The 72089-nt window shown below is 34.8% G+C and overlaps 1 pseudogene; it reads right to left on the bottom strand.

Moving 5' to 3' along the window:
* Positions 1 to 43554: 43554 nt before the first annotated feature.
* LOC110993386 lies at positions 43555 to 70901 on the bottom strand (annotated as a pseudogene).
* Between the last annotated feature and the right edge of the window lie 1188 nt (positions 70902 to 72089).

Raw genomic sequence — 72089 nt, 5'->3', positions numbered from 1 at the left:
ATGAAATTGTAGAACATTGCTCTATTGTCAATAGTTTCCCCAGCATATGGGAATCTTTCATGGTATTCTTCACACGTTGGGTTCCACCGATGTTCCACCTATTAAAATGGAACAGGCACGTGAGTCGAAAAAACAGGTTTAATTAGTTACCAGCGAAATGCTAGAGGAACTCAAAAGCCCCAAGCCCCAAGTCCAACATAACGCTTGAGCCGCGTGAGCTTAAACATGTCCGTTTAAATTTTTAAATTAAACAACTAAATCCCACAAAGGCACGTAATCCGATTAACTGTGCCTAGTTCCTAACTAAAATATCCTTTAATGATAAAATTAAGCTCTTGTTTGATTTGGCTATTAAGGGGGGTGTAAGACATCAGCTATATAGTTTGTGAGGTTGTAGGGGGTGTTTGGATCCACTGAATAGATTTTGATAGATTTTGGTACATACCATTAGAAAGCTGGATTATTTGTGAGTGCCGTAGGCTGTGTAATAATAATTGAAAATGACATTTTTGAAGTTGACGCATTAAAGTCGAAGAAGAAACTTTGCTCACGAACGCTTCCTTGCAAAGTATGATTGATGTCTATAGAAAAGTTGTACGGTTTTATAACGCCAACAAAATACAGCATATGTCTGACATATTATGCCCTAATTTAACCGATTCTGAAAAGTACCATTAGAATGCCAGGTTAATTGTGAGTCTCACAAGCAAATAGCGAATTAAAATACCTTTTCCTGGTAGTCGGAGATAAAGCGGTCAACCAAAACCATAATATGCGGTTAGAAGGGTTGGTACAAATGAAACGATAAGTTGAACGAAATGGAAACCTTACTTGGAAGTGCCTTCTGTTTTCGTCTCTTATTAAAGTCAAAATCAATAACTCATCCGCAATGCTTTAATTCCCAAGTTATTTAGTTTATTTCACGGCAAATGAACTAAAACTCATGCCACTACAAAATAGGATTTATAAGTGATAGCTAGAAGTAAGGAATATTATCGACCAGCCATTGGAGCATTCAGACCAGTTACGGGTGTTGAGGGCACTCCCTTTAGAAGAGCGCTCCTTACTCCAAATGTCGTTACAATCAGAATGATGACGTAATTCATTAAACCGCGCTATCGAAGTATTTTCCGAAGAGCATATTTACCTAACGTCAGTCACTGGAGATCAGGATAGCCAGTAGTTAGACTTATCGAGTGCCCTTTTAGGTTGGATGAACAGTCTTCATTTACAGCAGAGAAGAAAAGAATACATTCTTTGTAATTATTCTCTTTGGATGTCAGTGTTGAGATCCATTTCTAGCAAATTTTAACAGTTTTAGAAAAATATTATTTTTCGTGTCATTAACTGAACAATCCATGCTGAAAGCGTATCTCTACTTACTTTACTTTACAATCACACACACATGCGTGTAAACACACATCATATTGTTCAATGGTATTATTTTGTTTTGTTTGTCACAATTTAAATAATATAACTCGTTCTCGTTACATGCCAACCCTATAGCACTGGTTTAGGGCAGTTATCGCCGGTTGAAAACCGGATGTAACCGGATGTAATATGTATTAAGGCTTTAGCGGTCATTTGGTTTAGATAAAGCCTTTATTGGGAGGTTTATGTGGGTTTTAAAGGTTTTACTGCTTGTACAGATTTGCAGGAATGGTTGTTTACATGTTTATACAAGATAGTGGTGCTAATTACACTATTTATTCAAGAACGTCTGAACCGATGTGGCTGAAAATTGGTGGAGGGTAGCTTAGTAACCAGTAGGCGGGCATAGACAATGCAACTGACACAGAATAACATTACGAACATGCCTACGGGACGCCCAAAAAGTTCAGTCATCGCAGCTCATGCACATACATTATAAGTGGGTACGTAGCTGGCATTTGAGATAGATGGTACCTATTGGAGTAGACTCTTACTTTAGACAGTTGAAGGTGGTATCAGTCTTCACTGATACCACTGGGTCTTCACTCTTCACCCACCAAACTCAAAAGTTTTTATTCATATAACTAGTCCGGCAATGAATGTTACATAAAAACTTTTCTTTTTTTCCATCATTTTATTATTTTGAATTTGGAACACGTATAATTCAAAAAACTTCTTTCGAAAAATATTATTGCAGTGATCGCCTTGGACATAGTGGGTATGGAGCCGTCGGTCATATGCCAGACACTGCAAAAGCTTGGTAATCGCATGTATCAGATTCAACATAACTTTGTCTGTCGAAGACCAAAAAATACGGCTGAGGATTAACGGTTTTTATCGCCTGTAGTTTTTATTGGGGATTGGGGGTATCCACAGGCCACTGGGTTGCAACCCAAAAAGCCTTTACTTCCGTCCCTATGCAGACCCCACCGGAGTTTACTATCTATTGTTATAGGGATATACGCAGATATATAATTACAAGTTCCGGAACTGCACAAATTAACACCGAAATTATTAAATCTTCTGAAAATAAATTTATGCTCAAGAACGTCAAAAGATTATGTTAATTCATCTGTGAATGCTGTATTCATTTCATTGTACTTGCAAATGAAACTGTGTAAAAATAGATCGTTCTTTGTTTTGCATAATACCCCGGCGTGGACTCTGCTTTCGGTAGGTATGCAGTGTCTATGTATTTCGTGACTAACATATACTTGTATATAACAAAAAACAATTTGGCTAAACATGTAGCCAAATAATGAATATCTAGAAAGGATTCATTTAAGAAATTTTACGATGTATGCAAAGAACTGTTACGCCATGGCTATTAAAGTATTTAATCACCTTCCTAGAATTTATATATCACTGACGTGCAATACTTTCAAGAGGAAGTGATTAAATGTTTAAAGGCAAAGTGTTTCTATAGCGTGCACAAATATCTAGATAGAATGCCATCTCTTCACTCATTACACTCATATTTTATAATCAAGTTAAACCAAATAAAGTAAATAAAACCGTACAAATAATATTAAAATTGACAAGTCTGTGTTTAAGACATACCAAATAGCTTTTTAATTATTTTAAAAACTGGTGTAAGTTAAAATGTTAAGACAATATATTGGGCACCGTTAAACTGTCATTTTCATACAATGGTCTATCCACATACACCGATCCGACCTACCATGGATAGCTTGTATCGAGAGGTGGCTATTTCAATCCGTCGAATGGTTATTGCCGCACTTTTATCAATATTTTGAGTAAAACATTTATCTCAGATAATCAAAAATGGATTGAGATAGGTTATTGGGTCTGAAATCAACAAGTGCCATTGTACTAATTATCATTATTTCTTGAACAGCAAAGATTAACTCCTTGCCCGTTTCCATCCCTAGACAGTTCAATAAGGCGCATCTCAATTAACATCAGATGGGATTGTGGCCAAACATCTGTCCAGTTCTGTCAGTCTGTATACCTCAGAATTCTGTTCAGTCTCAAAGGATATGTCAGGCGTATGTCAGATTATCGCACATATTTCAGGAGCGTGGAGGCTCGAACGTTCTAATTGTGTTCCAAGTAATTTAGTATACGAAATAAAATGCACAATTAGCCATATAAAATAGGCATGCACATATGGAAATAATTAGTCATGTATATTAGTTATTATTTCCCGTGTTACATATCATTTAGCATTAGTGATCTGTAAATTCTAAGAAGGTTTAAGAGCGTTACAATTTAAATACATTGCAGTGAACCTACAGCCGTGTTGGATCACTTAGTTGATACAGGCCATTATGAATGTATTAAAATAAATGGGAGGTCTATAATAGGTCTTCTGTGCCTGACACACGTCGACCATTTGGGTCTAAGCCGCAATTCCTCACGATGTTTGCCTTCGTATTTACGAATGTTTAAGTCCATTGGTGCACAGCTGGAGTTCTACGACCTCAGGGATGATTGTCGCACGCTGAAGCTGGTATTGGTCTTTGAAATATTGTGACATAGATGCCCCATACCCATTGGGACTTGTAAAAGTATTGGTTAATTAGTGATTTCCAAAACTACTTGACGATCAGCAAGTGCCTCGGTACCGGAATGCTAATTGGCTGTGCATTGTCAACGTTCTAAGTTTGAAATTTTAAAATTGCTTTTTTGAATTTCGAATACGACGGGTTCTGGCCGGCTAAGTTCGAATTCGATGATCGCTATTTGAATTTCGAACAAACAAGTGGTTTTTTAAGTTTGGAATACGCAAGCTGAAGTAGAAGGTGATCGTGGATTTGAATTTCGAACTAAGACAAATTATTTTTAAATTCGAAACGCGCAAGCTGATACTCCAGGGTGATAGATTTGAATATCGAACTAAAAGAACATTTTTTTTTAAATTTGGAACGCGGTAACTGAAATACTAGGTGATTTGAATTAATTGTCATTAGAAATATGAATAATATGAAATTAGCATCATAATTTCAAACTTATATAAAACCTCTAACCCTATTTATTTCTGAAACATTTTACTATTTGTATTCTTGGAGAGTCCTCATATGTCGATAAAATAAACATTGAAATAGCATTAAATTTCTAGTGTTACCCTACCTACCTCCATCTCATGGATTATCACCTCACTTGAATAGTCAAATTTACAATTCAATGCGTTCAGAAACAGAAATAGCTTGCATTGTCAAGCGGATTTTATGAATAATATCTAAAGAATGTTTTTATTATATACAAGTCTAGATATTCATGTCTTCTATAAAACTGTAGAACATGGCTCTATTCTCAATGGTTTCCACTGCTTATAGGAATCTTTTCGTATTTTGTATTGTGCTTTGACGGAGTGTAATTGTATGTATGTGTAATAAAATTATACATAAACGAAATTTTAATTTTAAATTCTGATTATCGATTAACTATCTACCGTGTGTCATACGTATATAATTACGCTATATAAAGGGCGAAATCCCGGCTATATTATATATAAACGACGTTATATATATATATATATTTCTCTTCCCTTAACGCCCCTTACCCTTAAAAGCCCCGTGGCACTAAAAGGGGAAAATTTGACATACAACGAAAATGTCATTTTGACATTTAAATGGCGGGCTAAAGGTTTTTGAACATCGCGATCCATTGTCTGGAAACTAAGGAATTATAAACGTGAAATAATTATGATTGGAAGGTATTTTATATTAAATGAAATGTCGCTACAAAAAATATTCGATTTATTAATTTTTATTATTACTTTGTAGGTTAAGATATTGTATATTAATATATTAACATACACTTAGAAAACATATAATCGTTGAATAGCTTTATTCAAAGCTATGAACTTTAATCACAATTAACCATAACTTTCAAACAAGATTCTATTCAGAAAGTTTCAAATGTTGGAATAGTATGATCTGAAATTCATAGAAACAAAGATACAAAAGGAAATGCTGGTTGCCAAGAACGGTTAAATGAGGAACTGCTTACGAGTATAAGGCAACCTGGGCTGGTGAGAGCTTGGATCAAATACAGGAATACAAAAAGGTGAAAAGTACCTACCGACGAGCTTGGTGAATGTGGATGGTCTACGTCAGGATAGCAAGAAGAGATCCATGGTCTCTGCCTATCCCTTTCCGAAGACGGCGAATGTAAAAATAAATGTCTAGATTTTTATGATAAAGCCTATAGAAGTTCTAAAAAGAAAACCGTGTATTATACAATGGCGGCTGACAAGGAAAATCTGAAAATTCTTGAAAGTATTTAGACCGTAAGTTTTGACAAAAATTATTAATCTAACAATTTTCCTATTTCGTAATGTATCTATCGTTTCAAATAAACGATTTATTTTATTATAAAAAACATAAGTGTAAAATAGTACCATCCTTATTATTGAGAAATGAACTACAGTTCTCGTAAAGCTTTCATAAAAAAATGCCACTTGCATTGTTGTAGACATTGATGTCTTCTACAAAACTATAACACTGCTCGATGGCCAACAGTTTCCACAGCATATAGGAATCTTAATTAGTCTTTATCACACTATTGTAATTTAATGAAATATATAGCCAATGTTCATCATAGTATGGTTCTAATGGTGGAAAAAATTTTCAATTCCAGTTTTGGAGCAAGTATTCAATCGAAACAATTAAATATTACCTCTTATTGAGATGTTTTTGAGAATTCACTCCAAAACGCTTAAATTACCAAATGCCCGAGATATGATTGATTTCATCATTTGAATATCTTAAGAATCTTTTTAAACATTTTATAAAGGAAATGCTAAATCATTTTCTAATGTCATTATTCAATCTACCTTCAAATGTATATTAGTATATAATATAGACAAAAGAACGGCTCTTTCAACTTTGATTTTGTTTCGTTGTAGACTTGGGGTTCAAGTAATCCTATAAATAAATCACTACAAACTCTTTAGGTCTTGGCCTCAGATTTCTGAATCTGTTTCATGATCATTTTTAAATCTAATAGGATCAGCCTACAGTGCCTGAAACTCGTCGTCGACTTTTTGGGTCTAAGGCATGTTGGTTTCCTCACGATGTTTTCCTTCACCGTTCGAGCAAATGCTAAATGCGCACATAGAAAGATAGTCTATTGGTGCACAGCCGGGGATCGAACCTACAACCTCAGGTATGAGAGTCGCACGCTGAAGCCACTAGGCCAACACTGCTCTTCAGGTAATGTAGAAAAAAACATCGTAATACCCCTATTAGATCCACGATTTTATAAAACCAGGATCCGTCATCTTGCCAATCCGAGGTTTAAATAATAATTAACTCGGATAATAATCACCTGTTATTATAGTTTAATGTTAGATTTATATATATAAAGTATAAAAACACTACAGATTTTTAATTAAAGTGTTCATTACGCATCCCCCATCTTTTGTTTTCAACCCTCGCGATTGCATAGTTAACAATAGCTAAAAATATAGTTCGCTGATTTTGTAATTTATATTTTAAAGTCTCAACCCTGCTGTGGGCGAATCGATGTACATATTATGGGGATGATGAGGGGGAAGCCAGGAGTTATCCCACCGACACCTGCCTACTGATGTAATGGTCTTCAGGTTCGCTTCCGCTACCGGAGACGGTCCGATCTGGACGCCAAACTCCAAGAAAGTACATTGTCCATTTTTCGTCATAATTTCTTGAAGTAGGGAATGGAAAAAATATATGGTGGAGTTGAGTAGTTTATTTATCCATTTTGATAGATCGATATACGATTTTAATAACTTGATATGATAGAAAAATATTCCAAAGATTTGACACTTTGAATTCATTTTATGACATGATATGATTCATTTTATGAAAATTTGGCCGCACTGTAATATTCTATATGAGAGGTTCTTTGTTCACATTACCATCCCGATTATGCGAACATCAACTCAATAACACCTCCAATAATTAATAATATTTAAGGACATATTTTTACGTGTCTTTTAGATAATAATAAAAAAGCCTTTCATTTCCTACAGAGAAAGGTTGTTGCTACAGAGACTGATTTTTGCCTTGGTTGCTAAGCGGAAATCTTGAAGGTTTTAACAAATAGAGTAATTTTATTTATTCCTTGAGGAAAAAAGGTTTTTATTGAGAGATAAATTTCACGGAATTACCTAAAACCAGTCTCTATCGGGTATAGCAAATTGTTACCAACATATTCAATATATATTTATATGTTATAAAACATTTTTACTCGGCAATTAAGTAAAGTATATGAAAACATGTTTCCAAAAAACATACTTTTATGTAATAATAAAATAAGAAGTGCTGACAAAATGTATGTCCAGAAGGGCAGAAATGTGTTTCTTTAGAAATTACTGTAATAATAAATAAACAGCGTTGGCCGAGGCTACAACGTGCCATCGTGAAGCCTAAATGGCGTTCATATCACCTCATCGGCTTTTCCACAAATGAGCGATTTTCAGGCAGTTTTTAAAATTTTTTAAAGGCCCGCATTTGAGAGCGCTCAGGCTATGAGTGTGTCCATGGGCAACGGTATTACTTAACATCAGGTGATATTCTCTATTCCCTATTTTTCTCTCTAATAGATTTAACAATTTCACCATGCATTTATAATAGAAAAATTACATTTCATGGATAATAACTCAAATAAAAAACTTCCCCGTAAAGAATATATTGAAAATTAATTATGAAATCGTTCAACAGATTCGTAATTGAATGTGCAATTAATTGTAAATTATTAATCGAGAATGTTATTTGGAAATCAGTACAAGGCTTCAGCGACTCTCATATCATCACAGGAATCGCGCGGAAGCCAGCCATAGACATGGACTGGAGTCAAACAGGCAGGATGCTCATTTGATGTTATGTAATACTGGCCTTTTATCATCGGTACACTCTAAGGACCCTAATTGGCTCGAATTGGCTCGGAAATACATGTCCGATTATAAGGGAGCACGTGGCCGATCACCAGCCAGATGGACCGATGAAGAAAGACTCATCGTTCTCAAAAATAGACACATGAGACAGAACCGTTGGAAAGAGAAACTCCAGATGTGTCCTTGTTGACCAGCACAGACATGAATCGACTGAAGAGAGGGATTATTATTAATTTAGAATATAAGGGTCTTCTCCGATTTTTGCCCGTTGGAGTAGACTCTAGGGCCGTGGGTTCAAGTGGGGGTAGGTGACACCAGAACTGGTGCTTTCATTTCAAAAGTATCTCAAGCCTACCCTTTTTAAAATCTGTTTTGATTGATTGACAAATTTGGATTCATTGTAAGTTGAGAGTATTGTAAATACTGTAGTTTTATTGGAAATAAATAATTTTAACATTCTTAGAAAATATTAATGGATCGCAAACGGTTTTCTGTAAATAAACATCATTTACTTTAAAGCCTTTAAAATCCTTAATCTAAAGTTAACTCATTAAAAGCCGAGGTAACCAATCAATTAGGAAAATATCCAGTGAAGAGTTAAGGAAGGTCCATCATCTGAGTTAATGGGTTGAAAATTGAATCCTTAAATACCATCTTGATTACACCATTGCTAGGTAGATATAGGAATTTGTCTGGTTCGGATTCTAAAACTAATGGACCTCAAGATAATGCTCGCTAGACCGAAACTGAAGTCGAGGAAGTCAAAACTTTAGAAAACGTAAAACCTTTTTAAGTCGGTTAAAAAGAGGAATATTATTATTAAAAAAATACATTTATTTGACTCAAAAAGCATTATATTCTAAATATAATATTCACTGTGGCTAACCTTATACATTTATACATACTTCTAGGAGCACTAGCGTTTAAACTAGGCCTTGCCTGTATCTTAAACGCTACTTTCTTTCAGATAGTTATTTAACATTAGTGTTTATTGAACTAAATGAGGGTAGAATCTATTTATGTTATTGCAATAGGTTAGACAGAACACAACTTCAACTAGGATTTTTAATTCTTGTGGATAAGAGAATTGGATGCGAGATATGAATTTAGTGTATTTAGGTAAGTATGTAAACTAATATTTATTGTTGATTTTTATTTAAATTAAATTTTTAACAATATTACAGACTGAAGTTTTCGAAAGAAATTTTCATGATTTGTCTCATATTTTTTATAACACAGAGTTCAGCATAGCCATGAGCTTATAGGTCGTCGACAATAGGTAGTCGTCGCGCCCCATGGACAAACATTTATGTTTGCCCGCCAACAACTGTGCCAATATCTTATGTTAAAATTTAACTTACGCCAGATTATAAAACAATTAAAAAGCAATTTGATATGTTTTAAAATTAGACATGTATATTTTCATATTATTTGTACGGTTTTATTTACTTTATTTGGTTTATATTGATTGTCAAATATTAAAAAAAAGTAATTGCATTCTATCCGTCGCCTATATTATTTGGTTTGGGCGTTATTGTTAGAAGTATTTTTTTATCAATGTGAGGTAGTTTTTTTATCATCCAGGGAAGACCAGGAGTCGAATCCACATTTCCCAAAAGAATCTTGTGAAGCGGACTGTGGAAGACTTCCAGTCATTGTGTATTAATGTCGTGAAATATGCTAATATTAACCTATAATTCGTAGAGGCTCTACGGCGTAGACCTCTAAACGTACTAACTAGAATGAGAAACATCGCTATTATTTCAATTTAATTTTTTTTAACTTTTATGTTTATACGTTTAAGGAATTTAATATTATATTTATAACTTTTTACAACTGTAGATATAACATTATATGTTAAACTTTAATAAAAATAAAATTACAGAACTTAAGTACCTAACTTGCAGGGGTTAAGCGAAGCATATCTTTGTAAGTACACTCACTTGAATATGAAAATCTACTTCACAAGTATCGTTTCGTAATACATATATTATTCTTTAAGTATTTCCATATCTTTGATATATTGTCTATGAAATATGGATGATTCTTTCGTTGTCTTGAAATTTTTCAATATATCAGTTTATCTGTTGTGTTTACCTGACGATTTAGTTTTAATAGTTTTCCATGTATAAAAAAATTGAACTTTGACAAGTATTTGTTAGAAAATGTTTTTTAAATTACGGATTACGTAGATTACAGCAATCGTTTTTGGGAACTTGTATGAAATAACGAAGTTTTATATTTCAGGTTGATAAAATATTCGTTAATTTGTCTTCACATATGTTTTTGTAGTTTTACGATTTTTTATTTAAAAACTTCTTTTTGAAATGATTTCAAAGCAACACAGGAGTTTCATGCATATATATGTTTGACATTGGAATGAAATATTATTTTTGTGCCATGTTTGTGTATTATTATATATTTTTTTGCGTTGCTTTACGTCAAACACATCGTCAGCATGATTTCGCTTCAAAGATGCTTTATTTCTCCAAGAATTACATTTTAAGTGAGAAAACTTGAATTTCGGAATACGTTGTGTAAAAAAATTACTGGCTCAAATATAAACTTTCACAAAAGTAAATATGGTTTAGTGATAGCTGTGTTTCACAAATGTTAGATAGTTTTCCCATTAACGGTATAGGCGCTTGCCTATAATATAAAAATCTTTATTAACTCAGTAAAAAAATTATATTGTTTCGAAAATTGCTAACTTTTAAAGTATGAAAAAAGGAAAATGTCTTAACCCAATAAATAGAAAGTCCAGTAGCTGACCAGCTGGTTGGTTGGTTAACCCTGTTGGGTATGGGAACCCACTACCTCAGTAATGAGAGTCGCAGTTTTACACATTATATATTTATAAAAACTGGACCGAAATAAAACAAAGGCTGTCTCAAGAAACAGATGCAGACATCAGATAACCATTCGAAGATCATATTGAAAAAGATTTTCTGATCGACGACCGAATCCACGATGGAGGCCCTTCAAAAGATTAGCATATCCGTCTGTTCACAAATCTGCTGACTCCAAGGTACTGAAGTGCTCTTGAATGTGCATTTTCTTGCATATTTATGACGTGAATAATTAAGTTTTATATATTAAGCTTTAAGGCTATACTCATTATATACTTATATATAGCTTGTAGGAGTTTACCCATTTACTCAGTCATGTACCCAACTTTGTCTTGGGTAGGATTACATGTTATAAGTAAGCAGAGACTTTACAATCACATTATATTTAAAAGTCTTTTAAAGTCTTTAGAGGTAAAAAATAAAATGCGGAAAGCTTCGAGAGACTATGGGCCGGCGTGGTAAGCGGTCACAATTGTTTTCAGTGCCTGGAGCGCGTACAAGTTTAAAAAAATATAGTTGCGTTTGAGACGGATATATTTAGTAGTCGAAGTGAATTTACTAGAATTACTTATAAATTTTTTCAGGTTTTCATTTTAGTTTAATTTGTAGATTAATAAGTTTTCTATGGAAACAAATAAATTATTCTTTAATATAAAAAAAAGTTACGAGTTTTTTAATCTAAGTTACATATATATTTTAGTTCATAATTAGAAGAGACAGACAGACTTGTCAATAAATTGTGAAACGTCTGTTTAGTAATAAATGTACCCTTCACTTGTTCATTTAAATATTGTAATACAACAATTCTGGTTTCCACAAAGATCAACTATATAAGCGCTACTTATGGTCTTTAAAAGTAACAGAAGTGTCCCTTAGTATAAAAATCCCCTGAATAAGTTACAGGTTTTTTTGTTAGCGTCGCGATCCAACTACCTCTAATTTTTAGTTCTAAGCTATTTTAAACGAATAAAGATAATTGAGATTTCATTTTTTTGAACATAGCAACCTCTAAACTTTACTGGCTTAGTATTAATAATAATAAGTAATAAATAAAATAAATAGTAAGTTGCAAGTATGTGGTACAAAAATGTTATGGTGTAACAACCTAAAGTTCTCATATTCTGCTCTCATAAATGCGTGAAAATTTGCCTTATATTTTACGTAGACGTTACAAACACTATGAGTGGTGTAGTAAATTCTTACATTATTTGTAATGAAAAAATATTTCATTATTAAAATGTATTATTACGTTACCAAATTATTATATAAATAATTTTTACCGCAAATAGGTATTTATAATAATAATTATTTTCCAAAGTAGTGAATTAAGTAGCTTTTAAAAACTGCTAGGAATATCTTATAATGTTTTTGATAAATTATTATAAACCTTGATTGCCATTGTAACTTAACTAATGGTACAGGCTTTTTAAGTCTGGGACTCAGATGGGTATTTGTTTCATGATCATTTGACTTAAAGGAAATAAGGAAATAGCTGATGCTAAGACTGGGTTTCCTCACGATATCTTTCTTCGTACGAGCGAATGTTAATTGCGCACATAGAAAGTTCATTAGTGCCGGGAACCGAACCTACGACGTCAGGGATGAGAGTCGCAAGTTAATGCCACTAGGGCTCCTCTCATGTATTTGTAATAGTAAATGTTATATCGGATTTATTATTTTTATTTTGCATTAACATTTCAATGTAATTTAAGAACCGCCACACCCAAAACTAGGAAACTAAGTTACTTAGTTAACTAACTTAGGTATATAAATGACATTCTTTATTCAAAGAAACGCCACAGAATCAAAAGGACTACGCCAATTACACGTAGATCTACAGGAAATTACAATATGTCTAAGTTGACAGCTAAAATCTATGTAGATACATAACAGAGATAATCCGGACAGAAACGCCAATGAATTTCAAATTTCAAATTTAAAAAAAATTTGCACGATCAAGAATCAATTTAAATCTGAGTTTTCTGACCGATGATGAAACTCCGAACAACTCGAACAACACAGAACTATAAATGTCTACGCAACGCCAAGCGGTGAAGCCACTCGCAAAGTCATTGGTTTTCGACTCGTCAATTTTTAGATAAATTATTTGTCTCTTACAAAATTCATAAGTAGAGAAAAAACCCCCAAACCAATTATATTAAAACAAACAAAACCATTTTGAAGATAGAAAGATGTTTGTAGAATTGAAAGGACGCAAGTCTTAATAGAAGATACGCAATGAAGACAGACAAAGGTTCGAAAAGGTCAAATATACTCGGAAAATGTGGAAATTATAGTTGCGAAGGCATTGAAATGAAGGCTATACAATTTGCTGGGAAAAATAATAAAAATCTTTTGATGCCTCAAGCGGAGATTCACCTCTTAAACCGCGATTTAGAACGAAATAGCGATATCTACCCTATTCGTGCGTTAATTATTTTCTACCTGGCGACGCTAGCGAACAAAAATAATCTTTATCTCGAGCGCTCTGAGCTTAAATTTACCTACCCCGTTGTCAAATCGATAATATCGCGAAATAAACACCTTAACCTAAACTTACCTTTGTTGACGCCGGCACCACACAGAAATAAATAAAAAGAAACAAAAAAAAATAAAGTTTATTACAAAAATGAAAATAAAATCGCAAGATCTCAAATGTAAAATTAATATACATATTAACATGCGCGCAGTGCAAATGGCACTGGCGCTCTGAAGATTTGAGCGCGGCCGGCCGCTTATATACAGCCATACGGGGCGGGGGAGAGCGCGGCCATTTTCGACCGTTGTCATGGAAACGTGGAGATGGCCTATTACGAAAGGGTGGCGGAGATTAGTCGTACCGATAGCAGCGTCAATTCTTACAAATGTGTAGGTTTTATATTCCAACCGGATGCACAAACTTCGCCTACACAAATGTATTGTGTCTATTTAAAGTAGTGAAGGACGAAGAGTAACAAATAAAAATCGAAAATATATCGCGTTTAATTGTGTAATGAGTCGAAATATCGTTTAATCGGTTAATCAGGAAAACCCCACAGGAATTGTTTGGACACAGACTGTTCTCACTTCTAGGAACTCCCTAGCACCAGCTACACTTGACCGAAGTATTCAACGAAGAGCGGTTTGAATCGTCGACGACTAGTCACATTCCAAGCGGCTTGATCCCTTGGCGTTACGCACAGATGTGGTATCTGCACCTTCTACTGCTTTTACCATGAAGTGTTCAGATTTGTTCGGCTTAATATCTACAGGTGAGTTTCATCATTGTCGACGCAGAATTCATGAATCCACCCGTATCACCTCGACAACTGATCGTTTTAAAGTCAGTTAAATTTCAACAGAAAACATTATAAAACTATTAAATATTTAACCCACCTCTATAGAAACTTGCATCGTGATAGCAAAACATTACCCGTTGAGTTGTATATATAACTTCTCGATAATCAATCGAGCAAGGCTCCGGCGTAGCAACGTTATGGAAGTTCTACGCTGCACCAATGCTACGTTGCGGCATGGCTACATTAAGGCAAAGCTACGTTCCATCGTGGCTACGTTAAGGCAGAGTTTACGTTCTGGTTAACCTACGTCCTGACAGAATTATTCTCGTGTTCGTACATTTAATGTAAAAGTATCTGAAATTAAGGCTGAAAAAATAGTTATAAATAGAATATAAGAAATATTGTTTTGCAGTCAGTACTTACACAGTTTCCACCCTCTTCTCACACGAATAGCACACCAGCACAAATTACGCCCACACAAATAGTCCGCTACTGTTCAAGGGTTGGTTTTATCGAAATTAAAAAAATAGTTTCATATGACTGTATGATATGTAAAATCTTACGTAAAATTGTATATGTGAAGTCTGCCATGCCATACAACATATACAACTGTGCTTATCTTAAAGGAAATAGAGTTTCGTTATTTACATAAATTATGCCAATAGAGTTTAGATTTCTTTGTATCAATTTTCTGAAGCAAATAAAGTTGCCACTGCCCACCGCTAGATGGCGGACAGTCATAGCGAAATCAATTCAAATTCAAAATCATTTATTTATATACGCAACACAATGAACACTTACGTCAAACACAGAAATGTATATGAAATGCTTCTACTTTTACATTTACTGCCAGTTCTCAAATCAAGGGCGTAGAACGGAAGAGAAGAACTGGCCATAAACTCTCCGCCACTTAAAGCGATTCTATTGCGTGGATTCCCGACGCGGTGCAACTAAATCTATGCGGGTTTCTTTCAATATATAAGTAACATTAAAATTCTTTTAGAACTGGAAAAATCAGTGGTAAAGGAAGCGGGTATACTTTCCTATATATAATATGACACTGGGCCAACACTCATCACCATCATTAATAAAACAGAACCTACCCCAAAACGCACTAACAGTATTTATTAATTCCATTAATTTTCTTTTGTTACAGAATGTAGGATTTTATTTCACATTTGACAATCTCATTTTTTCAAATTGTTCCACGGGACTATAATCGAAAATTAAAACATATACAAAGTCAAAAAGTTAAAAATAATTTATTATTAACACATTATACACTTATGATCGTAAAAAAAATTTACATTATATGCTTATTATTTTACATTATTTTACTGCCAGTTTTCAAATCAAAGTAGAACGGAAGAGAAGAACTGGCAATAAACTCCCGCCACTCTTTTGAATCGCCTAGTTTTTTCTTCTACACAACGTTTGTAAGGAGCTGCAACCATTACAGCATTTTCCACATGACATCTTAAGTAATTGATAATAATAAAATAAATTAAAAACAAAGATTTGTCCTCTATCAGCAGGAAGCCTGGTGAAATAGGAGCACCCGCTTACATACTCGTGAGAACAACACGCAAATACATGGTCGATAGTCTTCTGTATGTTAGAAATTATACACATCGATATTTAATTTATAATATAACATAGAATTGTTTGGACATAGATATTGAATATGACACATGTCATAATTTTATACTTATAAAGACATAATATTTTTTGTATCCGCTTCAATATGCTGGCCCGCAACTTCTACCGTTGCTAAGTTAAGCTAATATAATAATGCTCAGGTTGTTGATGGGGTTCCCACGGTTTTGTAGCGCATCAGGTATGTTTGTGGATGACTTTTCATCAATCATCTGCAAACGGAGAGCCTCACTGATGTGGAGGGTTCGTGCGAGTATTAACAACATCCTGTTGGTTATAGGTACTGTGCTGTTTTGAGATATTGGGTTCATAATACATGCCTATGGACCTGGTGCCTCAAAGAAACACAGATTCATGAATTAAATGTTTAAATAATTTGGCTAATTTTAAATTTACTATCATAATTATAAGTATTACTCTGCTAACAATATGTATGTACTTATAATAGTATGGATTAAATGATTTTTATTTTATTTTAGTTTAACACGAGTTCCGTCTCCCATATACTTTTCCGCACTTTTCATTTCCATCCTCGAAACTCCCCTGTCTTCGGCAAGCATCTGCGCCGGGGTGTTGGTAAAACCTTTAATGGCCTTTATTTAATCGGTCCAGCGAGACAGGGATTAGCCTCAAGATCAGATGCCGTCCACTCTGCCAGTGGCGATGAGTTTCTAGGGTTTCTGGACCTCCGCCTGATAAATTTCCAAAAATAGTCAGGATGCGTTGATAGCAAACTTTCTAAGATCTCCATATTAAGATGGTTACTATTAAAAATACGAATTTTTAATAGTATTTTGCTGTCCCCCTGGACAAAGAAATCAAATCACATGGACAAGCATATCCTTAGCATCCGTATCATCAGAAATTAAATGTAGATAGAAATTCAATGATTTGTTAAGTCCTTTATTAGTTTTGCTTACGCCTCTGTGTTAATTGTGTTATAAAATTAAACTAAAGTAACTAAATTCGTGGTCCTAGTTTTTGAATTATTCAGAAACACAGGTTTATGAGAATACTCCTACGCGATTTCCTATATATAGAACAGCCCGGGTCTACCGAGAATTACGTATTAAGACATAATATTAAATATCAATAAATCTTTTGTTGTCGCAGTGATACATTGTGCGAACCTCAACACTAAAGTACAGACGGCTGACCACATGAATAAATATCAAGATAGAGACAAAAATATGTATGTAGTAACACCTTCTTATTTGCGTGTTTAATTTTCTTCCTTAATTATTTAGTTCCAATAACTCTGCTACTCGACAATAGATGGCGCATAGTATTACTAAAATTTTAAATGTAAGGAAATTTAAAATGATATCATAGGAGATCTCTAGCGAGTGATTCCATACTAATTAAATTGTCAAGTACAGAACACTAACTTTTTACAAGTATCATTTTCGTCCCCTATTTATAATATCAAAATCAGCACAAAAGTTTATTTTCACCATAATTGTCGTGTATTTTAGAATAGCTTTTAACATAAATTGTATATGTATTGAACAATAATAAATAAATATATGTATGTCTATCTGTTACTAAGGGATAAATTGAATGATTTTCTAAATGAATTCAATAATTTTCTAACAAATATTGCCTAATGTTAATGTAGATGCTTGAATTTTATTACACAAATAAACACATACAAAAACAAGTGTAATACAGATCTTTTCATTTATTCTAAAGCACATTATACAAATTGTGAATATTTAATAACGTATAAAGGTTTTAAATGGTAGTAATGACTAATAAATCCATTCTTAACCAACTTAAAATCACCACAAGATATGTATATATATATCTTTTATATATATATATATATATATATATATATATATATATATATATATCTTTTTGCTACTTACTTAAGTTATCGAAGAAATATGATTAGACGAAATCACGAGCAAAGTCTTCCCTTACAAAATTTAATAAAAATAAAATTGCCGCGAAATTGTCAATATCCAGTTAATCTAACAAATTGGTAAATTATTGCTCATTAATTACTGTATTTAGGCGTTGATACAATCCCCTAATTAAATTATGATCTTCATTAAACCGTACAATAGACGTGCAACGTAGAAATGAAGTCAAAATAATTTAGGATTTTTTTTCATACGATATTTTTTTTCATACGATATTTTAGTTCATATAACGAAAAGAATGTATCTGATTATAAAACTCTTTTGATGGGACATGTATGCTGCTAATCCGAATCTTTCGACACCTTAATCACCCAGATCTGTCCACGAATGGAGGAGGTGTTAAAAAATATACAAGAAGAACTTTTTAGATATGATTTCAAAAGTTTTTCTTGTATATATATATATATATATATCTTGTATATATAGTCTTATATGCAAGTAGGTGATCAGCCTCCTGTGACTGACACACGCCGTCGCTTCTAAGGCCAGTCGGTTTCCTGATGACGTTCTCCTTCAGCATTAACAAATGTTAAATGCGCATAAAAAAATAAGAACTAATTTTTAAATAAATTACCTGGAGATTACGCAGATATCTCTGATTCGAATATTACGCAGTATCATCTGACGTTAAATGATACACCAAAATTTCCAATTCTTTTTAAAAATGGGTACGCAATGTCATATTTCAAAATACATTACACACCTTACAAATTATTTGTATAAAAGTAATTATTGAAACAGGAAAACATCGTGAGGAAATTTTGCCTTTCGAAATAGCCACCTTTGTCTTTTATACGGGGCTTCTGTTTGGCCATGAATCTATTGATTTACCCTCTGTTTCTAAGGAAAATTTCGCCACTGCTTGCTTCAAAACATTTATAACAGGTACAAAGCTTTTGCAGTTTCTGGAATCCTATTTTATTCGGTAATTTGATAAAACTAACCAGATATGTGAAATGGCGGAAAACGAAAGAAGTTTTTGGGGTAATATACGTGTTCGAAATTCAAAATAATTAAAAGGTTAGAAGAAAAGTTTGTATCGTTAAAGGCCAGACTTGATACGAAGGTCCGAACGTAGTTCTTTCGGTGGGTGCATTTCCGCGTTATTTTTTCCCCTGGAAATAAATCTGGTGAATTCTTGACGTGAAATACTTTGTTATTAAAAAACTCCATATGAGTTTTAAAGCAATTACGAATATTCGGTACAGTCATGTGGAAAACTCGCATTGTTTATATAACAGTGGGCAAACGGGCAGCTGTCTGCTGATTTTGTGACCATAGGCGACAGGTATCTCCAAACCAATTCGACTTAGAGTCCTTCAAGAAAAGAGCTCACCAATTCTTCAAAGGCTGACAACGCACTCGCGTTCCTATTGACATTGTGTGTCCATAGGCGACAGGTATCCCCGTACTAATTGACTTAGGGTCAATCAAAGAGAGTACCAGTTCTTAAAATCCCGCCACGCACTTGCGAGATTTCTGAGTGAGTGTCCATAGGCAGTGGTATTACTTAACTTCCTTGTTGCCTCACCTCCCCGTTAGCTCCCTGTTCTATAAAAAATGCCCTTTTATAAAATCATATCTTTTTCTTTAGACTACAAAATATTAATTAATTAAACGAAACAATAATATTTTGTTAGCGATGATACCAAACGTTTGTTTACACTTTTTTTACAAGTTAATGAGTATGTTCCCGACTGTACTGCAGTTATCGTTTTGTTCGCAACTGCTTGATGAGCATTTTTCGCATACATCGCGTACAGTTAACGTGAAAATTGAAATTGTCATTTATTTAAAAATATTAAACCATACTTAGCTAAACTAGTGAAACAAAATGTATAAAAATAAAATTAATCGTCAAGGGATTAATTAAATAATAGATACATTAAATCCTCCTCAGATAGCTTGCTCATTTCTAAAGGACCGTTCAAGTATTTCGTAAGCACTATAGGGAGGAGGGGGTTAGCTTTGCTTACTTTTGCTGAGAAGAGGATGAGGGGGATAAATAGCAGTAAATCTGCTTACGTAATACTTGACGTGGCAGATGAACTGCTGCAAAAATAAAAAATCATTTATTCATATAGGTAACAGAATGTACACGTATGAACGTCAAAAAAGAAATACATATTAAATGCTTATAATTTTACACTTACTTCTCAAATCAAAAGCTCAGAACGGAAGAGAAGAAGTAGCAATAAACTCTGCCACTCTTTTTCCTGCTCTAACCACCAAGAAGCCATGGTGATGAGATTCTTCTACCAGGAAACTCTCCAACACTCTTGAACCAAGTTTTTGGGTTCACAAGGAACTATATTATGTTTGTTTACAAAAATAGTGATAAATATACTAGATTAGAACGTACGCACAATGTCAATACTCGGAACAAACGCAGGCTGCAATTTCCCCGTACTAGACTATGTAAAGTTAGTAATTCTTTTTTGGGAAAAGGGATACTCTTCTTTAATAAAATCCCAGAGGCTCTTTTATCTCTACCTTTTAATAAATTTAAGAAATGTATTAAAGAAAAGCTGTGTAAAAAGGCTTACTATAAAGTTACTAGCGGATCCGACAGACGTCCTGTCTACACGTCTTTAATTTCAAAATTTCAATTTTTAATAAGCCATTTTGATGAAAATTATTATTCAAATGTTATGACAATATCTAACGATCCAGCACATGGTCACACACGATATAACACAATGATAACAAAACTTTTTTTTTAATTTCGGGACAGACTAAAATTAAAATTCGAATATTATTTAAAATTTGACACTGCGATGGTAGCGCCGTCTGTCGGATCTAATGTAAAACATTCCAAAATCAACAACAACTAATAAATTGAAAATTAATTAAAAAAACATTGTCCAGCGGACAAAATTGTGAATCTAAACCATTCCCAGATCCCCTTGAACACACACAAAAAATTTCGTCTAAATCGGTCCAGTCGTTTAGGAGGAGTTCAGTCACATACACACGCACACAAGAAATATATATATTAAGATTGATTATCTAGTTGATAAAAGGGCCTGGGACTAGTGCTGGGCAGGCTACCTCTAATTAATTTGATATATTTGTTTTAAATATTGTTTGATGATTTGCTTTTTTAAAAGAGTACCGAGAGTTTTTTACGCCGGCTTTTTCTCTCGGCCTACACCCTCTGTCTTCTTTGCCGATGAGTAGGGATGCCTTCAAGTTCGAATTGATTGACGTGGAATAATTAGTGATACCTAGATGATCTTATGTTCCAAAATAAACGTATTTTATTTTATTTTATTTTACAACTCTCTTACTAGACATAACTACTTGTCATCCAAAAAATGGATGCAATCGATGTCCAAGGATTGTGGTATCACTGGATTATAAATGGTAGTAACAAACACAGAAACTGCACGCGAAATATGACCAGACCAATTTAATGTATAGGTTTAAGCTAAATTTATTTATTTCCATAACTTTAAAAATGTTTTAAATATATATCGTAACTTTTGTACGCGACCGTACCTGTCGCAGTGAAACGCTAGCTCATTTGTCTGTACGTCTGCGAGAATCTGTTAAACGGCCCAAACAATTTCATTATTGTTAATGGACTTTTATGATTGTTTTAACGCAATTTTTTGTTTAAAAGACAATGTGGTGTTATAACCCTTGATAAAATTCCACTTTTTTCGAGGTAAGCCCCTCCATCTCCAAATGATTCGTATTTTCAGGAAGGGTTTTGTGATCAGATGAATAGTTTTCAACACGTGTCTTGAAAAATCTATTTAATTTATTGCATTTTGAAGTCAAACATTTTTTTTCTAGTAGTAACTTAACCAATTCGGACAAATTCTATAACTCCCATCAAAATATTATCAAACAATGTTTCCTGCCACTTTATTTTATTTAATTAATGCTCATCTATTCCTGAAAAATGTTTTACATCTAAATACAAAGGACCTCTTATAGTATAGGCATCCTCCAATTGGCTCCATCTCTCCCTATTTTGAGTGTTTTTCTCTTAATCTCCTTCCCAAGTTCTGTAAGCTGGTCAGCCCACGGTGCCAGGGTGAGCTCTCTTTCTTTGTTACCTTCTTACCCTACTACTTAAGAAAAACACCAAAATAATGTCAATTTATAATTACATACAACGAACAAAACAGCAATCCATAAAAAACTTAAAAAAATATCAACAATAAACACGGATATACAAACAGCAATATCATTGTCATTCCTATCCTTCGAATGATCAAGGCAAATCTTATCGAAAATTGCGCAGTATATCAGCAAACTCGACGACAATATAAACGACAAACACACATGCAATATAGTCAGATATATGTATATGTTTATTAGTAGTATCTTTTTCAAAAAAACCGCGGAGAAAAGCAAAATATTTGTCAAAAAAATCACCCACATTATACCTATAACACACCATTCATATAGGAAAATGGCCGTCTCCGAGCCTCTATTTAAATGCGGTTCGTGGCCTGAAAAAAAAAATCCGTTTAGGTATAAGAACATCTCAAAGATAAAAAATACTGGTCTAATTCTAAAAAAAATTAGTACAGATGGAGTTCTGAGTTGAGAGTTAGAGAGATTCTGAGTTGTTATATACTTCGCTACCTCGTTTCAGGGTATGACGTCATCGTACTGACTAGATGGTAACATGAAAGTCTCTTTTTTAGTATAGTTCTTGAGGCTGGAGATAGAAGATATCTAGAAGTATCACGAGTAGTATCACGACCTAAATGTGCCTGGATGAAGAGAAACTCCTACTTGTGAAGGTGCAACATACTATTCTACTATATATGTTACCTAAGATATACATAATTGTCTGCATCGGCCCAAAAGCAAAACCAAACATAACACAAATCAAAGAGATAACATAGGAAGCGATGCGCCATGTCCAGAATTGACAAATTTTACACATTTTTTCAAAATATCATTTTTGTCTAGACTGTGTCAAATTGACATGATTGCGACACAGATTATGACCACAGAACGAGACAGACATATGTCAAAATTATTTTTAATTAAACATCTATACAATTTTCCTAACCTACATAGTTATAATAATAATTTAGAAAATTAAAGTTATTGGTATTATCTACCAGGCGCCAAGTTTAATAAAAGAGTAAATACTGTTTATCTTATTAATAATATATAATTAAAAATAGTGTAAAAAAGTGCCCCTTTTAAACTATTTTTAATTATTTATTTATAAATGCGGATTAGTTCCACGCAAATTCCAAAGCTGGGATTCAAACATGGTTTAGAGTTGCACGCTTATGTGCACTGTAAAAATATAATCTTTTTTTACTTTTTGATTTAAGTTGGCGCCTGGCAGATGATACCGCTGACTACAGAGTTGGTGCTTTTCTCATTCGAGAGAGTGCAATACAGTGAGGAAATGCCAGCGTTAAAGGTTTTAATGTTATATTATTATTTATTATAGAGCAAATCAATCCCAAATAATTATAATCGTCAAATTTATAAACATATTTATTGATTATATTATACTTGTTTAAAATATATTATTCATTATGGAAATAAAAAAGCTATAATAATAATGTAACCTGATGGTAAAAGAAAATAGTTTTGTGTTCTGTCAAAGATTTTCATTCAGGTAAGATGAAGATCAAATGCGATATTAATACTGTGAGGGACAGTTAATTTTCTGCCTGTTACCTGCACGTTTGCCGATTTAAGTGCGTTTTCCAATGTATCAGTTGTAATGTTTTAACTATAAAACACATTTTTGATGAAAATGTTGACATGTTTTCCACTTCATCAAAGGTGTCGGGTGATTTTAAATGATAAAACACAATATAAGCCGAAACCCAAACGGCCAGTCGAACCAAAAGTGACTTTAAACGCATTTGTCCGTACTAAATAAATGTTTGTAGAACCTTTCTTCGCCTATATAAAGTTGTCACCAAATATTTGAAGCAAGGGTTTTATTACTTCACACAAGTATAGCATCTATGAACGAAAACAACAGAGGATATTAATTTGCTGTTTGACCAAAACAGTGCTGGCCTAGTGGCATCAGCGACTCCCATCCCTAAGGTTCGAATCCCAGCTGTGCACAAATTAACTGTTTATGTGTGTATTCGCTTCTGCCAAGGAAAATATCGCGAGGTAACCGATTTGCTTTTGACCCAACACGACGGCATGTCATAGAAGACTGATCGTCTACTTGCCTTTTGGATTAACACATGATGATGAAACAAGAACGAAATTATGATTTTTTGGCTAAATTATTTATTGGTTATGAATATTAAAACATAATTAGGTGTTTTATATAACAAATATATTATATATATATATATATATATGTATATATAATAGTTTTAATAGTATATAATTATAACGTTAAAATTCAACAGCATTTTCTCGCAGTATCACTATACTTATTCGTTGAGGAAAGCACCAGTTCTGGTGTCACCAGGGTCCGAGAGTCTCTACTCCAAAGGGAACATCATCAAAGTTGGAATGTTGAAATCTGTTACTTGTTATTTTAAAGTGAATTACTGAGCCAAAGTTTTGCAATAATCAGATACCAGTTTTTATGTGATAGGAGGCAAACGGGCGGCTCATCTGATGTTAAGTAATACCGCCCATGGACACTCAATGCCAGAAGTGTGAGTGCGGGGCCGGCCTTTTAATTTATTTAATTACATTCAGATTGATTATAAACAAAAAAACTTATGGTCAAAATACTAATACAAAGACACCTTGCAATTAAAAATATAATCACCTTTCCTTGAAAGAATTACACGGCAGTGATCCATAACTTCTGTGATGGTGATGAAATAGCGTGTTCGATACCACGGTAGATACAATCTAGTTTCTTTAATCTGCTTCTATATATAAACTTTATACTATCGAAATACTTATCAACATTCATAATAAACTAATGAACACAAATTCAAAATAACTTTGTTCATATAGGTAAGAACTTATGAACGACAACAGAAAATATGGTAAATCGATTCTAAATTTACATTTACTATCAGTTCGCAAGTCAAGGGTGAGAGCGGGTTACAAAAGCTGGCAAGAAACTCGCCGCCACTCCTTTAATCGCCAAGTTTTGAGTTATACAAATTGTTTGACTGGTGCAATTCAACCCCAAGGATTAAATCTATATAAATCTTTATTGATTAATTTACGCTTAATTACGTTTTGCATTTATTTAGTGATCATCCTTTAATTTTGCTTAGGAGTTTTTTGTAAAAACAAATACTTTCTGAGTAATAAAAACTTTGGTTTTTCCAATAAAAGGATACCATAGCGCAGTGCCGAGGTAAAATAGTCGTGATAAACAATTATGGCTGTGTTTTTACGGACATTTTGCGAGTTGAACTCAAAAAGTTTAGTATTTAAACCGACTTCAAGTAAGCAAAAGCTTATTTAGCAAAACGTATGTCGAGTCGGCTGATATTTAATTAAAATAATTGATTTTGTGAAGAGGTAATGATATCAAAACTGCGCGTCAAATTGAAACAATAGCACGTGAGTTTTTGTTTGCAAACGATTGCTGTGAACTTGACTTCATTTTCATTTACTTTTTTTGCTTTTTCCATTTATCCATTGATCTTCTTTTTCTTCCCGCTGTTTTAAGAAAAGGGAAGGAATTAAAAAAAAAATAAAACAAAATTGGAAAAAGCGATGAAAGCGGGAAGAAAACATGCAAACAAGGGAAAGACAGAGATTTCTTTCCCTCATTTTTTTCATTTTCCTTCTCTTTTCTTTAAATTTGTAATACCATGAGGCCATATACGAACTCGCCTGTCAACCATATCCCGACTTCAAAATTATATCTTATTTCGGCCATACATTGCGCAGAAGCGACGAGAACTTGGAGAAGCTGATCGTGGACAGAAGGCAAAGATCACATGGCTGTTCACCAACCATAGAGAACAATCAAGTGAAAGATTCATTGTTCATTCATTCTTAAAACTACACTTTTGGGCGAATTGGTCTCTTGAAAACTCGAATTGGTTTAGAAATACCTATTACGCCCATGGACAGTATACCAAAGCGCTCGCCAGTTGCCGGCATTATAAGAATTGGTACGCTCTTGAAGGACTCTTGTAATTGGTAAGGAAATACCTGTCGCCCATGGACACGCATTTGACACAAGTTCAAAGTTAGTACGGCGCAATGTGGAAATTTAATTTCCTATGTATTGTCTGAGTTACATTTGTTCTAGACTATTGTTTGATGGAAACGCTTCAACCCATACGTGTAATGGAATAACAAAAATTAGTTTCATTTTGTTATAAATATAAAAATAAAGAAAAAAATTCTATTTCTGTTGGTCTAGTGGATTCAGCATGCAGGCAAAGGTCGTAGGTTCAATCCCTGGCTGCACCAATGGACTATGTGTGTATTTAACATTCACTCGTATGAAAGAAAACGTGAGGAATCGTGCCTCAGACCCAACACGACGGTGTGTGTGTGTCACTAGAGGCTGATCACCACAATTGCCAATTAAATTAAATCTGAGGACCAGACCTAAATAAGTTTAATCAATTATTTATTTTTGAAATAAGACGAATTAATAATTGCAGTTTAATGTTTTTAGAACATTTTCGAGTTGGTTTTATAAATGCAAGTGTTAGTACGAACAACTCTGAACACTATCCGTGAATTAGCAGCAATGGAAACAATGGAAATTTCGAATATGTGTATGGTGTAATGTGTAAGGTGTGATTTTACTTTTCATGTTTTTATTTGTGTTTCTCTTGTAGGTGAAAACTTTTAATTAATCTAAACTTCTTTGAACCTAACCTAATTTCGCGTTCAAATCCAAAATTTGTAATACTAACATTCCATTCAATAATCCAACAAAAGCGTCTCCATACAAAAAGATAACAGAAACTAAAGTGAAATGGAACGCAACAGGAAGCTTCCTTCACATACATCCGGTTCAATTTGAATTTCGAACGTTTATCGCAGTAACGTCTGGACTTTTGTTTTGAGCTGACGTGTGGTCCGGGGAAATTGTAATACGTTTTCGAACATGTCTCGCTTATTTCCAACACTTAAATATACAGTATTTACTCTTAACCAACATGTAATAATTATAATTAAAATGTATAAATAGAAAATGAATACATATTTATAAATGTTCCCTGTGTACTTTTAATGCTGGCATTATCTCGCTCTATTACGATACATATTCCTTGGGGACCAGCTCTGACGACAGCTGTATTATCTTCCCATATTAGATTTATGAATGGAGAATTTGAGCGTATTTGATACTAATAACATTTACAGGGATCAGGTAAAATAAATTAGAAGCAAGACAGACCAATTGGCCTGCTATCTACCGAAGTAACTACTAAAGTTTTGGGGTGGTGAACAACCCAAGTGGTCTCCAAGTACTGGCCTCCATTGTGGGGGATATGTGTGATGGCCAAGGTTGTGATACCAAAGGCCAGAATCTGTTGCACAGATTTATCAAAGAGGTTGCAATGCTGTCACTGTCTTTATAATTTCGCAAAGTACACTGTAGTAATATTGGGTATCTATTGTATTTAATATTATATATATAACATAGAACGGTAAGAAATAAATATTCCGATTTAATCATAAACATTTATTTCCCTCTGCTTTGTGATTCCATTTCATTTCTGTGTATTTAAATAAAGAACATCATCCGCTCCTCTTCTATTAATGGATATACTTCCGTTATTTGACTGAAATTTTACCAAATTAATCGGCAGAGTAAAAGTCAAGATACATTATTATAATGCGTTGAACGCAAACAAATTTGCATATAACATATTAAACATTTACCGATAATGCCGCCATGTTTGTAGTTGGCGCTTGTTTGACAGATGACAGCAGTTTGCGCGGGAAGCGCCATTCAAAATGGCTGACGCGTGCCCTATCTGATTATCGAAGTATGTTTCCGTTTGGAAACGGTTTTGACGTTTAAAACGTGGTAATGTTATCAACAGGGCTATAAAGAAACATTTACTATAATAAATAGGACATTGTTTGTTTTCTCCAAAACTATTGGACCTATTTGAAAAATTCTTTCACCATTAGAATCCCATCTTTTTCTTGATGACGATGGCTAAAAATTCTTAAAAATTTTCAGGGATAGGTAAATATGAAAACTTCGATAATCTGATCCAAGGTGTTAAGAAAAATTACTGAATCCTGAAGATGTAATATAATCTAATATAATACTGATTACATGTTTTTGTTTATCTTAAATCTGTGTCATATTCGTCCAAATCTTATAAAAAACTTGGGTTTGTACTGACTTTGCGAATATCACTAATGGGAGAGTCACGTGCGCTGGTATGTCATATGGAGCATAATTAGGGATTTTGGCTCCCTATGAAATTAAGTATAAGGTGATAGATCGGGTATGAAACAAATTTTAAAGCACATCTATCTTATCATGTACCTTATCATCATAATATGGGTGTATCCTTTCTAGCCACTCATGTATCCGACCTTATATTATATTCTCATAAAATTATTATGACATGTATTTTGATGAGCCTGCTAGGAACGTCAGAAGGCCACATCGGCCACGGTGCTTAAAAGGCTGACAACGCACTCGCGAGACCTCTAGCAATGAGTGCCCATGGTTGGTTGTAACACTTTAACATCAGGTGAGTCCTCAAGCACTCTGTTCCATAAAATTAAAAGGCCACCAACACACTCGCGAGCCTTCTGGCATTGTGGGTGTTCATAGACGGCGGTATAATTTGACATCAGCGGAGACTAATGCCCGTTTGCCCCGAGTTACAAAAAATATACGAATAGTGTATACAGAGCACCAAACAAAAAAGTTACACCAACGTCACGGAATCGTTAAAAACGTTACCTTTGATAACGGAAACAATCCTCTTTCAATTTTCACGTTAAAAGATTTCCACTTTAATTTTATATACAAGTATGATGTTATCTTTTGCTGTTTTCGTTTGGCTTCAGCCTTAGACGACGTTATTTCACCAGCGTAATCAGTTAAACCCTCCCTACTGTGATTACCATCCTTCAGCTGAAAGGGCAGACAAGACCGAGACCACTGTCTCTGAGAAAACCGGTTACCAATTGGGGCTGAGGAAACAAAGCTCATCATCGACCATATGAGCGTCTGAGTCTGGAAAGTGAGTCCACACTATACCTTCCACTTCACCTGCTGCTGTTCTATTAAAAAGCACTACTCATATATCATGGAGATATTAGTTTATCATATATAATAATAATAATAAGTATTTATTCATTTAAGTTGGTACATCTTTCTTTTCATAGTGTAAGATTTGGGAACCCTTTTAAGTAAATATACCTGTGTTAGGGTTCCCAGCTCTTCCATAACAAAGTTAAAAAATATATTAGTTGGGTTGCAGGCCTTTGTCTTCATCGTATGAAGGAAGCTTTTTTAGCTGTGTAATCAGATTCATGTTTATTAAAATGGTAAACTTTTTCAAAATAATATCGCTTTAAGAGAGATCCAGAATGTTGAGGATAAATCGTTTTGTATGTAAAAGCATTTTATGGATAAGCGTGACAATATCGGTGAATTTTTGTGCATACACTGAAATGAATGAAGACTGATGGCGATTACTGGTTCAGCTATATAATTAAAGTCAATCAATAGAGTATTAAGGTTAGAAAACAAATAAAAAATCACGTTAGTCGCGTCAAAGCACCGGATTGTAGAAGACAGCTTGAAATATCCTGTTGCATCAAAAATTACAGGTATTTTTTTTTATAAAACAGGGTCCAAACGTGCTTATCTGATGTTCAGTGATGCAGCCACATAGACACCCACAGGCCTATTCAGAATTGGTATGCACTGGAAGGAACCTAAGTCGAAATAGGCTCGGAAATACTTTGGCGGGCAGCTGAAGAGACTGACGCAAAAATAATTAAAACGCTCAGTCGTCCTCGTGTCACGGGAATTTCGTATTGTGCCACTACGATGATGATGATGAAGAAATTAAGCAGCAGTTATTTTTGAAAAATCAACAAGGAACACTTAAACTATGATTTATTTGTGTTCCTAATTAATCGTTTTTTATGGACAGACTTTTGGCCATAATCCTGATAGGGTGCAGCCTATCGGAGAGTACGTACAACTCTCCAGGAGATGCCTGTTCAACCACCGCTTTTAACTGTCTAGGGAAGATGGAACGGGGCAAGGAGATTGAGTTTTTTCTTATAAGAAACGAGGACCCATCGTGCAGCGACGCCTGGGAATATTAAATAAATACACTGACACAGTAGCTCTTTTCTGAAGCGTCGTAGGCTGGTCGTAAGCCACCATACCCAATAATTTATCCACAATCTCAGATTGTTTTCAATTCGTTCGTTCGTTTCAGACCAAAACAGTCGATCGATCTCCCATCTGCATCCCAATAACCAAATCCTACGAAGACAACCCATTTTTGCGATGGATAGAATGCTATCTCTTCGATCTTTACATATTATAAACAAAATAAAGTAAATAAAACCTATCTATTTTAAATGTATCGAATAGCTTTTATTTATTTATTTATTTATTAAGTCTACAAGATCATACATATTACGAAATCTACTGATAATTTTATAAAATCTTATATGTAATATGCACGACAATATATGTAAACATAAGTTACGCTAAAAATAGGAATAAAAAAAAATACAATTAAAAACATAAACAATATAAGATAATTACACAATAAAATAAAATTACAAAGAATGTTGGTACTTAAAATAGAGAGTAAAAAAAAATCATCAGCAAAACAGCGAATTACGTACGTAGCTAGTTAGCGTACCTACAGGTTTGAGAAAGTCACCCAACAATGCTTTTTCTAAAACCGATCAGCCCACTACCGAATATATCCTCCGGATAAGCTGTGTTCAATCCGTTATAGTTGCGAAGAATTCGAACGAGAGGTGCCTGAACTCCTAGGTTGGTTTTGGCAGAAGGAACTTGGAAAATATTGATGATTTTAGACCTAGGGAACGAGTATGGGACTACAATTTTAATACTCTGTAAGAGGTCACTGCTCTGTATATGATTATGTAGCAATTTATGTAAGAAGGGAACACCGGCTAAAGTCCAATAATTCTAAAATAATTAAAAGCTTTTTAATTATTTAAAAAACTGATGTAATTTAAAATCTTATAATGGGATATTGGCACAGTTGAACTGTCATTTTCATACAAAGAACTACCTACATACACATCCGAACTACCATAGATAGCTTGTATCGACAGATGGCTATTACAATCCGTCAATTGGTTATTGGTAAATTTTTATCAATTATGGATTAAGTTGTCTATCTCAAACAAAAATGGATTGAGATAGGTTATTGGGTTTGGGTACGCCCATATTCGTAAGCAAATAGACCAACACTGCTCTCAAGGAAACAAGAATATTTAGTTCCACTAAAAATACCCTTTAAGCCAATATTGAATCTAAAGAAAATTAGTTTTCGTATCCATAACATTCCATCCATAAATTAAAAGTCTACGAGCGAATATTCAAATGAGGTACTTGTTGCTTTACGGTTCCCGAGATGGGGATATTATGTCTGGATTTAAATTCCAGATGTTTAACTGTCTCTTGGAACTTTTTTTTTAATGGCAAGGCTCAGATGTATTATTTTAATACAATAATACGTACAATAACCATAGAATAATATATTGAACAGTAATTAACTATTTAGAAAAAGACAATTTCTTGCTGGGAGCAGTGTTGGGAGGTCGTAAGTTCGATCCCCTGTGCAACTGTCTATGTGCATTTAACTGTTTGAATACTTTTCATACAACGAAAACCTACCTCTCGAATGGAACGCACGGAAATTAATTGTCCTTTGATTTCACGAAAATAATTTATGCAATCAATATAAATCCCAACCAAAAAATTGCGAAATAATTAATAAATTACCTTTGAGGTTAAAATAAATAAAACTATTTTTGTGTATGTCTATAAACATCGTTAAACTTCAATATATAACAGTACATCAAATTAATTACTAGCATTTATTTATATAACGAGCGTCTAAAAAAATATTATTATTCATTAGTCACGCGTGGTTTAACCCCATGTAACCTATCTGGACTTTAACACAATTTTAAAAAATTTCTTTCATATACTTTATTTTTAAATAGTTTCATAGCAATGTAAATAACTAACCTACTCTAAAATTTATCACTAAGTGTAAATAAAAAAGTTTTTGAATCGAAAGGTCTGTTTCCCAGTTCCTATAATAATTTTATAAGCAGATTTAATGCAATTTATCCCCCCCCCCCTCCTCCTGACAACGAAAGTAACCAATACTCTCAAAAATATTAGTGCATTTCATTTTCAAGCATACACAATATGTGGGTAAGATGTGTAAAAGAGCTAATCCGTTATTGTAATCACCAAATAAGAAATTAAAAGATTATAGTTCTTACCTATACTTTTAACACTCCTAATAAACCTTTTTAGTTTTGTTTACATATCTGTATCTATGTCATGATTGTTTGCCTCTTGTCTATAAAATAGACAGACCAAACAGTTTCTATTTGTATTGTTTATTTTTTTAATTAGACAAGGTACATCAACTAAAACTTCTGAAAATCCTAATTAAAGAGAACAGTAAAAAAGTAAAAGAATTGTAAAAAATGCTTATCATTAAATACTATTTATCATAATTACAAGATTTAATATCACAGCCATGTTTTATACAAATTATGTACAGTCATGTTATGAGTGGTTGTTTTGCGCCTCTCTCTGCCATGTCCCCGAGCCCCAAAAACCGTCACGTCCCTCCTTTTGTCGAAGCAGTTCAGGACATCCTATAACATCGTTGTGGATTAAATTAGCCTGTGAGATATCAGGCGTTTGAGCGTTTCGGTAGTTTTTGCCGCGCACCATCACTATGTGGAATCAGTTGCCGACTCTAGTATTTCCGAACCAATTCGAATTACAGCCGTTGAAGCATTTTCCTTTGTGCATATAGACATCTCGACATTTTGGACTAGTCTGTGAATAAAGAGCACTTTCTTCCATCGCAAATTCATCGTGATGATGCATGCCTAATCCTGAAATTGGCATGGGTATTACGTATAGGTACTTCAATCTATAAGTCATATCAGCGCAGCAAATTAGTTTGCCAACATTAGTTCTAGGTAGCCTTGGATTAGGCCCGGTTAAAATAATAACAGTAAAAATATATTTAAACAATAACGGGAAAAGATAGGCAGGCAACGGGACTGCCATAAGGCAGTTCAGTTGCGGATGGAGATCCTGACAAATTAAAAACATGCGCGGCAAATTAGTCCATCAGACAAAACTTTTGAAAAGAGTGGTGGAGAATTTATTGCTAGTTCTTCTCTTCCGTTCTACGTTCTACTCTCTTAAGAGAACTGACAGTAAATGTAAAATTGGAAGCATTTAATGTATATTTCTTTTGACGTTCATAAGTGTGCCCACATGAATAAATGATTTTTAACTTTAAAAAAAGATTTAAGAAGAAAGTGTTGGTGTGGTGTGTGATTCTCCCAAATCTTGCTCTCTTCCCAAATCATCTCATCTCCGCTTACTCAGCTGCGTAATTCTAAAAACTCGTATATCGAGGTACTTCTGGACATAAGTGGTATTCAGTTCTGAACCGCTAAGGTCACGAGGAAAGCTAAACTGGCTCTTTTTTTCGATGTCCTGGTACGAATAAGCGATGCAGTTCAGTATTACAATTGCTTTAATTAATTTTGACGTTCATAAGTGTACTTGTTAACCTATATAATTAACGATATTTTGAGTTTGAGTATCTTAACAACTTAAAGTGTTCGGTTAGATACTTACGTAATATCTTAAGACAGAAGCTCGTTATATTGTTATAATTTGTTTTGTTATCTTTGAAGTGTTGTCAATATATGTGTGTAAAACACAGAACAGATTTTTCTTTTATGTAACTTTAATGACGTTGTGGTTTATGACAGTTTCATTTGAATATAAAATGTTGAGAGAGGTTAAACTTACTGAGTTTCTTGCCCGTTCTTCTCAGAACAAGGCCTCTTGCTAGTTTTGCGAATAGTAGTCTTGCTCTATCGCAAATTTTGTGAGCATTTTTGACATTTATAAACATGCGCAGACGCATCTAAACTGAATAAACGTACCTATGGTTTTGCTCCCTTAATTGACTGAATTAAACTTTGTGTTACATGAAACTCACTAACTGTAAAAGAAGTGTGTTGTGAGATGTTTTAACAAGTTATGTTTTATGTTAAAAAGATATTTGTTTTATACATTCTCGATTCATTCTTTAGTTTAAAATTTAGGGTTTACTCGGTTGGTCTATGGCTTAGCTTAAATTCTACTATATACGAGCATAATATTGAAATATTCATAACAGCGCAGTCTGGAGCATATTGATTTTTCAAAGATAGGATACGCCCAAAACATTGAAAAATGAATTTTGTGTGCTCGTGGATGTGGTATTTTAAACATGAAAATCCAATTTATTTCACTCTCTATCAGTTTTCTAAAGTTCTTATGTAGAAATAGAAAAACTGTTGCTGATAAATGAAAATATAGGTTCTTGATCTTAAGCCCATAGACACTTAATGCCAGATGGAAGCGAGGGGCAAACGCGAGTGCGTTGCGGGCCTTTTAAGAATTAGTAGCTTTTTTAAGGTCAAGTACCCCCAATTTTTAGAAAACTTACAAAAAAACTTGTGCTTACAAATAATCAATTAAAAAACTTTAAAACAAAAGCGATAAACTAAACTCTTTCGTAAAAATAAATAAATAACTAATTATGTATCTAAACACAATAAATAAATATTATTATTGATTGGAATCAAACGATATGGATTTGCAGCGATAACATAACAATAGACAGGGTGTTGTGATCAGATGAATCACTTTCAGGATATTAAACGAAAAATCTGATAAAATAACTACCGTCACCATTTGTTTAAAAAATCTCTGATAAACATAGAACACATTATTTACATATTGTAAAAGAGTGTGTATGAAGTTATGATAGTGTAACTCGAAAAAGACCAATAAAGATTGACATGCTGCTAACACCATTGACAATAGAGCAATGTATAAAAGTCATTAATATCTACTCAAAAGTTTTGCAATTAAAACTCTACCGAAAGCTTTAGACTATAAGAACAGAACTCAAGTGAAACAGCAGACCATATATAGTCGCCTGTTAATTGCTGGTCTATAAACCTACATTAATAAATTAAATGGTTTTAAATTCAGGATGAAAGGAGACGTTCAATTTACATATTTACGTTGGAATATATAACTGTGCACATAATATCGACTGTAAAATGTAAATAAACTAGACTTTAAAGCAGCTCCAAAGTTCCTACATCCTATATCCGAGCCACACCCACATCCAGCCACGCCCAATGATATGAGTGGGCGTGGCGAGAAGAACAAAGAACAGTTTTCATTGTTTAGTTTTGAATGCCTTTTATGAAAAGATATAGTACTTATATGACAGTCTCAGTGGTTAAACAAATTCCAACCCTAATATAGAACAGCAAACTTTAAGGGGTCTCACATGATGTTTGATGATTAAAGCAGGTGGCTTGGTATGAAGGAATCGTGAGAAAACCAGCATTAGACCGACGATGAGGCACAGAAGGCCGACTTACTTATGTAGATCACACAGACAAAAAAAGGGTTTTGCTTTTTTTATAGAAATGTGGGCAAACGAGTAGGCTCTGATGGTATTTAATGCCGTGGACAAGGCTCACGCTTTCAGAATTGGTACCCTCTTTTAAGGACCCAAAGTGGAATTGGTTTGGTTACTTCTATGGCTTTGTTCTACCCTGGTGGTAACCAAAACTGCCTTAAGCAACGTTTCAATAACGGAAAGTTCAAGATGTGATGGAATTTCCCTTCCTGATTGAATTTCTGGTACCTAATGATAAGGTAAAGACCAGCTTATGGGCCACACCTCACCAAGATGCCATGGCGACGTGACCAGCGATATCGCCAACAAGTTCTTATTGAGATGTATGCTGACTAGCCAGACTAGATTGGCGGCGATTCCACGTAGCCAGCCAACAGTCGCGTCGACCGTTGCTCATGCGGCGACTGGCAACGCTGGCTAACTGGAGAAGTCGCCAGTTGCTGGCACGTGTTTGTATGCTTCGTCTCTCATTCAGTCGCCAACCAGTTGCCGCGTTGAACGCACGTTGTCCTTCGATACTGAGAGATATATATCATAGAAATTGAAAATCTGTGTTTGTAGAACAAGGTATCGGAAGAGTACTCTTACTGCAACTTGAAAATTAAATGTTGAGATTCGTGAATATTCTTAATGAAAAAGAAGATATAGCAACTAAACATTTTATCAGGGTGTGTTCTTAAATCTTCTTAGAGTTTGAGAAAAACAATTTCGTTTCATCTTTTTGCGGCGCTGGTAATTTAATAACAGCGCAGTAACTTCCACCAACCCGACTGTTTGTATTGGCGACGCGGGGATGCCAGGCGTAGCCATGGTAACGTCGCTGGCCACGTCGCCATGGCGTCTTGCTGAGGTATGGCCCTAATAGGCTGATGTTTGAGATTTGGAGAATTAGACCAATCTTTCAAAAAGGACTTTTTTTTAAGTTTGTTTCCGACTTTCCGGAAGCATATTCCGGTCAGACTATTAGCTTTGAGCGATTGTTTTCAGGGTTCAAGTTAGCTTCAACTATGTTCTCAGTTAAAGCAATGCCTTATTGAAAAAGAGGCTAATGGGCAGGAGGCTCACTTGATAAGTGATGAGTGGCTCGCACGTGCGTTGCCAACTTTTTAAGAACTGCTATGAGCTTTTTTCGTAGGACCATGTTACGTGATAACATCGTCTATATCCTGACATTGCCAGAGTGCATCGCAAGTGCGTTTCCGGATTTTTCAGATCTGCTGTGCGCTTTTTTCAAGAAACACGTTATGTGATCCATAGAACCTCACATTGCCAGAGGGCTCGCAAGTGCGTTGCAGCCTTTTTAAAAACTGCTATGCGATTTTTTTGTAGAATTACGTTGCGTGATACCGACCTCCATATACTCACGTTCCCAGAGTTCGCAAGTTCGTTGCCGGCTTTTTAAACTGCTATGCGCTTTTTTTAAAGAACCATGTTATATGATACTGTCCTCCATACACTAACATTGCCCGAGGGCTCGCAAGTGTGTTGCCGGTTTTTAAACTGCTATGCGCTTTTTTTTAATAAATTGAAAATCAAACACATATAGAAATGGTCCCTGCGGAATTGCGTTATGTTAGTGATACATGTTTTTTTCTACACTTACAGTGGTTGCCTGGAAGAGATCGCTTAAGGCGATAAGGCCGCCAGTTGCACTCCTTTTCATTATTATATATTCATTTAATTATGTTCAATTTTTAATATTGTAATGTAACAAAGTGTTAATCTACACTAATATTATAAAGAAGAAAACTTTGTTTGTAATGAATAGGCCCATAAACTACTGGACCGATTTTTAAAATTCTTTCACCATTCGAAAGCTACATTATCCACGAGTAATATAGGCTATATTTAATTTTGAACAAAAATAGGGTTCCGTAAGCAAAAAATAAAAAAGGGGGTAGCATAGCAAAATGTGCCATGTTGGCATGTACTAAAAAGGCAGGCTAGGCATTAAGGAGAAACGAAGTTCGCGGAAGCAGCTAGTAAATAAATAAATTTAAATAAATATATATATATTATAATATAAGATAATAGCTTATATTTCTAGCTTTCATAAGCAGAGGATTTTCACATGCACCCGTACAATCAGCGACTTAATAATTTAATATGACATCACTGTACCATCGCAGAACATTAGCCGGTTCTTTTATAAATTACTAAATAGCAGTGACCTGAAACAGAATGTTACAATTGCCATCCCTTGTTCATAACCTACATTATTCATACCCTGGGTCTAAAATCAGCAAATTTTTTCCTAATTTGGCGCCTTGTGGTTTCGGTGGCCACCGAGCTGGTGGTTTTGACAGATAAATGACAATGACCAAAATCATGGACCAACCAACTTTTTAAATATGTTTTATTCATATATATATATATCAAACAGATAAGACTTTACGTTTCCCTTTCTTGTTCTTTTTTTCTTTTTCGCTTCTTGAAAAAGCTTCATCACTCTTCTTAATTATTTTTTAAATTTTTATGAGGTAATATAAAGAAAGATTCTTATTACTTATACTCTGCGTACCTTAAAATTGACATTTTTACTTCATTAATAATGTTAACTACATTTTATATATTAGTTGACTTTGATTATTTCCTTTGGAGTCTTGTGTCGAGGGTTCAAGTGCTAATTAAAGATTTGTATTGGCCCCTAATGGACACCAGAGCTGGTACTTGCAACGAATAAGTATCGTAAAGGAAATGCCAGTATTATAGAGCCTATTTTTGGTAGGTTTTTTAATTATTTTTTACTATGTAAGTTAAGAATATTGTAAATACTGTATATTTGTGTGTTGGTAATAGAACTTTATCTATAATATAATTATATAATTTTTTAACAGTATTATGTATATGTTCTGAGGTCGTAGGTTCGATCCCCGGCTGTGCAGAAATAGACTTTCTTTCTATGTGCGTATTTAACATTCACTTGAACACAAAACACACTCACAACTGAGCCTTTTTAAGGCGGTTTGAAAACTGCCTTATGTACTTAAGTCCATTCTCAAGTTATACATACGTGTTTGTTATTTTTCCGCACAACGAATTAGAAAAAATTCTTTCCTATAGCCTGTTTAACCATCAACGCTAGGTGGAACCAGCTCCTGACTGAAGTATTTCTCAACCAATTCGACTTAGGCACCTTCAAAAGTGTACCAATTCGTAAAAGGCATTTGCGAGTGCTCCAGGTTTGAGAGTGTCCATAAGCGGTCACTAAACATCAGATAAGTTCTATAAAAACAATATAATCCCACTTTAACTCTTCAAATACTCATAACAAAAATGATTATGATATTTTTGAACTCAAACATCAATAACACATCTTAAGAAGGCCAGATCCATGCAGCTTCCTAGTAGAATGAACGCTAAATATTATTTAAGGCTTGGCACGGAACAAGTTACCATCACTATTTCCTCACTCATAAACAGTGGATATGTCAGATGCATTTATTTGCGACGTGACAACTGGGTGACATATGTACGCGGACCGTTGATGACCCCTTGACGAAACTGTCATCGCGCCTTTCACTGCCAATGACAATGACAAAAAACTTTATTGTGACAGTGATAAAAGTCACCCGTACGGACTTAGCCAAAAGCCGTGTATTCACTTTGATTAGTGATTAGTAGAGGTGTGTAGTGCAAGTAGTGTCAATTATTGTTTAGAAGAGATGGCGTACGTGACGTCACTACCCGTAGTTCACTCGCAAACATTTTTTAACGCTTCTAATCACTTTACTCAGCCAAGTAATCACCTGCACTAATCAGTCGCTGTCCACACCCGTTTCCTACAAATCACTAATCAAAGTGAATACAGGCCTTCAAAGTAGTCCGCAACGAAAACTTGTTAATTTTCCTTGCGAATAAATTTTCTAGTCGGAACTAGACGTCTGTAGCTGGACACAGAGCCCCAAACAATTTCCAGTTATTACATTTCCACTCACGTCCAGACACTTGTTAATAATCCAAACTCTGACTGCACTTTACGATCGGATTAAATATTAACTTTTAATATTGTAGTGCATTTTATTGCGAAAACAATTTTCTTTTATGACTACAACATCCTACCATCTGTTTTCGCACTGAAATATAACTGAACGCTCTAATACTGGATCACGCAGGGTTAATGAGGCCTATGTCCTTTTAACACAAAAAACCTTATATTATTTATATTATATAAAAACCTTATATATATACCATTAGAGCGAATGTAATTCTTTCATACACATTTTATTCTCAGACATACAAGCCACTTCATTTTTTGTATTAGCATACCTAAAAATGCATGTTTTTAAAAGTAGTTATCTAATATTATTAAATTTATTAAATATATTATATATTAGTCTCAGAAATGGCCCAGTTTCCAAAGGAAATTTCGCCAGTCGTAGCTCCAAAGATTTTTTAAGAAATCCAAATCCTATTTAATTCTTTAACAACTCTTGCCATATTGTAATTTGATAATGAATACGAAAATATATGTGAAATGGCACAAAATCGAAATAAGTTTTTAAATACTATACGTGTTCCAAATTAAAAATATTTAAAAAGTTGAAATTTTATTTTTTACTTGTAATAGAACTTAAGGCCAGGTATATCGTCATAATAAAAGGTAAGCGTCCATTAGAAACATTTTACACAACACCTATACCAGTCAGGCCGAAGTGGCTGATGCAAATCACATCATTCATGGCTATAGGCGGCCGGGCTGATAGCTTGGTAGGATGCAGACACAATGCATCCATCTTCTGCCTCGGGTGATTAATGGGTTGGTGGGAGGGTTTTAATGGGTTTGCAGCAGCGAGTACCACATAACGCTCCACCACGAGGCAGCCCTGCCCTTGGAAGGTAGGCAGGGTCTACGCTGAATTGTAACGGCACTGGAATACTGGACCAAATGAAAGACTTATTCAAAGTCAAAGATCACCTGATCTGTATTTATCTGAAGACAGTTCGTGTTGATGAAGGATCGCGAGCATTGCTTGAAGGCGATTAAAGTATATCGAGAAACGTAAAATGTTTACGTTGGAAACATATTTATATCCACTCCAGGTATCAAATTTAAATATACATAGAGTACGTGCTCACTCATTACTATATAGGGTGTTATAGAAGAAATATATAAGGACTTTTCGTAAAAAGTATTTATCGGGAACCCATGTTAACATGAAACCAGGAGGTTAAGATGATGACTATTAAAGTATTTTCAGAGTATACCATATATTATTGAGATACTTTTAATACATTTCGATCACCGCCAGCTCAGCTCTCAGGGCTGCGAGTACAGCCTCGATTTCCACGCTCGCTTCAGCCCCTATCAAGGCTGAAATAGACCGCCGCCTTACCCAGCAGGGCTCGAACCCCTACACTACCCGAAGGCATACGCCTTGTACTAAGCACACCCTTTCCATGCATAGGATGCATGATATACATCATTGGAGGACCTACCTACCCCTATTGTGGAAAGAGCGGCATCATCCTATAGAACCGCTTAATAGGATTTTTTGTTTGTACATACTTTTCTACTGTTGGTAAAACCACTTAGCAGTTAGAGAATTGAACATACTGTATACAAAGTTGTATCGAAAGTAACCGGCGCGGTAAGTGCTGTATTTCCAACGAAAATTATAGCATTGCGAACGCTAGGCATGTGGTATTGTCGATAAATGTTATATTTTGGATAAAAGTATAAAAACAAAATTGTAATGTGTACGTCTCGGGATGTCCGTCATAAGTAATATTAAAAAAGAAAAAGTAAGGAGATTCTGTTATATTCCAAGGATCATCTTCTGCTTTTTGTAATCACTTTAAAAAACGGTGATAGTTTGATGGAATGTGCTCACAGTAAATGTCTAGCGCCCTCTAAACACTGAGTAGAGAGAGAGGAAAGCGTCGTCCGAAATACGGCTAGCGCTGCGGGTTAGAGTGAGAGTGAGAGCGGAGCCTGCCCACGACTGCCGTATGCGAGAGAGAAAGCGAAGCTAGGCTAGCGCCATAACGCGTTGCGTAACGAAGGTATACCCTCCCATAAGAAGTTATCACTTCAATAACTATGCAATTATTTTTTATATGATTTTAAGATTTTTTTTTGATAATAATTATAATAATAATACAATTTTTCCACGTCTTAATTACATAGATTAAATAAAATAGATATAAATACAATTGTTACTAAGATGCGGGCCCTGTCCGGGAGAAGGCCTCCTCCAATTTTTTTTGCTACTATGTATAAAATAGATAGATCTCGCCAGGCGACTAGTGTATCACTTCTCTAATACTTATTTAAATAATAGATTTTAAACGATTTATTAACTAAAAAATATATAACTCGAGACTTGGTTTTTTAGTTAGTTTTCTAATAAAATAAAAGTCACTACACTTAAAACTTTTTCAATTTCAATGTTCTCTTAGGTACCAGTGTACCCTTCTTTGGAAAAGGCTTCCTCCAAATCCCGCCATTCCTCTCCGCTGTTGTTTCTTTAATATGGTCTATCTATCTAAGTTGTCTTCCTCTTTTTCTGTCAAATCAAATCATATCGATCATAGTACGTTTTATATATAGTATTTATCGATAAGTTCACATCTCTAACCGTTGAGTGCAGTCCCGGCGTCATAATATCGATAATGTACGCTAATTACTATCGATATACCATTGTACCTCACTGTAGCAGCTTAAAATGTATGGGGGCTATTTGTATTTCAATTCCACTTATAATTTAGTGATATAGCTTTTGCTAAAATGTTTTAAAGACATTTGTAATCACAATTATTTAGCACCAGATTTGGGCTAGACTCCCCCTTCTTACCTGGACTAATAGGCTCTTGTTGTGCCAAGAACCATTCCACATCATATTGATAACGTCAGGCGATAATATCAGGCGATTGCTGGTTGTATGTGGGTTTTGTGGAAGTAGCTGAAGTCGTAGAATCCGGTCGCCCAATGGTCCCTGTTAACGACTCGCTTCGTCGGGGAAAGTGGTGAGAGGTGAGAAGTAGACCCACACTACTCTAGCACTAAACCACTAGCTTTCAACTGAGGGAAACCTTGGAAGGGTGGTATCGCAGGTTATGTTGAACTAGTAGAACCAGCTGTCTATAGAATTTTTTCAACTTAGTTTCACGAGCGTACCAACATTTTATTGAGATACTTTTAATACGTTTCAATGAAATTAATTAATTTTGACTTAAATACAGATGGGGTCTCAAAGTTTTTGGAATATATAATTTTATGAGTTTTTCAAAGCCCACACTTTATAGAGATAAACAGGAATGATTTGATTGCATTGAATAAGAATCAAAACTGGATTATGAAAATTCTTTCACCATAAGAAACCTACTATAAAGAACATTGGCCATATATTTGAAAGTTAGAAATTACCATATTATTCACCCAAGTTGGGTGAACCAAGAAAGATTCCTATATGCTGCATTTATTGACAAAAGAGCCATTTACTACAGTTTTATAGAAGACGTTAATATTTACTTCAAAGTACTGCATTTAATAATCCATTTACCTAGCGAAAGTAAAAGTGTACAGTTGTGTAAAAGAAAAAACTTGGCAATTAAAAAGAGTGGCGGAGAATTTATTTTCAGTTCTTCTCATTAGTTCTACGCCCTTGATTTGAGAACTGGCAGTTAATATACAAATAGAAGGATTCAATGTATATTTCTATTTTGACGTTCATAAGTGTACATTATGTTACCTACATGAATAAATGATTTTTAATTTAAAAAACTTAGCTAACGCTAAAGGACATTGTGGTACGATCGAATTAATGCGGGTGGAACCACAGATTCCAGACCTAGCCACATCTCTAATGGAGGTTTCCTCACGATCTTTTCAATCATAAGTGATGCCCTACGAGCTCAAAGTTGTAAGGTGCTCTGAAGTCAATAATCAAACAAAGTTTATTCTATGAAATATATTTCTAAAAGTTAAAATTTCTTCAGCGTCGTCTTCTTGGCCTCATCGAGAGCCTTGAAGTAAACATCTTTTAAATTCCTTGTATTTTTATTATTAATTAAACTACCTTTTAAACTATCATTAACATTATCATTAACAACATTTTTCTCATTAATTTCGTTATGTTTAGCTTTCGTCATTTTAGTATGAATTGTAGTTTTTGTATGTTTCCTCTCAAAATTCAGGTACTTGTTGAAAAATCGTCTCTTTCTGTGTACATTTCTCTTATTTCTTGTCTCCCTCTTTTTGTAGTTTATAGCCTGTAGGGGATAAAAAACGTTAACTTGGAATACCTTGCTAATATACCAATCTAGACATTGGTGTTAACTGTAATAAAATCTTTCCAGTAGTACTTAAGGGAGACTTGATTTTATATTAAAGTTGTATTATTATTTTGGAGGCATAATACAACACTATCACTCACAAATAACCTGGCTACTGGTACCTATAGAAGGTTCATTTAAATTCGGTTCAATAGATTCAGATATTAAATTCAACCTGTTTAAGTAACAGGAGGCAAACGGTCAGGTCAAGTGATACCGCCCTTGAATAGCAGGTTCGCAAGTACGTTGCCGGCATCCTCTTTTTATGAAGGACCCTAAGTCGAATTGGTTCGGAAATACTTCAGTGGGTAGCTGTATTTTATAGTATTTTATATTCCGCCTGGACGTCTCTCTCCAACTCTGCACACTCCATGGTAAAAACGGTAGAAGATTCAGAGAGACCCTACACTTCTTCACAACGCCAAGAGATCAAGCCGCACCGAAAGTGACTTGTCGTATTAACGGAACATATATTAAATTATTAAGGTCTGGGCCTTGGATTTCTGTATATACTTCATGATCGTTTGATAATCTAAACATCTAAACAAGTAGGTGATAAGCCTTCCGTGCCTGACACACGCTGTCGACTTTTTGTTTCTAAGGCAAGCCGGTTTCGACACGAAAAAAAGCTTACCTCATTTTCATTTATTTTATCCAATTTTCTATTTAAATACTGCAACTGGTTTTCCAAATACTCCTTGACGCCCACCATTTTGCTCTGTAATTTATTCAAAGTACAATTAAATATACAGTACAAATTAAAATTTTCTTAAATATTCCCAAATTAATAGTGATAATAGTTAAAAATTAATAAATCCAAAGATAAAACGAGTTAAAAATTATCTCTGTGGCAGTGTTTCAATGCTGGCTAATCCCCGCTCTATTGCGATACTTTGGCGTATGGAAAAAAATAACTAAAATTCAGTAGTGGTTAACGATAAATATTAAAATTAATCAATAAAAATTTATTTAAATAACAAATAGTTACGATGGTATAAAAGTCTCGGCATTTAAGGTATACGTAATAAGTAATATGTAATAAACAAATACAGAATTTTTTTCTTTTTTTCTTTTCTCTGATGGGGCAGTCCAAATCGCCTTCATAGATTTTATTGATTCCCGTCCAACTGGTTTTTTTAGTAAAGGGATCAATGATTTACCTATGAGATGGCAAAAGTAAAATTAATACTAAAAAATAAAACAATTAATTAAATATAATACATTTAAAAATATTCGATTTTTTGTTCCTCCCATACAAAACGCCTAATATCATATTATATATACTATTAAATAAGTGTTGTGTCAGCATACTTTAGTAAAAATACCTTATCATCATCAGACATCCCATCATACTGCTGTATCAGGTCTTGTACAGCCCGGATCGTGCCCAAGCATTCCGTTCGATCTTCTTGGTGAGTGTCCTCCGTCAGAGACAGGTCGTAAGGTTCTGGAGACTTTTCTGTTACAATTGTCTTTATAAAATATTGTTTAGTTCATTTTAGATTTGGACTCTTTAATTTAATGACCTTACCATATCTCCCATCAGACAACAAATGGGTAAATCCAGAAGCAGCCAGGTTATCGACTGAGGGCTGCTCGTCTGGTACCACCAGCCACTCCAAAAAGTCCCTAAGATCTGCTGGTAGCTCTTTATAGAACAGAAATTAGTTGTATTATTTATTTTTGTGTTGATTTTTTAATAAAGGTACGCACGCATTACTAAACGCCGTTGTGTAGAATGTGAACAACTATATCTTACTCTATCGGTGTAATGTATATGCTAAAGAGAAAAGTATGTCCTAATAGTACGCCGGATTCGTCTATATCTTTTCCAGTTTTCATATGTGTAATGAGAAAAAACTGTCAGCTGTATCTTTTGGTTTTAATGTGTGCAAAAGAGATAAACAAGTCGAATTAAACCGTTATGCAAATAGTTTTCTGGGGCGGAATCGTTTGTGTCATATCTCTCGTGTTTTTTCTTTTGTTACTCATACATACTACTACAAGTCCTTTGCTGTACTTGAATATCCACCAGGTCTCCCATAAGTTGGATTAATCGTTGCATTAGTCCCGTGGCTTGAGAATCATCTTCGCGTGCTAAAAAAGTTAAAACCTTAACCTGTGGAGGAAAGGTGAAGGTAAAGGGAAGATCAGCTTAACCACTGACTGCTCTTCCGCTAATCCAAATATCATGACAGGCCCATTTTAAATGGGATATTGCTCCTGATTTGAAGGGCTTTATAACGGATCAGCTCGGGCTGCAGAAAGCACTGCTGTAAACGAAGAACAAGTGCGTCCTGCGTTGACGACTCAAAGGATCCAAATAGGGAATAAAAAAGAAAAACTGCCAAACGTTTCTTGTTACTGACAGTATTACGTCATTATATTTCGTGCTTCTAAGTCAGGGGATGGTGATCAGCCTTCTGAGGCACGTGGGCCAAATGCCGCTATTACGATGTTCCCCTTCTTTAGAGTGTTCAATGCGCACACTCAAATTGGTGCGCAGCCGTTTGTACAACCTTATGAGAGTCATACGACGATGCCAACAGTGCTTCAACATCTTTTCACATTAAAAGCAATATAATTCTTATGAAGAAATGGCGCAGCAATACACTGAGCTGAGTTTCTTCATCGGACGTCGAGGCATGACACAAAATTCCATCCGTATTACCATTATGTCATTTATGTCATTATTTACCGTCGTTCTACAGTTGAGCATTTTTAAGGAAGTTTTTAGAAGATCCTATTTAAACAATACCTTCAACTTTCCGCGTACTCCTAACTGCGTCAACAGCCTCTCTGCAGACGTGCTTTAAATTGGCATTTAGTTTAGCAAAACTCTTGGATACATCAAAGTCCTCGTTCTAAAATACGAAAATTTCAAAGTAAATAAACAAATTACAAGCTTGACTTAAGATGGAGTACTTAGACAGTTTCGTTTCTTGCAAGAGATTTTCTTTATTTTTTTAAAACAATCGTCTAATACAGAACCTCAAACTAACTGTTATTGCCTTAGGTAGAATGACCTGCACTGTGAAACATGTCTGCTCCACAGCATAATGCTGAATCAGGGCCAGTTACAACCACCAAACACACTCGTTACACAATTTTTCTTTCCAAACATTTTTCTTTTTTGACTTTGTTTCTGTTTGTGTTTTTCGTTAGTAATAAATATTATCTCTGTCTGTCTTACAGAACGTTAACATTGTCGTCCTTTCATTCTCAAAAATCAAAATCAGCAAAATTTTCCGAATTCCGTCCGTCACCAATACATTCGTTCCGGCACATCTGATTCGATTTGTTCGCGATGAGTAACCCAGTACTTGACATGTTCAGTACTGGGATCCATTAAAAAATAAAAATAATTGAAACTAAATTTGTTTTGTATAATTTATGTTTACCATAATTATTATGTATATTAAGAATAGCTTGTAACATATAAATAAATAAATCATACATTAGTTTCAATGTTTCGGGTTGGTCTATTTCTTGGTTTATCATATCTGCTAGGCGATTTTCTGCAAACAAAATATCTTCTACATTTTTCAGTTTACCTCAACAACGATTTCATGATTGTTAGCTATCTAAAGAAAGAACTAGCGACTGGAATCGACTTCCAGTAGGGAGTGTTCCATAGATGCGCCCAATTGTTTAAAAAGAGCTTATCCTACCTAAATGCCGGAAACACACCCGCTAAAATGCTTGTCCATGGCTGTGATGGCAACTAAGAAGATGGGCTGGAATAAAAAATGGTCTCTTTTCAAAAAGTGCCTTGGCCTCAAAGATTCTCATTTTGGAGGCCAAGGCACTTTTTGGATCGCAGATCGCAGTGGTGTAAAAACCAAGCAATGTTCTATAAAACTTACGGAACTTTTGTAAAAGAGTTCACGGTCTTCTCAAAATCATATTTAATCTTATCAGCTGCAACTTTAACTTTATCTTGTAACCAGTTCTTTGATTTTATCAGAACACCCGTATCTTTGTTATTAACATCAAAGTAATCCATTTTAGCTCCATATTCATCTTCATCATAAATGTCGTTCCAGAAAATGAAATCTGCACTTCGTTTTACAATAGCTTTTGTTGTATTTGGCATTATTGTCGTTGTATTAGTCGTGATGTTGACTGAAAACCATAACATTTGACACCTATGCATTGATGGAACCCTCATCATTTGGGTACAAGTGTTATCGAAGTATAGATATATGTTACTATTTAATTTCGTATGTTTGTTTACAAATTTACTTAAAACAGTATACAGCACAGTAACAATATACAGTACAGCTATATTGCATTATGTCCCCAAAAAAACTAACTAGACCATAAAGGTTTGGGGTTTCTGTAAATATGCGAGTAAGATTGCGCCACGTTTCCCTGTGCTTTCCACAGACGCAGACCAAATATTTATGGCTTTTGTGACAACAGTATACTCAAAAGAGCTTCCTAGAAATTGAAAATAAAATCTTACCAGTAAGTGCAGACGTTGTGATATTTTCATCAGTTACGTTTGCTTGCAGAAGCATCCTTGACCTATGTCCAATATTGTCTACCATATCATTGTCGTAAGTTGGTAACAAAACTTCATTTTTATTGACCGGTCCAGATCTGAAAATTTAAACAGCTCAGATCACGAAAATAGTGCCTACAGTCGAATTGACGAAAGTACGAAAGTGTTTAATGAGTGTAATCTGTATTAAAAAAGTATTTCTGTCTAAAAATTACCTGTTTGTTATCGTTATATCCATAAAAACTATTTATTTTCAGTCACATCATAAAAGTGCCACAGACAGCATGCTTGTAAATAGTATTCGCAATAACCCTATCGTGGATGTTTTTGTAGGAGACAATGATACTGATAGTAGAGGTTAGACGTGGAAAGAAGGAAAAATCGGGTAAGACAGACAAAGAGGAGAAGGATGGACCTTTTTAACAACGAGATAGCGCAACCTGAATACAAGAACAGGACTTGCAGATTATACATTATACAAAACGTACTTGAAGTTTTTACAGACATGCTATAGGGATTGGTGTAACTCCATCTTGTCTAGAGAAACGTTGAGTCCAGGTCACATGGTGTGAAATGTGCTCCTGGCTACACTAACGTATAGCAAGAGGAATAGGAGCCTAAAACGTCAGAGGTATGTACAGCCCGGAAAAAACCAAAAGCTTGCCCGACGACATGGGGAGTGGGTGAATTTGTCCGAAGCCACTAATATGGCCTATAGAAATGAAAAGTAATACTGAAGTAGAAAAGATGTACTACCTACTTCTTTAGTATATGTATTCGTACTTATTTAAATCTTACCTTGAAGCATCGGCCATTTTGAAAAACCAATCCGCCAATAAACTCATAAATGCTCCCAAACCCAGTGACGTTACCTCTTCATTCTTAGATTCTAAAAGATTGTCTTTTTCTTTCTTATCTTCTGTTTTTATCTTAGATTTTATTTCTACATCCTTTGTGTTATCTATAGATACATTATCTGCACGCATATCTAAAGACTGTAGATTTCTAGATTTGAATTTAAAAGGATTATCTTTTTCAAATGTCTTTTTATCGTCAGCATTCGGATTAATTTCGATCGCTTGTATTGTGCTATCTGGTTTAAGTTTGATATCTTTATTATTATCAGTGAAGAAATGGATGTTCATTCTAGCGTTGCATATTTTTGGCGGTTTTACTGGTGCCAATGGTTTTACGATTTTCACATGCTTTTCTAGAATCTTTTTAAAACTATTGTCGTTGGCTGGACCAGGGCGGTACTCGATTCTTAATCCTTCGGATGATGGGGTGAAACCTGTATGGAACACTTTAAAATTTATCACTGATATAAAGGTAAATCTTAGAACCTAAAAATCTTAACAAAATAAGTGGAGCAGCGGTCTTTATACTATTAAAGACTCCTTATTTTTATAACTCTGACCTACATTACATTCATTTGTATCCAGCATTTAGTGTCTTCACAAATAGTTATAACTATGAATCCAATACGTATTACCTTTTTTATTTCGGCCGTAACTTTTAAAATAACGTCGATCAAGAAGCGATTTTTCGGTGTTCTTCTCCTTAGTATCCAACACACCATAATCACTATAAGCTTGAGCCAGACCAACCAGTTTATCAAATTTACTATCAATATAATCTTCTACGTACTCCCGATCTGATAGTTGTCTTTCTCTTTTACTATTATACTCTTTATCATTACTTTTAGTTGCTGGTACTTGTAAGTTGTGAAGTGCAGCATCTCTTATAATTGCATTAATTTCATCCGGGTAGAGCATTGGTCCTTTCCAATTTTGATTATATACGTTTGGTAAGTTGTGTGACTCCTGTAATGTAATGTACATTTTTGCTCCTAAGTAAAAATAGGACCAAAACCGAATGATAAAGCCTTAAATTATACCATTTAACAAAATTAGCAATGGTCTGAGATAAAAGGCGAACTTTAAAAGTTACAGTATCAATCCTAAGACACTTATATAAAACAGCACAAGAGATGTGCAGACGATATAAGAGCAGACACAACTTACACCAGAAGAGCTAACATTAAAAAAGATTCGCTGCTCACTAAAACTGGCACATCTGATTTAAGTTAGGCATAAAAAATTTTCTATATATTTTATAGTCAGACACCTAGTCATCAATTAAGGGGTAATAATAAATTATGGAGTATCAGAAAAATTCATTGACGTATACGTACTAAGATTACTATCGTCGATAATTAATGACCGCATTTTAAGCCTCGACTTGCTTAAGCTATCGCAGAATATGATTAGTGGGGTGGAGGAGTTGTGTGGGCCTGGGTATCCTATATCCAAGATGCTCCCTTCCCTCGGTAAAGAAGTATATAAAAGACTGTGCGCTGGTTCGGCTATCACGTATCAGTATAACAGAATCGATCAGACTAAGACTAGCACTTACCATCATCGGTGCTGTGTCCTACTCCAAGTTCTGGATGTTTTTTGATGTTATTTATAAAAAATACTGTACGGTATGCGATTTGATATGATTTTAGTGATTAGTGATCACGCCACAACAGTTATTTTCCTTGCGCTATTACGCCTGAATACCACCTACCAGATCTGGTCCGTGTCTCAAAGTCAAAATCGAAAATTATCAATTGTTTGAATGACTCGGTGTCAGTTAAAGTTCAGCGCAAACAAGAATATACATAGCGATCATCTGCATCACGATCTCACCCTGCACACTCCACACACACTCACGTACATACACTCACTTTCACACCATCGTACAGTCGAATTAGGTATTATGTAAATAATAATTAGTTTTGATTTTTTGTCCTTTCTTAAGTATTTGAACGTTTTTATTCTATCTTTGACTACTCTTTATTACCACTGTGCATTGTTGCAGTAATAAGTAACATACATCACGTTTAAGTCTTTCCAATTGTTGATCGATATCATCATCATCATGTTTATCATCAGCCAGCACTTCCTTCATGTCTTCGTAACCCAAGTCTTCTTCTTCTACCACTTGGAGAAGCCTTCGCGCTTTGAAACCTATATCTTTTGCATACTTGCTGAAAATAAACAATGTGAGCTATGTCTGTATGGTGTACGATTCGGCCATCGGTGTGCTTTAAATAATAGAGGATTTTTTTACTCTATAGTTAATATAGAGTAAAAAACATTCCTATCCAATTTACTTAACACTCGCATACCACAATAGAATATAAATGAAATAATGAAATGTTGTACGTCTGGCTATACTCTTACTCTTCTTCTGAAATGGCCACGAAATTTACAGTCTTGTACAATATGTGGGTCTTTAAAAAATCACAGATTTTTTACTGGTCCGCACATGTGTCTCCTCATGTATGTGGTCTGTTTAGTAATCATGTTTTTGTAATAGAATGTGCCTGACACACTTCCCGAATAATCGATACTTACGATGTTTAAACTCAGTGTTTTAAATGCGCACCAAAACAGCACGTTCTATTCGAACGTGCTGTTTTGGTTGGGATGGGAGTCGCTAATATCACTAAATCAACTGCTACTTACTCATATACACGAGCACTTCTCACTTCAGTAACCTCAATTTTCGGTTCATTTTCAGTCGTCATATCATGTTTAATATTATCATCAACTTTATTTAGCATTTCATCAAATCGTTGACTGCTTTTATAAAACGGATGATTAAATTTCGTTTCGTGCTGTTTCTCGTCGTGTGGATCGCACTTTGGATAATTCCGTCTGATAGGTCCATATTTGATAACCAACTTTTCTTCCTTCACAAAAACACCATCCGCTGGACTACTTGCGTTTTTTTTCTTTCTTGATCTTCTTTCGCGCAGTTTTGAAAGTTTGCCTGTTACTGATCTTCTGAAACGTTCATAATTATCCTGGTAGTTGTGGAACATGGAGTCTTTAAGCTTTTTTATTTGTGCGTCTGTTTCTATTAGCTTCTTGTAAAATTCTGAAATGTGATTTATCAAGGTTCTTATAGAAAGAAACAACACACAATAAAAAAAATGTTTCGTTAGAAGAGAAGTTCTTGCCCTCACTAGGATTCCCTTTTACTTGAACTAACTAACTTTTACGTGAACTTTTAATTTTTGAGAAAATGCTAATAAATTAATTTATAATTAAAGCCAAAACAGAAAGAGGAGCAGTAGCACGCGCTTGGCGTTTCTCGCGCGGTAAAACATTAATTCCTGAACATAATTAAAATGAGAGGACCTCTGAAGGACAATAGCGTGGGGCGTTGAGACCTGTTGGCTCCAAAATGGCTGGAACATTAATGGAGGCAAGAGAGCAGTGTGGCGAGAAAAACGACCATCACTCTCACAAACTAATCTCTCTAAATAAATGTAATGACCTCTGAGTTGTTCACTGTGTCGGCTGTCGGAAATTTTTTCTCTATTCAAAACTGATATTAAGTCACCACTGACGCCTTCGATATCTTCCAATGTGTTCTGTAACAATACAATGTATCAAATCAAGGCAGGTGAAACGCTTTCGAGTAGAAGATTATGACAGTCGTTGGCGCGCGAACTGTCACACGTGTGAACTGTCAAGTGATTAATGAGCATCGAAAATACCTAATTCCTATGGACACTAAATACCGGAGCCGAGCAGAGATTGCCGGCCTTTTAATTAGTGCACTTTTGAAAAACCCCAAGTCGAGTTGGTTCGGAAATAGCGACTTCCACTATGACACTCTTAATGGCACAGGGATCGCGAGTGCGTTGCCGGCCTTTTAATTGGAAAACCCTTGAAGTTAAAATGGACGTGTAAGTGCATACAGAAATACTACACATAGTGGTGGTGAGCGGCTTATTTTAATAAAGAAATGCATTTGCAAAGCAATTTTAATATTCCGAAAAGGTTTTAGGAAATCGTTTTAAATTACACAAGCAGCGTAGATAAGAAATAAAAAAAACAGTGGCACTACAACCTTCTCGTCTTATAGTCAAGAAGGTGATTAGCCTCTTGTGACGCACGCCATTTTGGGTCTATTAGACATAGAAAGTCCATTGGTCCAGTAGCGGTTCGTTAGGCATGAGAGTCGCCCGGAGAACACACTAGACCAAATATAAAAAAACAAAGCTCTCAGCTTAGTTATAAAATATAACATCAAGTTCATTGGAAACTTAATTGGAAAACACGAAGTCATTTGTAATAACTGTGCACCGATGGATAATTGCGCATTTAACATTGCATTTAACATCTTGCCTTAGACCCGACACGACGGCGTCTGTCACAGGTGACTGATCATGATTTGTCAATCTAATTCCTAAAAAATACTACAAGATAACCAGAATAAAACACCAATTAATTAACTGTAAACATTATAGACTCATTCTGAAAAATTAAAACGTTATATTTAACCGTAAAACGCTGTTCCCACCTGGGCCAAAGTGCTTCGACATATTTATTGTGAAGGGTTAAAATTGCTAATGGGCTTTTAAAGACCCGCTGCAATAAAGCTTTTCTTGGCCAATGTTTTTTGAAATTAAATTCACTCCGGCTGAGAAAATTGCGACCGTGACAAATACATATACATAATTATAATATATTAACCCAATTATCATGAAATAAGCTTGATCTGAGGACCATGTCTATTTATAGGTCCTGTTTTGTATGGAGGTTGAGTTCCTAGGGGATCTTCAAGTATTACGTAAGCACCGTGAGGGGCAGCGGGGATCTTTGATTTTTTTGTTATTTGGTGATTACTTCAACATTATTTACTTTTTTAAACACATTGTCTATGCTTAAAAACGAAATGCACTTTCGAGGATTCCTACAAAAAATTAATATGTTTATGTACTATTATTTTTGAGAACTTTTCTTACGTTTGCTAAAAAGAGGAGGGGGGATAGATTGCAGTTAAATACTTGAACGGCCCCTTAGACCTAAAATTTAAATGAAATTTATATAGAGAATCTATGACCATTGTAGCATATATTTAAAAACCTCTAAAATCAATACACCCTAAGCAATTTACAAAGTAATAATTTCTAAAGACCCTAATTTTCCGACTCCCTCACTCGTATGAGTTTGATACGAGACGGGAGATGATTTAAATGACATTTATAGGTGTATTTCTCCCTCTTATATGTGACTTCGGAAAGAGAGGTTAATATATGCTTGTTGTACGTCACCTGTTAGTAATGACTGCTTAATTTGAGTGTGATTAAGGCGAAGTCGTTCGCGAGGTTAAAATAAATTTTACAAATTGAATCGGTATCCAAATGTTATAAATAACATAACAGACAAGAAATGAAATAAAAATTATGAAAGTCACATTACAATTACGAAACTTTCTTATGTAAAATATGCTTGTTAGTCTTAAGTTAGATCGTAATTTTCCATGATGTCTCAATAAAGACACATGCATCAATCGATACTCCATACGATTATCTACCTTCTTACATCGTTTAAACTCTTCTCCATACACATTTCTTAACCATATTCTATCCTGCTCAATCGTACTTTTGCACTTCTTGTATGTCCTATTCTTCCACTTTAACCATCATAATATATTTTTACTTACTAGGGTTGACTGCAAGAATTCATTTCTTAGCGCTAAAAAGGCCCATTGCATCCTTTATCATTTTTATCTATTATGTTATCAATTTCTCCATAAATATAACGAAGAGTAATAAATAAATTAATATTATATCCTCATTATTTCCATAATGAATATTTTAAACAAGTGTATCATATGATTAATTATTACATAATATGTACATGCATTAAAAAAATCTCTATTTTACTCCACATCTGTCTGTCCTTTACTTTGATGATCAAGTTTTTACCACCTTGTCTTTTTATTTCATCAATACATTTTTTTCTTCTGAATACCTCTTGATTTTTTATATGTTGGTCTTTGCCAGTTACCCGTAGTGTCAATTTTTGCTTCTCCATGCGTGCAAATTATAATATAAAATAAAATATTAAAAAAACATCTTATTAACAGAGCCTTGTTCCCGTTTTATACAGAGAGCGTTAGATAAATATATTTTAAACAGATATATCACAAACCGCGTCGCCTTAACCCAATAAATATATATTTTAATACGTCTTAGTGAACTTTGGGAATTCTCAATTAATTTATCGATATTGAAATTTTGTAGCAATCAGTAATACACTCGAGTTAAATTCGGTGGTGTTGTAGATATATTCAAATAATGTTGAATGAAACACTTTGTTTAAAGCTAGTCAACTGGTTTTAATAGTTTTAAATATGAGCTTATAACAGCTTATAATAGACAGATTTGACGAAAATCTTGAAAAACTTGGCTTTGTACTGAGACAAGTCAATGACTTTGTGAACATCACTACAGTGAAAGTGTAATATGATACATTTGTGAGAAGTCATATGGAGCATAATTCAGCGATTTGGGCTCCATATGAAATTAATAATATGGTGATGTTGGAGCGGTTACAAAATAAATTTTTGAGGCACATGTATTTTAGGATGTACGTTGTGTATCCTTTATATCCACTCATGTATCCAACACTATTTGTTCTTGGTTCTGTAGGCTACAAGGAGCTAAGAGTATGCCGAGAATTCGCTCTTGTCATGTACTTAATAAGGTTGTTACATGGCAAGGACAGTAATTCGGCAATACTTGAGTACCTTAGTTTCAATGTACCTGATGGGTACGTCAGATAGCGACATCCTCCTCCGTTATTTCACGTGCCCACAGCTAGGACTAACCTTCTGCAAAGGGCACATGTTATTCGGTGTGTTCATTTACTTAACAAAATACATAAGTTAGCGGACCTTTTTCATTGTCCGTTGAGTGAGCTGGCAAAAGTTCTATTATTTGTTAGTTGCTACAGTTTGTAAATTCTTGTAATTTCATATGTTTTTTTTTGTGTTTCGTCTGTATAGTGTATTATTATTGTTCACTCGTGTCAATTTACGGTTACCTGTTAAGGCAGAGGTGATTTTCATAAATAAATAAAATAAAAATAACAAATGCGCGTTTGACAAAATCAAAAAAGCATTTAAGATGCATGTGTGAGTGAACATAGTAAACTAAAATTCTCGCTCGTATATACATATTAAGTTTCTCATGTACATCAAATACATTTTTATAATGAGAAATACAATTCTTTAAACAATATAAAAACTCAGATTTGTATCGCGCAGCCTGGACCAATATGACCTTGATTTGTTTAAGCTATCATGTTATGTTAGAATATTAAGAATATCCCAGCCAAATAAGATATTACTTAGTTATGTATTGAATAATATTTATTGTTTGTTCCCTTTTGCAATTTTTTGAACCTTGATCATGTATCCCATCTTTGGCTATATATTTAGCGTAATTGTTTATTTAACATATATTTTGTTAAATAAGGAGTGGAGTTGCAATGCTGGATTAACAAAAAAAACTGTAACTTAAATATAATTTTAGTCGATTATTTGGACATAATCGGAAACAAGATTGCTATCTTAATATTTATGAGTGTGCAAAAATAAATTTTCTTCTAATTAAGTAAAATATATATTAACTTAACTAATGTCACGTTATATAACTGTCGTCTCGTGTAAAATTATTTCAACGCTTAAATATGAATGTGAATATAACAAAGGCGCTACAATCTTTTTTGGTCAGGACCTCATGATCATTTGTCTTATAGGCAAGGTGATCAGCCTTCTGTGCCTAACACGCTGTCGTGTAGAGAGCGAATGTTAAATGCGCATTAAAAGTCCATTGCAAAAGGAATCAAAGCGACGACCTCAGGGATGATACTGTTGCCACTAGGCCAACGCTGCTCTTTTTGACATGTTAAAATATTTATGTTATAAGAAATATATTACCTAATTAAATTGCACATTTTGGCGTTATATACAAAATTTTGAATACAATTTATAATTCATAGACTAGGTTCGAAAAGTTTTGAAACCAAAAATAATAATAGTAGGATGTAATAGTAAAAGGAGGAGAATATTATAAAAAAGAAATGATAAATAATTTACGGGTGGGAAAGGGGAAGGGGGTGAGTTGTAAAGGGTAAAAAATGGTTTATCTCGATTTTTCATAAATTTTGAAGATATGTCAAAAAAGTGTATATTCAATATTTTATATCTCAGATTCCTTTCATCCTACTATTTTTTTATTATTTTTAAGGACTTCTACGACTTCAGGATAGACAGACCAGGGTCTATAACCACCAATATTGTAATACCTCCATTAGCGTTCAAACAAAATCTCTCTTCTGAATACCCACAGTCAAATGACAGCTGTAAAAAATGCATTTATTATCACGTATACAAGTATGGAACGAAATGGCTAAGTTCAGTTGTAGTTAAGTCGTTTTGGGGGCAGTCTGGCGTAGCTCGTAGACCAAGAGTCAATGAAAGCGAGAATCTTTGAACCACGTCATTAAATTTTAACCTGTAGGCATCCCTACTCATCGGCGAAGACGACAGAGGGTGTGGGCCGAAAGAAGAAGCAGGCCTTAAAAACTCTCGGTACTCTTTTAAAAAAGGAAATCATCAAACAATACTTATTTAAAAACAAATATAGCAAATTAATTAGAAGTAGCCTGCCCAGCACTAGTCCCAGGCCCTTTTATCAACTAGATAATCGCTAACTTTATTGTAAGCCTTTTTACACAGCTTCTCTTTAATACACTTTTTAAATTTATTAAAAGGCAGAGATAAAAGAGCCTTAAGGGATTTTATTAAAGAAGAGTATCCCTTTTGCCAGAAAATAATTATAGCATAGTAAACTTCTCACGCCCTTAACTTGCGAACTAATGTAAATTTATAATCTATTTAACCTATTTTCTGTTGACGTTCGTACGCGTACTTGGTTACTTATATAAATATTTTTGAGTTTAAGTTTAAAATCTTGTTCTGCGTATAATATTATTACTTTTACTCGCTGTATGAAAAAAATCCTTCAATGAAAAAAATACCTGAGAAGTCGTTAAAACGCTGAGACGTTTTCATCTCTTAGCCTATAATCAGAGCTTTTAAAGAATAATACAAAATTGTATCTTTTTCATTTCAAAGATGTTTATGGACTAATTTAAAATACACTTTTTATGTTTACTACACTTTGAATCTAATGAAGCAGTGAACTGGTGAATCTTAGGGAATGAGCCCAGTATTTACTTTTTTAGAGAACAGGGGGCAAACTGGTTTATCTTTGGTCCGGAAATACTTCAGTGGGCAGCTAGTTCCACATAGTGGTGGTGCGCAGCAAAAACTGCCTTAAAACGCTCAGTTGGCTTATCTGGTGTTAACGGATAATGGACGGAATGGATAACGGATTATTCATATTTTTTGTACGGTTTTATTAACTTTATTTGGTTTATATTGATTGTTAATTGAGTGTAAAGAGCGAAGAGATTGCATTCTATCCGTCGCCTAAAATGAATTGTCTTCCTAGGGTTTGGTTATTGGGATGCAGATAGGCATCGATCGACTGTCACGGTCAATCTGAGATTGTTGATTGATTATTGGGTTCAGACGTTAAACGATTAAAGACCTGGACCTAGCTTCAGACAAAGTATTATTAATTTAACTAACTTAACTCGCCTGGTTAACTTAACTGGTTTAAACTTAAAAAAAAAACCTTTTCCATCTTTGTATTAATCTACTGTTAGAAGGGCAAATATAAAATCGTAAAACCTCCCAGACTCTCCGGCTCTTACAACAGATTGTCCTTTACAAAATGAAATCTTGAATGGGCATTTTTTTTATTTCGTCTTTGTCTGCGGTCTGTCTACTTTGCAAGGCTGGCCTTCAATGAGCGATATATATAACTGTAGAAACAATTGTGTACGTGCAAATTAATCTAGACTCTAGAGAATATCGTGTATTTTTGTGGCACTTGCAGGTGGGCTGTTTAAGTTGTTTACATGGATAACACGAGGAGTGAGTGCGTTCCAGCCTTTCAGGTACGATCTTCTCTTGAAAACCACTAAGTCCAGGTTTTTATGCGCTAGTTGGTCTAATGTTTGCTCGAAAAAAATTTGGTGCTGTTTTAAGGTGGAGAACTTATTTTGGAACATAAGTTCATCAAGGTATCACTTATTCCACGTCATTTAATTTCAAACCTGTAGGCATTCTTACTCATCGGCAAAGAAAATTGACTAATTACTAGTGATTCGACTAATTTACCAAAAATAACTGACCGATTAAATATCAAATGGCTTTGTCACTTTGTCTACGTAAGTCGTGTAATTTCCCTTTCTTTTGGTTGTGCTTAGCTTCATTCAATTCTCCCCAGAAGCCTCAACTATCATCAGACCATAGACGCTTTTCTTCTTATAGTGCCATCTCCTTCCGACGTAGGTTGGCGATCATAATGGCTATTTTAATTTTGGATGCCACGCTTCTTAACAATAACTTGGTGCTTACCAACACCCTCTGTCTTCTTTGCCGATGATGATGATGTAGTGATGCCAACAGGTTCGAATTTAATGACGTGGAATAAGTGATACCATGATGAACATATTATGTTCCAAACTAAACGATTTTATTTTACGTTTTTCAGGCAAGATAGCTGACCTGGTCTCCTTCTACCTGCCACTTTGCCTTACATGATTAGTTGAAGGTGCTCGTTTTTTTTTGAGTTGGGTAAAACGTCTGAGAAATACTCAAGTTTCCTCAACAAACGCTTCTAAAATACCATAAGTTTTTGTATTTAATGCAAAAATAATATTTCGATAAACACACCATAACCGCGACAGACTATGTCCGCCCTTTTTAATCTTAGTCCGCCGCTGGCATTGTCTGTTTTTGTACTTTTTTGATTGATAACGATTCTGATGCAATGATACATGCAAAGGGTAGAATACTATCAAATGAAACGTTCATATTTATACTTTAATATATAAAAGTCGTTGGAACTTGAGAAAAAAAATGTTCACCACATAATGCTATATCTACAGTATATGCTAAGCTATCAAATTTAAAATATATTAATTCCTGGCTCAATGAATAAGTATCGTAATACAGAGATAGCATATATTGTAAATATGTTATAGAGTCCTTTATGTACTATATATTTATATGTACTTTTTTTTCAATTGAATGTATTCAATTAATTTAAGTATACCATTGCTATCTATACACTTTTTGCACCTTATATTTATTTAATTGATCACATTACTAAAACATCGTTCGGACGGGAATTAATATCATGTGTAATTCATATGAAAAGACCTAATATATAAAAATTCAAACACAAACTATGACAGTAGACGAATTTTCAGTGATTTTCATTAAATGAAAATTTGTCTTGCATAGCAGAATTAAAATTAATCATTCCATCGATACGTTAAACTGTGCTCTCAAAGAACGTATTTCTAGATATATATAATGAAATATTTTAGACATATTATATTAATATTAAAATAATATATAGGCTGTCAAATATGTATCTACGCGTGAGATTAAAAATGTTGTGTATACTAATTAATTTTATTTCTTCAAAATTTTATTTCTTTTATTGATACATATCTACAAGTTTATCGAAAAGATATGGTAGTTTTGGTTAACATTAATCTTACAAAAAGTAGAAAAATAATAATAATTTTCTGCTCATAGGCTGTATTCGCAGTGTCGTAGGCGTCAGGTACGATTATATCCGAACCAACTCGACTAACGCCCAAACCCAATAACCTATCTCAATTAATTTTTTACCATCTGAGATATACTTCTTAATCCAAATATTGACAAAAGTGTGCCAATAACCAACCGATGGATTGTTATAACCATCTGTCGATACAAGCTAACCATGGTAGGTCGGATTGGTGTATGTGGATAGAGATGTACAATATACAATATTAAACACATAATATAATATACAACATACTACTACCGCTACTGGGAATTCACTCTGCGAACATACAAATATGTCGATAGAAACCGAAACCAAAATTCCTATCTCATACTTAATACGCTGTCTTGCTGTTTATATTATTTGCTTAACAATAAGTTAATTTTTATGTCAATTCGTTATTTTAGTTAGTTATTCAAAAATAACTTCAAACAGTTTCTATCTTGTGCACTAGATCATCCATATTTATTTGAACATACAGAAAAACCCAGTTAAAATATCGTTTATTCATTAAAGTCGCAAACCCCTATATTTGTCACTCAAATCCCTAAACGCTTAAGTACTATAAATTGCTAGTTTTTATAGAAAAAGTTACGATACGCGACCAAGAAATGGCCGATACAAATTTATTGCGTCAAATTCCGTAGGAAATTTAATAAACTCTACTCACAATAGTTTTGTTCTTTGAATGCGCTTAACAGTCTTATTCTAGTGGCTTTAGCGTGTGACTCATCCTTGAGGTCGTAGGTTCGATGGGCGCATTTAACATTAGCTCCAACGGTGAAGGAAAACATCGTGAAGAAATCAGCTGGCCTATGGCACAGTCGGCGGTGTGTGACAGGCACAGGAGGCTGATCATCTCTCCAAATTGACAAAATCATCATGAAACAGATGCAGAAATCTAAAGACCCTGACCGACAAAGGTGGCAGCGCCATTGGTTTTATTTTTTCAAATGCGCTGACACAGGCTCGAGCCATGGATGTCCAGTATGACACGTGGACTGTAATGTAGGACTGGGTCTACGCAAAGCCATTAAATCCCTTCGTGAACCTCAAGGGCACATCTTAAGGGTGTGTGGAAGGCTGAGATGTCTTCAATGCATAGAATCCTCTGAATCGCCTCTGCTAGGTGACATGCGCTTACGCAGGCCAGCCCCATGTATGGAGGATGGAGCTTGATGAGGAGACTGTGAGGCTGGATCTCCAATTCGAAGCCCTCTGTTGAATACCCAACAATGACAACACTGTAAGACGGTTCCTCGGGGTTCGTTAAGGCATCCAAACGCGTCGCGTCCTTAAAAACTTGGTGTAGACCACAACCTGAGAGATGAGAGTCGCACACCAACACTTCTTCAACCAAATATTTGGTTATGAATTGGTCGCGAAAAACGACTTTTGGGGCTTACATAGCCCCACAGCGGAGCCCTAATAAAGAGTTGCGCATTAAATCATTGTAGAGACCTCACCTTAAGACGACACAAAATGATTTAGTACACGACAGGGTGTTTCTCAACGCGTTCTATTAAAGTTTTACACAAAAATGTCAGAACCGCAGCATAAAAGTACTTTAACAGCGGGCCTTCTGGCTTCATGGACATCACTTAAAACATTTTAGGTCTAGGACTCAAATTGAATGTTTCAAAATCATTTGTCTTAAAGGCAGACGCCGTCGACTTTTTTTTATCTAAGGCAAGCCGTTTTCCTCACGATGTTTTTCTTTGAGCGAATGTTAAATGCCGACATAGAAAGCCCATTGGTGCACAGCCAGGGATCGAACCTACGAACTCAGGGGAACAGAGTCACACGCCGTAGTCACTATGCTAACAAAAAAATCCCTTTCTATGCTCCACATCATTAAAAAACCTTCCCAAAAATCTAAATTTAATTTTAATAAAAAAATTCGGAGTATTCGCCGCTTCGATGAGCCTTCTGGCATGGTCTATGGGCCATTATCTACAGTGTCAAATGTCTATGGTCAAATTGAAGTCGCACAGGCTATAAAGCTTAGTGAAGCTTTAAAACGTATGGTGCCATAAATCGAAAATTTTTAAAAAAAGAACAGTTAAATTTTCTTTGGCACAGAATCAAACCGACATGCTCGACGTTCATTAAACCACTGCTAAAGCCAGCAACGCGGTTACGAAGAAAAACTACCGCACCCTTTACACCTTACCGACTTATTAATATTTATTACAAGGGTTCCACCATACACGCAAAAACCGTTCCTACCACTTGACACCAAGGTCGAATATCCTACACAGGTGTCCGCGAAATCCCACTCCATTTGAACTCCAACTCTAATCCGTTGAAATAAAGTTGACAATTGAATGAACTGCTTACGCAAGTGTATCATTGTTTTTCGATGTTATAAATATGGCTCTTAGGTTTTGTCTCCGGGAATAATATTTTATAAACATTGATTTGTGGAACATCTAAGGGTTGGACTCCAAATTAGTTTTCTCCTGTGGGTTATAAAGTGACAAAATTTACGATTGAGTCAATGTAAAACGAAATTGATATCCAGATAATCCAGACACATTTAAACACTTTGAAAATAGCTGATATAGTTGGAGTGAGGCGAAATCGGAATCTCACGACTATTGGAGGGTCATCGTGGACGGCTTCTGCCCATTATACGTGGGCATGGACATTACGACATTAACACAATTAGTGCAATTTTCTTGGATACGAGTGGATCCATAGTCGCATTACCGCCCACTCAGATCCGAAAAATATTTGTTTTTATAAAGATAATAATAAACATTCTTACATATTTTCAATTCATATTTACTTAATCAAAATTCGCAATAAAACGCTTTGGTTTCCGGATAGTAATCTGTATCCATTGTTTAAGCATTCAATGATTAACTAGCATTTGCAACTAAACATCAAAATGGAATGACCGAAAGTATTTCTAGAGTGAGGGGAAATAAAAAGCTCCACGCTGATGCAGGCTCGCTGTGGAACTCCCATCTGGAGCCATAACCAACCTAAAGATTTTTATGGGGTCATGTAGAGGGAATGCCCACCGCTATTTTATTAACTTATGGATTTTCTTTTATGATAAAGAAAATACAGGACATGGCGCTACTATTTTAATCTAGGGCTTCCATTAGAAATTTCATATTGCACAGCTGGGTTTTAAAAGTCAGGAATAACAGTCAGAATAACACTGTTCTTGGAATATACCATAAGATACACAAAATCGCTCACGTGTACTCTGCGAACACAAGATATATCGGATACCAACGCTTAATCCATGGCCATTAGAAAAATGATACAGAAATCGAGGGTCCAGAGCTAAAAAGGCTGTTTAACAAAACTTCAATACTCCATACAATTGTGAATGAAAAATATAAGTTTTATAATAATTCAAGCTACAGACCGGGGTAAACAATGCCGATGCTCGCCTATTGTCGTGTACCGTCAGCAAAAATGGATATTAACGTTTAAGTCCGCTCTGATATCTAAAATATATAAACAGGATATCGTTTGTCCCGCGAAACAAAGTCGTAAAGCACTTTGTTTCAATGTTTTCTCATTTTAACTTCGTCGGGTGATAACTGTTATTTTTTACAGAATGAATCATCAGGACTCCTAATATTTCCGCGAAAAGAGTGGTAATCAACTACTTGACATTCGTCAAAATTACCGTCGTATTGTACGGTTACTGTGTCGTCCGTAATCAAACAGTGAAACAATCGTATAACGATTTTGCTCTTTAGTCCAATTCCGTAAATTACTGTCATGTCGTGAAGAACACGTGTGAACGATAAATCATCTGCATATTAAGGAAACCACGAAATAGATACGGAAAGCTGCACCTAATCATCGCTAAGATACTAGACATCATTTTTTCTATGTCTAGGCATGATCGAGGTAACATCATTCAATCAACATTGGAATGGCCCACCACGGAAAAAGGAAGTGCACTCTTGCACTGAAAGTGACGTGATTAAGGTTGGTGGGGGAGGATGTAAAGGCAGAAAGGTCCACTAGGGAAAATAGCCATCTTACACTTGTGCTGACGAGCGAGGAAATTGGTGGAGCAGATAACTCTCAAGATGGAGAGAAATGGAACCGAGATGATGAAGATGGCCCTTATTCTTAGAGGTGCTTGAAAAATATAGCTAGTTTAAACAAACTGCCGGGCCAAACAGACCGAAATCTCACCAGATGTAAAGTAATTGCTAGACAATCACAATGCCAGAGGGAAGCTGCCTTTACAAGTAACGGTTTTTTATAAATAGTATTGTTTTAAGAAGGAAATGCATATTATCATGCCTTGTTTTCTTCAACATATATATGTAAAATTATATTTTTATGCAGTCCAATTCATATCGCAGACCGACGCAAACAATACCGATGTGCTTATCATGTAGGGTTGACAAAAAAATTATATTCCTGCGTTAATATTATTTTTTTTAGAAACTTCTTACTTTACCAACTTTTGTGGTGTTGGATCTTGTTTTACATACATTTTGTTTAATTTAATTTTTAAAAAAAGTTTATATTCCTAAATATTTAAAGGTCGTAAGTCAATCGTTTTGCCTTTCGATCTTTAATGTAAAAATAATTAGACCATAAGTTTTGACAACAATAAAAATCGAATCGAAAAGACGACGGTAAGGTATATGATGAGGAGCAAGTCGAAAGTCATGAATCACTACCGAATAGTCATAAAAGGAGGTAGACTGGTCAGGCGATGGAGGTATGATCTGGAGACCACAGGTAGAACTATGCGGTTAGAGTTGTCCGGAATAAAAATAAATGGAGAGAGGTGCAAGAGGGTTACAACAAGAGCAAATATTGTGTTGTGTTTCTCAGAAATAAAAAGGCTAAAAGAAAGCTGGGTTTGAACAAAGAAACTTTTTTGCAAGCGGTACATCCGGTTATTGTGCGGTATCCCTCTCCTTGAAGGGATTTAGCTGTTACTATTAAAACTCGAATCGTAAAAAACTCACAATATATTTTTTTTTACAGAACAGGGGGCAAACGGCCAGGAGGCTCACCTGATGTTAAGTGATACCGCCGCCCACGGACACTCTATGCCAGAGGGCTTGCGAGTGCGTTGCCAGCCTTTTAAGAATTGGTACGCTTTTTTCTTCAAGGACCCTAAGTCGAATGGGTTCAAATGATGTGAACTTATGGGGGTTATTTTTGAATGTTCTTGAAAATTATTATTTTACCAGAAAGCCACGGTATATTCTATAGGTTATATAAACCGAATAAAAAGACTGTTGTAGGTCGAATTTTAAACACTGCCTTAATTAGAGAATGTTTAGTAGAAGACTAAATAAGAGTCATATAAAAACAGGTCGAACTCAAAAACTACTGCACAGAAATTGTACCGGTTTTCACCAATATCTAGAACGATTCCTGATGAAAGGGTTCGTATAGTTACGTACGGTTAGCATATTAATTGAAATACTGTATATGATTCCGGTATATTAAAATGTGTATAACCAATAGTACTGGACATCAGTGATTGATAAAAATACCTACCAGTGTAGTAAATCAAAGCCCGACAGACAAACATAATGCACAATATGTCCTTCGGGTGTCTGCTTTTATACCTCGGAAACAATATATTTTTTGCCGACAAACTTTGAGCCTGGCTTAGTATACTCCAAACTCGTCGTTATATAACAACTAGGCTCACCTGATGTTAATATCGTGATCATGATGTGACGTTGACACCTACCATGGATCACACCAGAGAATCGTTCTCCAGTTTTTTATTGGGTACGATTTTGATGGACCCTAAGTCAAATTGGTTGAGATATATTTCAGGAGGCTGATTCTCAAACTCAAATCTTTCGTTATAGTTTATTACAATAAAGATCTTGGTTAGGCATAGTAGTGTTGTGAGAGCATCATCATAGTAAATACAATTCTATTCTCACAAGATACTTAAGATTTAGTTGCTTTGGCTTCACATTGCGAAAAAGAGAAAGTACTTAACATTATTAATAAACTTAACTTTTATAAAATAAATTAGTCTATTGGTCAGATACTCTGTCACAGTGTAATAACACCTCTTGTATATAATAATTTATTTAATGATTTGGTAAATCTCAAAGTATTCAGACACCATGGTGGTGCCCAAAAAGTGCCTTTTAAATGCTGTTTTTAAATCTAATATGAGTCATGCGGATATTGCTCATGGATATTCTCAATGCCAGAAGGCTCATCTGTACGTTGCCTTATAAGAATTGGAAAACCCTTTAGGACCTTAAGTGGAATTAATCCGGGATTACTTCAGCGGGCAGATAGCTCTACATAGTGGTGGTGCTCGGCAAAATCTGCCTTAAAAAAATGCTTAGGCTTATGAAATTTCACCTGTAACCTTGACCTGCGATGATGAAACGAAGGTGCTACCTGCAGCTGGAGAATAGATTATTTGAACCGCCAGAAGGCTTGCAGTGTGTTGCCAGGCTTTTAAGCAGTTGTGGATGCGAGAGGATATGGAGCCCTGACTGATGATCAGCAGGAGGTATTAATCCGAATCTTGTTGGAAGGCGGTAAAATGAAGAGAGATCCCACATCCCTTCCCATTACCAAGTGATTATTGTGTCAATTAATATTTTTATTTTAAATAAGTATATAGAGAAGCACGATTGACAAAATTAACGTGATATAATAGAACGGATTTTGATATAGTTTTCATTAATAGTATGTACCTGAGGATGGCGTTAATGTAATTTTGGGCCAAAATCTTTATACACAAGCTAATAATTTTATAGAACATCGTAGTATAGTACCAAAAAAATAAAATAAACTCACCGTTTTCTCTCTGGTACCAGCAAGATCTGAAAATAAAAAAAATACATAGCTAATTGGTTTGCAAAACTAACGAAACCAGTAACCCATCATGATGGTAACCACAGCATGTGTCGCTTAACTTAAAAAATTACAACATTCATTTATATCTAAATTTTATAAATGAAAAAAAATTCGCCTCATAAAAATAATTAACAATCAAAGCCATGACGCCAGGATGTGTCGCTTAAATTTAGTAATCTATTATAATCATGTCTAATTTATAAAAATTAAATCATCTTTACCATTTACCATGAACCGGTAACCCATCACAACCCAGACCACAATATGTGTCGCTTAACTTTAGTAATCAACTATTTATTTCTGGATTACATGAAAGAAATAATTTACCTGATCCTAAAACAGCTGAAAATCCAAAGGGACCATCCCAGGAACTCCTGAAATATATTTTATGAAGTGCGTTTTTGTGGAAGAAAAGGGAGAGAGCGATTAAGACTGATTGAGACAGAGTGAGAAAGAGAGATCGAGAAAAAATACACACTAGCAGTTGATGTATTCGTTATGTAGTTACATATCAGAACTTGAGATGGTAATTCTGTCGCATAACGTTTTGTGCAGTATACGCAGATTTCTTATTTATTTATATTATCGTTAGCACGTATACAGTGTATAAACAAGTGTGAATATAGATTTACAAATACATGGAGTGATCATATACTTGTACACGATCAGCTATTGGGGCTTTTAGCTCAGTAATAATTAATTTACAAAGAAGTTTCACTTCTGACTTGTGTTCTTTGTACGCACGCACTTTTTTAATATTAGATGTTATGAAAACTGAATTGAAATGAAAAATTTAATATGCTTTCCAAGGAATTTGCGTACATACATACAGACCCACGTGGAAATAGCATGGACTGGAGCATCATCAAATATTGCACGACTCCAATTCGACGTTTTTATTTATAGCACAGGCGACAACGGACAAACTGGCAGGAGGCTCACCTGATGTTCAGTGATACGGCCCATGGGCATTACTAGAGGGTTAGCAAGTGCCTTTTAAGATATGATACGCTCTTGAAGGATCCTAAGGCACATTGGTTCGAGAATAAATCAGGCTGGTTCTTTACGGTGGTGCCAAAAATGTTTTAGAAAACCGTTCAGTTGTGGACTTCGAGGTGATACGGGTAGAATTTCATATGCCTGATGATGATTATACTCATCTGCAGATATTAATCCGATCAACTCCGAACACTGTCCGTGGTTAATTCGGTAGCAGACGCCAAGGGATCAAGCCGTTCGAAAATTTTGTATGGAACGGTGTGGTTCACTTAATATGGCTGCAGAAAGCTTTGTTACCTCATCAGTTTTACTTGGAAGTTAGAGAAGGGCTATTGGCAAGCTCCGAATCAAATGTTCAAATTTAACATAATTTACCCACTTTTGATCGCTCAACTGCCGCTTCATCAGCTGCAGCTTTTTCCCTCCATCAGTTTTTACCGTTTCTATGGCTGATGATTTGAAAACGAGGAGAAATGCCCCCACAACCGAAGCAGAGAACAACACAAGCAAGCAAGCAATACATGTATACTCCGATGCCAGGACTTTCTTCAAGCTGAAAGGTATCCATTTATTGAAATGGTTTCAATTGATTCTTAATCGACAATAATTTTTATGATTATTGATGATGATGGTTGATGAGTAAATATTATTAATATATTGAATAGAGTAGTGCTGCCCTGGTGGCTTCATACTCTCATCTCTGAGAGGGAGAACCATAGCTGGACCGTATGTTGTGCGCATTTAACAACACTTATACGAAGGAAAGCATCTAAGAAAACTGGCTTGGTTAACTCCTGATCACCTGATCACCTACTTGCATTGCAAAATGACCATGAAACAGATACAGAAATCTCAGACCCAGACCTCTAAAGGTTGGATCATGGATCGTTCGTGGACAGATCAGTTAGTGATCAGCTTTCTGTGACTGACACACGCCAACTTTTCGCTTAAGATCCGTTAATTCCCTTAAGGTCTAAAATCAGCAATATTCTCCAAATTCCTTTGGCCAAAACGAATTCTTCTCTCTTTCGAATTCTACGCGATTTTACGGACTGAACACAGCTTATCTGGAGCTGGATATATTCGGTAGCGGGCTGATCGATTTTAGAAAAAGCTTCGTTGGGTGGCTTTCTCGAACCTAATTCGCTGATGAATTCTTTTCTGCTTTACCAAAACCTAACACTTATGTTAACTTTAATTGTGATACATTGAAGATTGAAGATTTTGTAAAATATGCCGTAGATTTAGTACAACGCCTGATGTCGTAAACTTAATAAATAAATAATATTCAATTGATTTAAAAAAAGATTGAATTTTATTAAAATTTCATCTCACGCGCAAGATACACACGAGCAGGTATCATCTGCCGACTTTGGTGGTTTCGCGCCCTGGAAAAAAACGTAAAATTTAATAATTTGAGGCGGAGTATTCTATTCGTCAATCTAAATCTCTCTAGTGTCAAATCTAAATGAAAAGAACAAGAGAAGAAAACCAGATGTGTTGTTCCTACTGCAAAAGTGAACGGCCCTGTGGGCTGTGATGGATACTTGCTGCCATCACAAACTAATAATTGGCGTGAAAGGCGAACGCAACCGACCGTATATCAGAATGCGGATAAGGCTCTGCTGTTCGCATCCCGCCTAGGGGGATTGCTGGGGCCATGGGGTATGCGTAAAGTGACCATTTATTCTTCGACTCAAAACGGGGTATAATTTAGGTCAAATAATAAGTAGTCAATGCAAAAAAACAAAGTAACTTATTTAGACAAAGTTACTTACGAATGACAAAATAAAGGTAACCAAAATATTTAGTAATATACATATAGAAGCACAAATTTGTTCAATATTATTATATATTAATATCAAATATTACTGGTGACGATTTCAAATAAGAAACTCTTGCCACGTTGATTTTATATTCTGCTGCTCAAATTGTCGTTCTCAAAACAGGACAATTTTGCGTTCCACAGTTCATTTCGGGGACACCGGGACTCGTAATTAACTGGGACTGTCCTGTCTGGTCACGTTTGGTATGCGTAATGCTAATGTGAAAAAAACTAACATGAGTCCACCAGGTTTCCTTGACTCCTCCATGTCCCGGCTGAAATTAAAAATATATTAAGAGTAACTAATAAATGTCAATCCTATACATTATTTAACATACGCCATTATCCGAATATTGTCGATATTCCGTAGCTTAATTACCCGTTCTATAAACAGCCTAGTCTCTTTATTAAAGGCCGTTTAACTAACAGCCTCAATCATGTTCAGTTATTTGATTAAACGGCTAAGCAAATATGCCATAAATTGAATCATGACATTTCAATCAAGTTCAAACTCAAAATGACTTTATCCATATAGGTAACCAAGTACACTAATGAACTTCAATAGAAATTTAACAGATGTTAAATTGATTCTAAATTTACATTTAATACCAGTTCGCATGTCAAAGGCGTAGAGCGGTACTGAAGCAAATCAATCCCAAGGATAAGGATCATTTCAATAATCGTCAAATTTAATAGAAGAATTTACGTTTTACGAGAGTTCTGAATTTATTCAGTGATAAATCTCTAATTTCGCTTGGGAGTTTGTTGTAAAAACGAATACTATTTCCATATAAGGAGTGGTTTCGAGTATTAATTATACTGGAGAAAGCCAAGAAATTTTTATTTTTGCACAAGCACCAAGCACCAGAAAGTGTCATAATATTTAATTCCTTGGGATTACTTGCCTAGCCTGTTCCTTTCTATTGAGTTCCACTTTCTGCCATCTTATGTCAGATATTTCACCTTTTTATGTCAGTCATATAGTCACTCTATTGTACGAATGGCCTAATATTAGCCAGCCAGTTTATTAAATGTTGTAAAAACACAACGGCTGAATATCTTTCTATATATGCTAGTTAAACGGCGCCGTTTTGTTAAAGGCTTGGCTGTTAAATTAACGGCTAATTTATTAGGGTGTGACATAATTATATTGAAAGCTTTCTTTAAAAACGTTGTCTGAGAGTGTTTACCGTATCAAAGGAAGAAACATTAAACGTTTGATGGTTTAACCCATGACAATTGTTGGATTTTTTGGTATATTTTTTATGATTTGAGTGGAACAAACCCAATTTTTTAATATATTAATAAGAGTCAAGGTAATATTATGTATGTGTTCAAACAATAATTGAAAATTTTACTGGAAGCCACGAACAAAGGCTCCATTAAGGCTTTACAACTTGACATCACGGGCCTGTGAGACGCCACGGTGAGACAATTGGATAGGACATTTAGTACAC

This window comes from Pieris rapae, chromosome Z, assembly GCF_905147795.1.
Source record: "Pieris rapae chromosome Z, ilPieRapa1.1, whole genome shotgun sequence".
Lineage (NCBI taxonomy): Eukaryota > Metazoa > Arthropoda > Insecta > Lepidoptera > Pieridae > Pieris > Pieris rapae.
The sequence above is the reverse complement of the archived record's forward strand: the minus strand, read 5'-3'. Positions and strand labels throughout refer to the sequence as shown.